The sequence below is a fragment of the Pseudophryne corroboree genome, chromosome 2, assembly GCF_028390025.1.
Source record: "Pseudophryne corroboree isolate aPseCor3 chromosome 2, aPseCor3.hap2, whole genome shotgun sequence".
NCBI classification, from domain to species: domain Eukaryota; kingdom Metazoa; phylum Chordata; class Amphibia; order Anura; family Myobatrachidae; genus Pseudophryne; species Pseudophryne corroboree.
Genome location: NC_086445.1, coordinates 568,519,969 through 568,592,057, shown reverse-complemented (window position 1 = coordinate 568,592,057; position 72,089 = coordinate 568,519,969). Strand labels below are relative to the sequence as shown.

Genomic DNA, 72,089 nt, shown 5'->3' with positions numbered 1-72,089 from the left:
TAGGGGCCCCAACACACTATCACCCAAATCTGATGTCAGCGGCACTATTTAAATAGGAGCACAGCATTTAGCTGTGTTACCATTCTCTCCCTATTTGGCAGCGGCAGTGAGGAAGGATGACAGTGTTCTACGGTAGCCCAGCAATGGTCCCGCTCTGCATTATGGGACGCCACAGAGCGGACACGCTGCAACCTCCCCCTCCCGTACAGCTATCTCTCCGCCATTGCGCAAAAGGGAAGCATGGAGGAATCTGTGACAGCCCGGTGTCCGCTACTCCCCAGCGCAGTCTGAGAACCATCTCTGAGCACTTGCCATCTTCTCCAGCCAGTGCAAGTGTGGTGGTGAGCAGGTGGGTGGAGGTACTAGGCTGAGCTGGGGCAGGGAGTGAAAGGGAATGATGGGGCTTGTAGTGCCACCTTCCCTGGAAGGGGGATACTAGGTTGCAGCTAGCAGATTTATGTGTGTGTATGTATGTATGTATGTATATATATATATATATATATATATATATATAAAATAAATGCAGTAAACTGAATTCTGAAATCTTTGATGTTGTATAATTGTAAATTGAAAAGGGGGCCCCAGAAGTTTGTTGTCTGGGTCCCCAACAGACCTTAATCCGGCCCTGCAGCCCAGAGATGCTGTTAGCACTCCACAAAGGGAATCAGACTGCGATCGCTGCCCTGAATTACCCCCTATGTACATTTGTTTACAATTTCCATTGCACCTATTTTGCCCAGTGCTGGGTCTTTTGAAAATGGAATATATTGTTGGTCAGGGCATATAATTCATATGGTATATATACTTATTTATGGGCAGGGTCGGACTGGCCCACAGGGGTACCGGGGAAACCACCGGTAGGCCCCACTGCCTGGGGGCCCACCTCCTCCTCTAGGGATCAGGTTCCAGACTGTGCACTTGTATTATACATGGTAGATATGTTGCATTACACTGCACTAAACTATTGTGTATTTCAAGCCTCTGTGGGGGTTGGCCACACCCCCTTTGTAGGCTGACCACACCCCTAAGTATGGGCCCCTATTACTGCATTCCCCCGGTGGGCCCTTCATGCCTCAGTCCGACACTGTTTATGGGCATATAATATGTATGGTATATATACTTATTTATGATGAGAATTAATAATGTATGCAAAGGCAAAAAGAAATGGGAAGAAAGCTAGTGAAAAAGCAACTGCTTAATAAATGAAATAAAATGTGTAGGTTCAGATTTTCCCGGTTCTTTCGGCCAAACTAGCGCAAGTTCTGATTTATCTGGATTTATCTTATTGGCTATCCAAAACATGTGAGAGCTGATAGCCAATAAGATACCATCTTTGAGATCCGAGTAAAACTGAGTAAATCCGAGTAAATCAGAATCCTGCACATCTCTATTAATAACATTACATATATCATTTTCAAGAACAGACGCTCTGTCTGTCATCTTCCAGGAGTCAACAGTGAGGCATTTGCCCAAATATGTATATGCGAATCCGGTGACAGCAACTACACTTGCACAATGATTCATAAGTGAGCCTGCAAAAACTGACAACGGTCCCACCACTGGCTTGTTAAGTGCAGTGATGGGTCACTGAAGACACAAGCATCTGCTTATGGCCCATTCGTATATAGCACAGCTGTAGAGCACAACTCAAATGCTACTGGGATGTTAAAGGTGTGTTTGCAGTCTGTGCAGATATTTACCAACTGGAGATGCCACTACTACTCACATCAAAAGACAGAAAGCATTGCAGGTTATTAGGTAATTTAGCCCTACATTGATATTTTTATGTTGTTCAGATGAGCAAATGCAGAAAACATCCATTTTCTATGTTTTTTTTCTTTGTTGCATCTTCATGAGTCCTTCTGTTATGCGGGTACTCCTAATTAGTATTTATTAATAGTATTTTATTATAGCGCACACATATTCTGCAGCGCTTTACAGAGATTATCAAGTAATTCACATCAGTACTTGCCCCAGTGAAGCTTGCAATCTATACAGTGTCGGACTGGGGCATGAAGGGCACACTGGGGGAATGCAGTGGTAGGGGTCCATGTTTAGGAGTGTGGCCAGTCTCTAGTTGGGTTGCATGGTCTGGGCCCCATGATATATATTGTAAATACTGCTAGTGCATGCAGGATAATATAGCACAGTGGTTCCCAAACTGTGTGCCGTGGCTCCCTGGGGTGCCTTGGGACACTTGCAGGGGTGCCTCGGGTTGGTGGTCCAGAACCAATTCAAAATCTGCATGGTCAATGTAAAAAGCAAAATTAGTGTTAATGGCTGCCAATCATAAAATATATTGACAATCAGAAGCAAATCTGGTCCCTCACCACATAAGGATGACATATAGAGACAATTTACTTAATTTAATATTTATTTTCTACATTTTTCAATAAGAAACTATTGGCTTAGGGGTGCCGTGAAAAAAATTCTGATACTCTAGGGTGCCGTGATTCAAAAAAGTTTGGGAACCACTGATATAGCAGATTAATACCAGAAATCCACTGTAGGAAATACACCATAGTCCTGTGTAGTATAAGGTAACATATGTATAATGTATAATTCAAGTGCAATTCAGCTGCACAGTCTGGAACCTGATCCCTAAAGGAGGAGGTGGGGCCCAAGACATTAGGGCCCACCGGTGGTTTCCCCTGTACCCCTGTGGGTCAGTCCAACCCTGAATCTAACTAGGGTTACTTTTTGTCATAATCCAATTAACCTATGAGGGGTGGCTATTAAATAACAAGACTGATGTTACAATTTACATTTAATTATATTAAGTACATTTTCTTATTATTATTATTATTATTATCCTTTATTTATATGGCGCCACAAGGGATTCGCAGCGCCCATTAAACAGTACATAATAAAATGAGCAAACAAGAAAACCGCACTTACAGTACAGGACAAAATAGGACAGGTATAGAAAACCCAGGGTTAGGTGCCGTCAAAGGGAATATGCAGTATAAGATAGTATAAGTAAGAAAAGAAAAGGCACATGAGGAAAGAAGTCCCTACATTTTAGCTCCGTTCTCCTTTTATGTATTCTCCTTCCACATCTACACATCGCTGCATTCTTATTTTCCATTAGTCAAAGCCGTGCTATAGTTCACTATCTGTCAGCTGTCTTAACTGCTCCGTCATTTTCTTCTTTACCTCAGTAACTGATGCAAAATGGGTCCCCTTGAGTACAGATTTGACTTAAGGGAAAATAAAGAAGTCACATGGTGCTAGATTTGGCGAGTATGGAGGGTGTTCTAGCACTGCAATCTGTTTCTCGGCCAAAAACTGCTTCAGAGAGAGCTGTGGAGGCTCGTCATGATGGAGGGTAAAACTATTTTTCCACAACTTTGGCCACTTTCTTCTGATTCTTTCCCACAAAGTTTCTAGAACATGCTGTAGTAATGCTGATTCACTGCTGTGCTTTCTGGTACCCAGTCTTCCAAAATAACACCCTTAATATCAAAGTAAACAATTAACATGGTTTTGGATTAGGATTTGCTTTGATGTGCTTTCTTCATTCTTTGAGATGATAGTGTGATGACTGGCGTTTTGTCTCAGGATCATACTGGAAGATTCATGTTTCATCACAAGTACCGTATATACTCGAGTATAAGCCGACTTTTTCAGCACTTTTTTGTGTGCTGATAAAGCCCCCTCGGCTTATACTCGAGTCAGTGGGAATAAGATTTATACTCCAGTCATCCCCGCTCCGGCGCTCCCCCGCTGTCTTGTGAAGGAGGGACACGGAGGGCACAGCGTACACCTCTCCTGTGTCCCTCCAGCGTCTCCGGCGGCAGGTCTATTAAATAAAGTATCCGTTCGTGAGCTCTGATTGGCTCACGAACTGGAACTTCATTTAACACACACATGCCGCTGCCACCGGAGACGCAGGAGGGACACAGGAGAGGCGCACGCTGTGCCCTCCGTGTCCCTCCTTCACAAGACAGTGGGGGAGCGCCGGAGCGGGGAGCAGGGATGGTAAGTTGTTACTTTCACTGGGGGGAGCATATTTGGCACTTGGGGGGGGACATATGTGGCAGTATGAGGGCATATCTGGCACTGTGGGGGAATATCTGGCACTATGAGGGCATATCTCGCACAGTGGGGGAATATCTTGCACTGTGAGGGCATATCTGGCAGTGTGGGGGAATATCTGGCACTGTGAGGGCATATCTGGCACTGTGGGGGCATATCTGGCACTGTGAGGGCATATCTGGCACTGTGGGGGCATATCTGGCACTGTGGGGGCATATCTGGCACTGTGAGGGCATATCTGGCACTGTGGGGGCATATCTGGCACTGTGAGGGCATATCTGGCACTGTGGGGGCATATCTGGCAGTGTGAGGGCATATATGGCACTGTGGGGGGCATATCTGGCAGTATGATGGCATATCTGACACTGTGGGGGCATATCTGGCACTATGAGGGCATATCTGGCACTGTGGGGGCATATCTGGCACTGTGGGGGCATATCTGGCACTATGAGGGCATATCTGGCACTGTGGGGGCTTATCTGGCACTGTGGGGGCATATCTGCACTGTGGGGGCATATCTGGCACTATGAGGGCATATCTGGCACTATGAGTGCATATCTGGCAGTATGAGGGCTGTGTACGGCTAGAGCTGCATTTCCCACCCTAGGCTTATACTCGAGTCAATAAGTTTTCCCAGGTTTTTGTGGTAAAATTAGGTGCCTCGGCTTATATTCGGGTCGACTTATACTCGAGTATATATGGTACTATATCTAAAAAAATGTTAATCCCCTAGAATTTGGTTCAAAATGTCTGTACAAATTTGCTTTCAATATTCTTTCTGACCGGCAGTGAGAAACCTTTGAACCATTTTAGCACAAACTTTTATCATGTTAAGATTTTGATGCTAAAACTTGCCTAACAGATTCTTTGTCTATGTCTACTATTTCTGCTATAATGCTAAGTCGACAGTCAATTCGAACAATTTTCTAAATTTTTCCCTACATTTAGCGTTTGTTCATCTGACATACAATCTACACCGTAAGTCTCAGTTAGCATATGGAAAGATTTGGCGGGAGTTTTGTTAAATTTAACAAAAATCGTTATGTTTTGCTTAAGTTGCTCTAATTTTGAACTAAGCAATTTTACGATGCACAGGCAAAACACAACACTATGTGACAGCAAACTATCTGTGTGTGAGAGGGGTGAAACTTGCAGAACCGTTTTGGGATAGTCTAAGGTCAATGTTCCCCCACTCTCTTTTAACTCACGCAGAATGGTTTACTTTTTACAAGTACAGTCTTGTTATTTAATAGCTTCACCTCATATGTTTTTAAGTTGTGGCAGGAAACCAGAGCACCTGGAGGAAACAAGAGAACATACAAACCCCACACATATTTGGTGGGAATTGAAACCAAGAGAGTAAAATGTAATGGAGATTTATTATTCATTTTATCTTGCCAAATACAACATTTTCTCTACACAATCAAGATATGTTGTAGTACAGTCTATTGTGGTTTTGGTTAACTCTATGATACTCTGATGCATCAGTTATTTATGGCAAAAGGAGACAACACCTGCTCAATATAATTTCCCCCCAACTCCCCACCCCCCTTCGATAAAGTTTGTGCTTTATTATGCTGCAGTTTTCTAATATTTTGTAGAAAATAATAAGTAGTGTAGTAATTTTCCCACAGTTCTTTAGCAGAACTCTGTAGCCCTTACTCAGAGGTTAACTTAAGCACTGCGAACCACAGCATAATCAGGAGCCCAGGTCAGAGTTTTGTTCCCTGGAGGAGACATCCTGTTTGCTATAGGAAGGAGGGGGGGGGGGGGGGGGAGATGACGTCCAGTTTTCAAAAAGTAAACAAAGAAAATTAATTATTGTATGTGATATTCCTTTAAAGCGAATCGTGACTGCTGCAGAGCCGTCTTTTCGTATGGGCTCAATGGGCTCTTGCCCAAGGGCTCCAGGAGTAAAAGGGCCCTAGGCTGATAGCTGAGGGTCCCCTCTTTCCAGGGGTACCAGATTTTTTAAAATTGGACCTGGGGAACCGGAGATATCCAAATTCAAAGCAGTGGTCCCCATCCAAGCCTGTTAATTGTTTTTACCAGACAGATATCTCGGGCTCTGTCTGACTTAAAGTTTTTCTGAGGGTATACTTCAAAAGTTGGGACTCTCCCCTTTCAGTGGACACTGGCAGCTTGTCTCTACTATGCCCAGAACCAGAGATATCAGCCTTCAAGCAGCTGGTCCCTGCTCCAGCTCCACACGCCTAATATGCAGTTTTATATTTTTGTTGGTGGATTGCTCTGGCTCCTGACATCTGATCCCCAAGTCCCCAGTACCTGCTGAAAGGTGGGACTCTCTAGTTTTTTTATCCCATTAAAGCTAAGAAATCTATTTCCAGGAACTGGAGATATCTGCAGTAAAGCAAGCTGCCCTGACCCCAGAAAATGATGAATATTAAGCCCACTCCACTATTCACCCCTCCCTTGTGTATTAAACACCCCCTACCACCCTGGAAGTCATGTACTAGGGCCCCTTCATTCAGCCCAATGTCCCCTTCTACAGTTTAGTGTTCTCCTTCCCGCCCCATTTGTGCAGTAAAGGAGTAATTAGCAGAAATTATTTCTCCAGGTCCTACATGCTGAGCGAAAGATAGAACCCCCCCTACCACCCGCGTAACATCAAAGCTGCCACTGATAGCACCCCCCACCCCTACCACTGATGGGTGGGTAGGGGCCCCAGTGCATTTCCGTGCCCAGGGGCTTACACTGCTGTTAAGACGGCACTGGACTGCTGTGTTTGTTTTTGTAATCATATAGTTACTAAAAAAAAAATAGCTTGTCTGGAAAAAGAAATAAAATAGAAAAAACAGTCCAGACTAGAGATGCACATTGAAATATATCCAAAACGAAACCAGCAGGGAGTGTGAGACTTGGCTTTGGCACTGAATGGAAAATCTCTGTTCACACAGTAGAACATCTCAAAATAAAATGAAATGAGCATCGTAGTAACATTTGCTTTCCCCACAAGCCTTGTTTTGTTTTGTTTTTATATATACTGAAAGCAAGAAAATAAAACTGTATCTTATGTAGCATGTAATTTTGGTTGAGTGGAAACCTAGAAACACATGGACAAATGAGAGACAACAAAAACATTCAAAGTCAAGGGTGTGGGTATGGCTTGTGCAAGACTTGAAGATTATCTTATGCCATTTTCTCCACTTGTACAGCAGGCAAGAAAACCATATGTTGTGCAACTAGCATAACGTTTCACAGAATATCTGCATTCTGGGGAAAGGATATCTTGCTAATGGAGAAAAGAATCACATTCCATGGTAGTATTTCTGTAGTTGGAGAGGTTGTTGAACTGTAAACAAATATAGCAAACATTGGGTAAGAGAGACATATCAAATATATGTTAAGACTAATTATATCAGACAGGACACGATGATACCATTCCTGGCTGCAAGTGGAGACCACTTAACAACAGCTTCATAGGCATAGACCGGTTGAGTATGGAATCCTGGTGGCCGGGATACCGGCGTTCAGAATACCGACACCGGGATCCCAGAATGCTGGCAGCGGGGCAAGCGCTGGAAAGACCCTTGCAGGCTTGATGGCATGCTGTGTTCACCACCCTGCGGGCTCGGTGGCTTGCTGTGCTCGCCACAGGTTCTATTCCTCCTCTATGGGTGTCTTGGACACCCACAAGTGGGAAAAGCCCTGGCGCAGCTCTCGGCATTCTCAGTGGTCGGGATCCCGGCATAGACATGTCAAGTGATTTATAATGTTTGCAGGGCCAGGCCAAGTATATCTAATCCCCTCACCCACAAATCCCATCCTGCACCATAAACTCTGTAAATCTCACCACCCCTTCACCTGCTATTAATTCTAATCCCCTCCCTCCCCATTCCCGCCCCAACCATACACCCTAATCCTTCAACCACAACCCTCCGCCATACACTTTCATTTCCAACTACTAAATTCCCCCACCATCCCCTCTAATCACCTTGCAATGAACTCTCCCCACCAGCTACCACCATCCACTCTAATCCTCTTCCTCCCACTGACTTCCACTCTTTCAGACCATCCAATACACCATAAGCACCAGTAGTACCCCTTACATTTATATTACTGCAGGGCACAGAAACTACATTCCATCTGTAAGATCATTTTAAATTTATTACACTTCACCAATTCTCCCTCATGGAGCCAGGCCCGGATAGAGAGAACGTATAATTATAGGGAGGAAAACGTAGGGATGACAAAACTACAGTGTTTGGTGTGGCTGTCACTAGAGGGCCTCTGTCACTCTTTGAACCCTCTTACCATTATAAGAATTACCTTCCATAGAAATAGGATGTCTCCTGTGATGACATAATCAGCAAAGGACAATGGGAACAAATGTGAATGCATCCGTTCTTGTCTGTCCTCACTAATAATAAATGGGATAAGCTAATTATTTCAGTTGTTATCATTTATTTGGTTAGTGTCGCTTTATAATGTTTCCCCTCACACACTCACATTGTTTTGACAGCTTTGCTTAGGAAGCCAGAGTGAAGAGAATAATATCCAATTTTCAGTCTTTGCGTTCACAACATTCTTTGCAAATTCCTTCTTTTATTTTTAAGAAGAATGAAAGAATTCTGGAGAGAATCTCTTTAATAATTGAGTGTATTTCTCAACACTCTGACCTCCCCCCCTAACAATCCACCAACCACACGTGTCCTGTATATACACATTTTCTAAGATGCACGGACGCTCAGAGAACTGGTTGAACTTTTTTTTTGCTTTTGGCTAAAGAATGAGAAGTCTGTTTGGAATTAGGAACGCAGGAAATAGGTCTGGAACTGTGACGCATTAACAGCCAAAGCTCTTTCTTGCTAGCTGATTTAACACTTGGTTGCCAGTCATACATGCAAACTACTGCAAAGACTAGTGTTCAGATAGTTTTATTGTAAGGAGGTTAGTTTAATATTATTTTGTTTTATCCTTTGAAAATATTATTTCATCTGCTGTGCCAAACTGTGAACACGTTTAGAAACTGCAGCATACTACTAACAGAGAAAGTAGGCCTTTTATGTTTCAATGAAAGATCTACAAAATGTCATACTAATTTCCTTAAAGTGTTTAATCGAATTATTAATATAATATAATTTCACAGCAATTATGTCATTAACTGCTTCATTATATTCAACTCTCTTGTGGCAATAGTTTTGTAAAATATCAATAAATGTAGTAGTTACAGTACAAATACATTTTTTGCCCATTATACACCGGCCAACGGTGCTTATTGGAAAACCCGAATGCATTACAGTAGGTCACTCTTCCAATCTGTCTAGAGACTTCAGTGATTCCATGCCATCCTATGCTTTGTCCCGTTCATGTCTCATTTCATGCCACTTTTCTTTTGGAGTCAGAAAATTGTAACTATGCAAAGGAAACCTATACGGATCCATTTAACAACAATACTATTTGCCAGCGGTATAATTCATTTAGAATCAATAATACTTACTAATATGCAGTAGCGCTGAGAGGGAGGGGACGGGTACAAATCACTCAGGCCCGGGCTTCTGGAGGGGCCTGGAGGGGGCCTGGGTCTGTTACCCCCCAGTATACCTGCACCGGGGGTCTTTTCGGAAAGATGGCGTTGCACATAGAAAGCAAAGGCTCTGGTACTGGGCCAGAGTCTTTGTTCTTTAGTGGCCAGCGTCAGCTTCCCAAATATCAATGGGACGATGGCACTGGGTGGAGAGAAGAGACCCGCTTCCTGACAAAGTAAGGTAGGAAGTGTTGAAATTGCTCCACCTCCTGAGGAGCGCACGGTACTGCTTCGCAGAACAGCAACTATATAATTATATAAATATTTTAATAGTAAAGGGCATTGTCATGCCCCCTTTTTACTCCATGCGCCCCCCCCCCCCCCCCCCTTACGTGGCTCTCAACGGGTTTGCTAATATGCCACTGGTACTTAACATGATTTACCTGTCCAGTGATGTCCAGCTGTGTCTCTAGGGTCGGTGCAAGTTTTCTCAGCACCCTAGGTAAAACTTCAGCCTACTGCCGCCAACCACCATCAATACCCACTTCCCACCTACTGTATTCAGATGAAAGTGCGACTTGTAAATTCCACAGCCACAACTTGCATTAAGTACAAAAGGATGTTTCTTCTAGAGACAGCCTTAATTTTGTGATAGGCAGACACACTGGTGCCCCCCAGATACAGGCGCCCTAGGCAGCTGCCTAAAGGTAGAGCCGACCCTGGGTGTCTCCCTCCTCTGTTGTGTTGCTGGCAGTCTAACACTGCTGGTAATGGGTTACTGATGAATGCACATACGAGACAGTAGTCTGGACATCTGCATAGCAAGAGCTGGATTATCAACAAGTTAGCTGGAGCAGTCGTCCAGGGGCCCCATTCACTGGGGAAGCCCCTACTCATAGCTACATCATCAGTGTGGGGGACACTGGGGTCTCTGTGTAGAAATGTGAACTGGAGGCTTTACTGTGGGTCTGATTCAAAGATGGATGTAATGACGATTTTGTATACTGTACATTGGAGGGATTTTTTGCCTCTGCATTGTGTGTAAGTTGCACTATGCATGTGCTGCAATAGTATTCGAGTGGTGGTTTGCAAGGGATGTACTTAGAAGGTCAATATGCATCTATTGTGCGTCCGATGGTTGCGTCTTTGTACATAAGCGGTGCATCTCAGATGCCTTCAGTGCAGGTCTCTATACAGATCCTGGCAGCTGCAACATTTTTATATTTTTGCACAGCTGCTACGTACAGAATCAGAGCTCTGAATCAGACCCAGTGTGTGTAACACCATTGTGGCACTACTGTAGGAGTATACCTTTTAATAACATCGGGAGTATATACAGCTGGGAGTATACTTTTTAATAACTGTACCACTTACGCTCTTTATCAATGGCATAAGTGTTTCTTCATAAATCGGCAAACTACTATGGATCCAGCAAAAGATGCCCAGACCATCAAATTTTCTCCTCCATGTTTTGACAGTTGGTGTCACAGAGGTTTATTTACTAAGCGGCAGCTTCTAAAAGCCATCACTTCACTACACATTTAGGAATGAAATCTGAAAAGACAATGCTTTTAACTGAAAATCATCAATCGATTACTTCTTAACTTTATTCCAGTGATGTCACGACTCACTAGGGGGATGCAGGGGTGTAGACCATATATTGTGACACCATCCGAGGGGGTGACACCAAAATGACAAAAGCCAGGGGAGGAGCCGGCACTGCAGAGTACAGCCTGGATCATGGTCCCAGTCCCCCGAAGATATTGTGTCCTTGAATGGCATGCTCTGTACTAACACTGTTACCAGAGCATCTTAGCCTCTGGGTATTACCCAGAGGCTGATTAAAAGATAGTCTTGATTTTATTGGTGGGGGCCCCTACAAATTAGTTTTCTGAGGTACTGTACATTGCGCACATTGGGCAGCACAGTTCAAATTACGGTCAGTACCTTCTGCATCATCATTTTGATGTTGTTCATAAACATTATTACTTTGAATTCTATTGTTTCTATACCTAATTTTTACTTTAATCACATGACACTATGTAAAGATAAATTCATTTAGGCTGTGCATATAATATTGGTATAGTTTAAATTTTCCTAGTTGTCACTACTACTGCCATTCAGTGATATACAGGAATTACGATTTACGGGTAACATTAGTATAAAAAAAAACCCATTTCTATGATTTACATATGTTCTGATACAGGAGGAGGACCACCACACTGGGTGACACCAACCTTAGCGACGCCACTGCTTATTATATTCATGAGTATTTCTCAGCCAGGGGTGTATCTAGGGGTCCGAGCGCCCCTGGCAAAGTCAGGGGCTGCCCCCCCCACACACACACACACACACATATTTGAAATAAGGGGGGCATGTCAAAAAAGGAATGTGGCCTTGTGGGGAAGGGGCATGGCCACACAATAGTACTTCCAATTCAAATTATGCCACACAGTATCACATTACACCGCACAGTAGTGTCCATTACTCACATTGGCCCTCATTCCGAGTTGTTCGCTCGCTAGCTGCTTTTAGCAGTATTGCACATGCTAAGCCGCAGCCCTCTGGGAGTGTATCTTAGCTTAGCAGAATTGCGAACGAAAGATTAGCAGAATTGCGAATAGAAATTTCTTAGCAGTTTCTGAGTAGCTCCAGACTTACTCAGCCATTGCGACCAGCTCAGTCCTTTTCGTTCCTGGTTTGACGTCACAAACACACCCAGCGTTTGCCCAACCACTCCCCCGTTTCTCCAGCCACTCCTGCGTTTTGCAAACCGAACGCCTGCGTTTTTCCGCACACTCCCATAAAATGGCCAGTTTCCGCCCAGAAACACCCACTTCCTGTCAATCACACTACGATCAGCAGAGCGATGAAAAAGCTTTGTTATGCCGTGAGTAAAATACCTAACTTTTGTGTAAAATAACTAAGCGCATGCGCTCTGCGAACCTTGCGCATGTGCAGTAAGCGACTAATCGAAGTTTAGCGAAAATTGGCAACGAGCAAACAACTCGGAATGACCACCATTACACTGCACAGTAGTGTCTCTTATTCACATTACACCACACAGTTATACCCCTATAGAAAACACAGTCTATAAAGAGCATATGGGGATGGGGAATGCAAATAGAAAATGGAAATGTGGACCAGTGTTAATAAATATATTCCTAATTTTATATGGGGAATGCGGTCAAACCACATTTGCCATTAGTATATCTGATCCTGCCCATAGGCACACACGTATACACTTACATACATACATAGGGCGGGATGTACTAATGTATATCGCCGCCCCTCGCCGCCCTGCGCCACGATGCTGATCACATATGTACTAACATATGCGATCAGCATTGTGGAGGACAGCTCTACCGATAAGAGCTGTCCTCCGCGATGCACAGCGGCAGCCTGACTTCCGGGATTCGGCCCCAGGAGTCATTCTGCGCATGCGCAGGGTGACGGGGGTGGCCGCAAGGCATGCTGGGAGGGATCCGATCGGATCCCTCACACAGCGCCGCGGAGAGAAGCCCATAGGCTTCTATGGACTATCGCCAGCTAAATCTGGTGAACCCCGCCGCGGCGCTGACCTGCCGGCCAGAGGATAGTACATCAGGAAAATGCGGTAAACAGGGGGGTTTATCGCATTTTCCGCTTAGTACATCCCGCCCATAGTAACACACAAAACACATACATATGATATACAGTACAGTCACACATGCAGTATATACAAATACAGTCACATACATACTGTACCTAGTTACACACTTATTCACATACATAGACACACACTAATACACACATAAATACAGTAGATACTTATACACACACAAACATACATACATACATACATACATACATACATAGTCACACACATACATACACTCAGTCACAGACACACATACAGACAGACTATATAGTATCCCCCCCCCACATTACAGACAGGGTACGCTGACTGCATGTACTTTAGTAGCTCATTGTGCTCTCCCCCTCTCCTCCATGCTGCTGGGCTGCCCGGCAGTGAGTGTCGTGTAGTCCCACCCCCGTGCTTCCACTCCATCCGCGGCCTTGGCCTAATACAGGGCAGTGCAGTCTTCTGCCTTGACCCCCCCCCCCCCGTCCCCTTCCCCATAATCCGGCTCTGACTCTACATGGTGACTGTCTGTCACTGCCCGCGCCAGTGTCCAGCGGCACAGCTCAGCACTAATGATCAATCAGACTCAAAGTAAACTACAGCTCCTAGCAGCCCTTGGTGCCGGGAGCTCCCAACAACAAGGGCTGCTGGGAGCTGTAGTTTATGTTGAGTCTGATTACAAGCGAGGTGCAGTGCACTGCTGCCGGACACTGGTGCCGGCACTAACAGACAGTCACCAAGTATAACAGTGCCACTTAGTTCTACCCCCTGGCCATGGATGGCACAGCCGGAAGGCGCCCCCTCCTTGCCTGGCGCCCCTGGCGAGTGCCATCCTGGCCAATACGTAGATACACCCCTGTTCTCAGCATAAGCAAACATGCATGTTTTTTTGTTTGCTTATGCTGAGATAAATACCCTTTTTGGTCCCTAGGAAAGGGGTCTCTAGTTCCCATGAAATATTAACCTTTTGGGTGGGGTAATGTATATGTGCATGTATTAATGCTATTAATAAGCAGTGTGAATCTTTGCAAATATAAAGCTACTTTTTTATATTTTTAAAATCCTCGTGCTGTTGCTTATGTTCAAATAAACTAAGGGCCGTATGTAATGATGCCCAAGTTCCGCGGGATGCCGGCCGAACTCAAACATTTTTTTAAAGGAGCAATCACTTACATGGTAAAACCATGCGACCACCTTTTGCTTTCAAAACAGCATCAATTCTTCTAGGTACACTAGCACAAAGTCAGGGATTTTGTAGGATTATAGGGGGTCATTCCGACCCATTCACACGCATCGGTTCTTCGCTGCAGTGTGAACGGGTCAGAACTGTGCGTGCGTGGCGGCCACAATGCACATGCGCGTCGTTGCTGTCGCCGGGCAGCGGCCATAATAAAGAAGAAAGTGATTGCTAGCAAGATCGCAAGAAGATTGACAGCGGGGAGGCATTCTGGGGCGGATACTCACCGTTTTCTGGGTGTGGAGATCCGAACGCAGGCCTGTCCAGGCATTTCGAGGGCAGATGTCTGACGCCAATCCCGGGACCTTTGTTGCTGTATCCGTCGCACAGGGTAAGTAAGTCTGTCCCTGGTCTTGTTTTGCATGTGCAGAACTGCCATTTTTTAGCCTGATTGCTTTGCTGCGAACAAATTCAGCTAGTGATAAACTCTGAATGACCCCCATAGTCAGGTGTATGATTATCCAAACATGCCAAACAGGTGATAATGATCATCATCTTCATATGTAGGTTGAAACACAGTCATTAACTAAAACAGAAACAGTTGTGTAGGAGGCTTAAAAGTAGATGAGGAACAGCCAACCTTTGCTACAAAGGTGAGATTGTGGAACACAGTTTCATATCACAGGTCATACACAATGGCAAGACTGAGCACAGCAACATGACACAAAGTAGTTATACTGCATCAGCAAGGTCTCTCCTAGGCAAAGATTTCAAAGCATACTGGGTTTCAAGATATGCTGTTCAAGCTCTTTTGAAGAAACATAAAGAAACGGGCAATGTTGAGGACCACAGATGCAGTGGTCAGCCAAGGAAATTTAGTGCATCAGATGAAAGACACATCATGCTTACTTCCCTTCAAAATCAGAAGATGTCCAGCAGTGCCATCAGCTCAGACCTGTCAGAAACCAGTGGGACCCAGGTACACTCATCTACTGTTCAGAGAAGTCTGTTCAGAAGTGGTTTTCATGGAAGAATTGTGGCCAAATAGCCATACCATCGATGTGGAACCAAGGCCAAGCGGCTCAACTATGCACATACATATGAACTGGGGTGCAGAAAGATGGCAGCAGGTGCTCTGGCCTGATGATTCAAACTTTTAAATATTTGGCTGTAACAGAAGGCAGTTTGTTTGCCGAAGGGCTGGAGAGCGGTACAATAATGAGTGTCTGCAGGCAACTGCGAAGCGTGGTGGAGGTTCCTTGCAAGTTTGGGGCTGCATTTCAGCAAAAGGAGTTGGGGATTTGATTAAGATTAATGGTATCCTCAAAGCTAAGGAATACAGGCAGATACTTATCCATCATGCAATACCATCAGGGAGGCATCTGATTGGCTCCAAAATTATTCTGCAGCAGGACGACTCCAAACATGCAGCCAATGTCATTAAGAACTATCTTCAGCATAAAGTAGAGCAACGAGCCCTAGAACTGATGATATGGCCCCCACTGAGCCCTAATCTCAACATCATCGAGTCTGCCTGGGATTACATGAAGAGACTGAGCAAGCCTTTTCAGGGGGTGAGCTCATCATGACAGTGGTATCCCTAGTAGTGATCAATTATGCACCCTTACTCTATGTGTTTCACCTTGGACAAGACTTCATCAGATGTGTGGATCAAAAGTAAGGTGTATTTTAATGGTATCAACTATCTTTCAAAGCTCATGAACTAAGTTCTAAGAGAAAAATAAAATCAAACTTATGGCGCTGCACTCCAAAGCTTCATGGGTCACAAATGAGTCACCAACTTACATACATACAATTAGATACAGTGACATTTACTTTGCGCTAAGGATTGTTCCAGCTGGTAATATTCTTGTCAGAGGTGTTACAACTTCTTGCAAGTGTTAAAACCACGTCTGGATTTGGTGTGTGGATGGCTCCGAACCTGTGTCAGGGCCACCAGTGGTTAAGTAGTGTCGTGAGTTGCTCTGATCCTGTTGGAGGTCAGCAAGTGTTCTGAAACTAGTGCCAGGTAGTTGACTAGCTGGGGCACAGAGCCCTATCATGCCGGTGGTCTTCTCCAGGGAACCTCGCAACGGGATTTGGGTTTCGCTGCACCCGACGGGCCGGTCACAACCCCCTGAATGGGTTACCTGAACTGGGAATACAGACTTGGGAAGAATCATGAAGAGTCTGAAAGATGAAGTCTGTGATATCAGTCTGATCGATGGCAACTATGATATCGGACTAGGAACGATAATAACTGTGGTTCCTGACTGGAACTGGTGATAACTGTAATATCAGACTAGTACTTGTGGTAGCTGTGATGTTGGACTAGGATTGATGGTAGCTGTTTTCTCGCTCTGGAAATGATGGTAACTGGAATATTGGACTGGAAATGATGGTGACTGTAATATCGTACTGGAACTGATGGTGACTGTAATATCATATTGGAACCGATGACTGTAATATTGGACTAGAACCGATGGTGACTGTAATATTGTGCCGTAACTGATGATAACTGGAATTTCAGACTGGAACCGATGGTAACAACTAGGTGGTGTAGTAGTGTGAACACAGGTAATGTGCAGTAACTAGATACCCGGAGAAGTGCAGCTTCAAAGCTCATACACAGAGCTGTGTGACTTATGTCACTTGCAAAATGAGCCTTGGTTAGAAAAGCCCTCTGACACTGCCAGAAATTAGTCAGAGACTGGTCAGCTGGCACTGAGCTAGATTGTGCTGTCCATGCTGCTGGACTGGCAGGGAGCACCACCACGTGGTACGCTGCTGCAGCACACCAGGCCCACCATACCTTATGCCTGTGTACCGTGCAAAGAAGACCCAGCCACATATGAGGACACCACCACAGACAGCACACTGCCAGACTGACAGAGCATGCCAGACTCTCAGCAGCGGCCGGATGGGTAAGAAACGTGGCCTAAACCTAGCAGCATTCCCTGAGGCCTTGACACCCCATAAGTGTCCAAACAGAAAGTCAGGGAATGTTGTCCAAGTGCTTTTCCAGATAGTCCAATTTCTATTATATCACCTGAATGTGATGGACATGGAACACAGGGCAAACTCTTACATGTATGCTTACACCAGACACAATAGAGGGACGAAATGCATTGGAATGATCCTGTGACACCTGAATTGCAGGGACAGATAAGCATACTCCTTGTTTAATATTGTAAAAGTCCACTTTAGGCATTTTAGTAAATGGTGTGCATTTCATACTACACAATTGGATGCTGTTACTGTCTTCTCCTTTCATGTATAAACTACTGTAAGTATCTCTGGGATAGTGGAGATATTCCCATACTCAGATATCTCTTCCAAGCAAAGCATTGGTACATAATAAACAGTACTGTACCATGGGAATACTCGCCATTTTAGCACAGTTTTTTTTGGAGTGCTTCTCTCATCTAATGAGTGTATCTACTATATTTTGTCTACTGTATCACTTTGCTCACTCTGTAGACCGAGTATATGCAAAAGAGCACTTTTACTGATGTATCAGTATTACACTGTACACATCTTTTTCGCCCTTCTTTATGGTTCATATTAACATCTACAAATAATGGGCCAGAGATTTAAAAAGACAAATAAGACTATTGTTAAAGAATGGAACGTAAAAGGATTCACAGTGATTGGTAAAAGATTCTCTATCACACTGTAGACCCAAATTCCTACCCTATTTATGTATGTTATTGGTGATTTTCTGGAACATAATCACGTTTGAGGAACTCGGCAGCCACCTGAACATTGAACCATGTAGAGTGACTTGGTCAGCAATTTTCTATATAAGAGACATATATTTTGTGTACTGTGGACTTTTTGTACATTAAACGAGAGGATATAGCCATATATAGAGTGTGCTTTTTACACTTCTTATTGTCTATCTATCTATCTATCTATCTATCTATCTATCTATCTATCTATCTATCTAGTGACATTTAGAGATTTTGTTTATAAAAGAGTTTAAAGGAAGCCACAAGTTCCTGGTGTCATACAGTCACCTGCTGAGCCCATGAGTACATCTTTGTTTCTAGTGAAGATGAGTTCCTGAGCCATATGATTTTTGTCACTAGTCCCTTTGTGTTGTAACGAATGGCATCTGTCTCAGTCACACATACAGAGTCATCTGCTTTTTTCTACTTAGCTCTTCATGTGTGTGGCACAACGCTGGTCAATCTCCAAGAAGACTGCAGACTACTGTAACTGGTGAGTGACAACATGAGGGGCTAGAGAGTCTGGTCTGAAAGTTGAACAAACCAGGGGCTAATGCTGAGCGTGAAGGAAATTGTGCTCCAAATCACAAGTGTGAAATGTGTAGCAATAATTGTGAGAATATGCAAAGTGGCAACAACTGCAAGTTAAACCCATTGTTTACAATAGCACACCTCCCAACATGACCCTCTCCAGGAGGGACAGAATTCTCTGTTCCTGGACTCCCCTCTTAATGTATGATTGCCATCACCTGTGTTGAACTAGTTGTTTGATAAGAAATGTGTTTCACCACAGGTGATGGCAATAATTAATTAAGAGGGAAGTCCAGGAGCAGAGCATTCTGTCCCTCCTGGAGAGGGTCATGTTGGGAGGCATGCAATAGAAGCATACCTGCCAGGTTTACACAGGACTTGTAGGCTGTGTGTGTGTGGTAGGGCAGAAGGGGAGGTGTTTCACATATGTGTATATATATATATATATATAAAATATATACATAACCACACTTACAACGGCACTCACGGCATAGATGCAAGTACTTGCCCCGTTGCCCTCTGTGCAGCTGGGTTAACACAAACCCCTCGAATTCACAAACACTCGAATTCAGCGGCACTCAGGAAATAAAGACACATGATACAGCCAACTGCTTGCCAACGTTTCAATGCTAATGCATTTTTGTCAGGGCATATACAAACTGAGACAAAAACTACTCACCATATATGTGCTCCCCACTCACCATCGTTTTGGCACCAACAGCGTCTCTTCCGGTTCACCTGCCGCGCGCTGATGATGTCACCATATGCGCCCGTCACCATAGTTACATCTTAGCAATGAATCATACAGTATAATGGAATACAGGCAACAAAAACACAGCGGACATGATACAAGATGTAAAAAGTAAATGATAAAAAATTGTATCTCATACATTAAATCCTAAGCATAAACATTGTTGCACAGACTAAGCTTAATATTATTTTTAAAATTATTTTTACTATGATGGAAATACTTTTTGTAGACATCAGGGTGTGTGATGAGGACCTCTGTAGCCCCATCGTACGCAAACGCCTTTATGATTTCTGTTGAAGAGGACATATTTTTTTCTGATACAGCCATAGCTGAGATTACCTATTATGCACGCTATATATATAGATGACATGCTGTTGTTATGGAGTAGAAATGCTGATGATTTACATTCCATTATTGATAAGCATAATTTGAGTAATTCTCCCATCAAACTAACATGCAAAATGGATATGACCAATATTGAGTTCTTGGACGTTAGGATTGAAAAATCCAACAATGGTCTTAAGACGTCCTTGTTTGTTAAGACTACAGACCGCACCACATTATTGTTGTCTAGTAGCTTTCATCCTAAACCTGTACAGAGGGGACTGCTGTTCTCACAATTTTTACGGGTGAGCCGGATATGCAGTGATAATGGTGATTTGAATATTCTTTTGGATAGAATGATTGACAAATTTTTGGTGAGGGGTTATGATACATATTCTTTGCAAGCTACTAAACTTAAGGTTATGTCCATCCCTAGAAGCAAAACTTTAAAGCCTAAACCTATTAAGTCCACCACTAATAGGCTTATCTGGCCTAATAGATTTAATATGGCAAGCGATAAAGTAAGAAACGCAGTAAAAACCCATTGGCCCATTATTGCCACCGATAATTACCTTGTTGGCCTTAGGGATAAATAGATAATGTGCTGCTATTCTAGAGGAAAACTATTTGTGATTATGTAGTATATACGGATGTCACAAACTGGGCACAAGCCCTACTGTTTCTTTTCTAGATAAAACCAAAATATATATTTTTTTTAAATGCACCGGGTGCGTTACGTGTAGCTACTAGTGATGAGCGGGTTCGGTTCCTCGGAATAACCCCCCCGAACTTCAGCCTTTTTACACGGATCCGAGGCAGACTCGGATCTTCCCGCCTTGCTCGGCTAACCCGAGCGCGCCCGAACGTCATCATCCCGCTGTCGGATTCTCGCGAGGCTCGTATTCTATCGCGAGACTCGGAATCTATATAAGGAGCCGCGCGTCGCCGCCATTTTCACACGTGCATTGAGATTCATAGGGAGAGAACGTGGCTGGCGTCCTCTCCATTTAGATTAGAAGAGAGAGAGAGTGAGAGTGAGACACTTGATTTACTGGAGCTTAGGAGTACTCAGAGAGTGCAGAGTTTACTAGTGACTGACCAGTGACCACCAGTGCAGTTTTTTTTATTATATTATTATTTAATATAATCCGTTCTCTGCCTGAAAAAAAACGATACACAGTGACACAGTAACAGTATACCATATCTGTGCTCAGCCTCAGTGTGCTGCATCATCTATATATATCTGACTGTGCTGAGTGCTCAGTGCTCACACAGCTTAATTGTGGGGGAGACTGGGGAGCAGTAGCAGGAGTACATATTATTTAACAGTGCACACTTTTGCTGCCAGAGTGCCACTGCCAGTGTGACTGACCAGTGACCACTGTCTGACCACCAGTATATTGTGATTGTCTGCCTGAAAAAGTTAAACACTCGTCGTGTGGTGTTTTTATTCTATAAACGCATTCTGCTGACAGTGTCCAGCAGGTCCGTCATTAATTATATAATATATACCTGTCCGGCTGCAGTAGTGATATATATATATTTTTTATATCATTATCATCCAGTCTATATTAGCAGCAGACGCAGTACGGTAGTCCACGGCTGTAGCTACCTCTGTGTCGGCAGTCGCTCGTCCATCCATAATTGTATACCACCTACCTGTGGTGTTTTTTTTTCTATCTTCTTGATACTACTAGTAGCTTACTTTAGGAGTCTGCAGTGCAGCTGACAGTGTCCAGCAGGTCCGTCATTATATAATATATACCTGTCCGGCTGCAGTAGTGATATATATATATTTTTTATATCATTATCATCCAGTCTATATTAGCAGCAGACGCAGTACGGTAGTCCACGGCTGTAGCTACCTCTGTGTCGGCAGTCGCTCGTCCATCCATAATTGTATACCACCTACCTGTGGTGTTTTTTTTTTCTATCTTCTTGATACTACTAGTAGCTTACTTTAGGAGTCTGCAGTGCTGCTGACAGTGTCCAGCAGGTCCGTCATTATATAATATATACCTGTCCGGCTGCAGTAGTGATATATATATATATTTTTATATCATTATCATCCAGTCTATATTAGCAGCAGACGCAGTACGGTAGTCCACGGCTGTAGCTACCTCTGTGTCGGCAGTCGCTCGTCCATCCATAATTGTATACCACCTACCTGTGGTGTTTTTTTTTCTTTCTATCTTCTTGATACTACTAGTAGTTTACTTTAGGAGTCTGCAGTGCTGCTGACAGTGTCCAGCAGGTCCGTCATTATATAATATATACCTGTCCGGCTGCAGTAGTGATATATATATATATTTTTTATATCATTATCATCCAGTCTATATTAGCAGCAGACGCAGTACGGTAGTCCACGGCTGTAGCTACCTCTGTGTCGGCAGTCGCTCGTCCATCCATAATTGTATACCACCTACCTGTGGTGTGTTTTTTTTCTATCTTCTTGATACTACTAGTAGCTTACTTTAGGAGTCTGCAGTGCTGCTGACAGTGTCCAGCAGGTCCGTAATTATATAATATATACCTGTCCGGCTGCAGTAGTGATATATATATATATATATATTTTATATCATTATCATCCAGTCTATATTAGCAGCAGACGCAGTAGGGTAGTCCACGGCTGTAGCTACCTCTGTGTCGGCAGTCGCTCGTCCATCCATAAGTATACTAGTATCCATCCATCTCCATTGTTTACCTGAGGTGCCTTTTAGTTGTGCCTATTAAAATATGGAGAACAAAAATGTTGAGGTTCCAAAAATAGGGAAAGATCAAGATCGACTTCCACCTCGTGCTGAAGCTGCTGCCACTAGTCATGGCCGAGACGATGAAATGCCAGCAACGTCGTCTGCCAAGGCCGATGCCCAATGTCATAGTACAGAGCATGTAAAATCCAAAACACCAAATATCAGTAAAAAAAGGACTCAAAAATCTAAAATAAAATTGTCAGAGGAGAAGCGTAAACTTGCCAATATGCCATTTACCACACGGAGTGGCAAGGAACGGCTGAGGCCCTGGCCTATGTTCATGGCTAGTGGTTCAGCTTCTCATGAGGATGGAAGCACTCAGCCTCTCGCTAGAAAAATGAAAAGACTCAAGCTGGCAAAAGCACAGCAAAGAACTGTGCGTTCTTCGAAATCACAAATCCACAAGGAGAGTCCAATTGTGTCGTTTGCGATGCCTGACCTTCCCAACACTGGACGTGAAGAGCATGCGCCTTCCACCATTTGCACGCCCCCTGCAAGTGCTGGAAGGAGCACCCGCAGTCCAGTTCCTGATAGTCAGATTGAAGATGTCAGTGTTGAAGTACACCAGGATGAGGAGGATATGGGTGTTGCTGGCGCTGGGGAGGAAATTGACCAGGAGGATTCTGATGGTGAGGTGGTTTGTTTAAGTCAGGCACCCGGGGAGACACCTGTTGTCCGTGGGAGGAATAGGGCAATTGACATGCCTGGTGAAAATACCAAAAAAATCAGCTCTTCGGTGTGGAAGTATTTCAACAGAAATGCGGACAACATTTGTCAAGCCGTGTGTTGCCTTTGTCAAGCTGTAATAAGTAGGGGCAAGGACGTTAACCACCTCGGAACATCCTCCCTTATACGTCACCTGCAGCGCATTCATCATAAGTCAGTGACAAGTTCAAAAACTTTGGGCGACAGCGGAAGCAGTCCACTGACCAGTAAATCCCTTCCTCTTGTAACCAAGCTCACGCAAACCACCCCACCAACTCCCTCAGTGTCAATTTCCTCCTTCCCCAGGAATGCCAATAGTCCTGCAGGCCATGTCACTGCCACTGGCAATTCTGACGAGTCCTCTCCTGCCTGGGATTCCTCCGATGCATCCTTGCGTGTAACGCCTACTGCTGCTGGCGCTGCTGTTGTTGCTGCTGGGAGTCGATGGTCATCCCAGAGGGGAAGTCGTACTCATAAGACCACTTTTACTACTTCCACCAAGCAATTGACTGTCCAACAGTCCTTTGCGAGGAAGATGAAATATCACAGCAGTCATCCTGCTGCAAAGCGGATAACTGAGGCCTTGGCATCCTGGGTGGTGAGAAACGTGGTTCTGGTATCCATCATTACTGCAGAGGCAACTAGAGACTTGTTGGAGGTACTGTGTCCCCGGTACCAAATACCATCTAGGTTCCATCTCTCTAGGCAGGCGATACCGAAAATGTACACAGACCTCAGAAAAAGACTCACCAGTGTCCTAAAAAATGCAGTTGTACCCAATGTCCACTTAACCACGGACATGTGGACAAGTGGAGCAGGGCAGGCTCAGGACTATATGACTGTGACAGCCCACTGGGTAGATGTATGGACTCCCGCCGCAAGAACAGCAGCGGCGGCACCAGTAGCAGCATCTCGCAAACGCCAACTCTTTCCTAGGCAGGCTACGCTTTGTATCACCGCTTTCCAGAATACGCACACAGCTAAAAACCTCTTACGGCAACTGAGGAAGATCATCGCAGAATGGCTTACCCCAATTGGACTCTCCTGTGGATTTGTGGCATCGGACAACGCCAGCAATATTGTGTGTGCATTAAATATGGGCAAATTCCAGCACGTCCCATGTTTTGCACATACCTTGAATTTGGTGGTGCAGAATTATTTAAAAAACGACAGGGGCGTGCAAGAGATGCTGTCGGTGGCCAGAAGAATTGCGGGACACTTTCGGCGTACAGGCACCACGTACAGAAGACTGGAGCACCACCAAAAACGCCTGAACCTGCCCTGCCATCATCTGAAGCAAGAAGTGGTAACGAGGTGGAATTCAACCCTCTATATGCTTCAGAGGTTGGAGGAGCAGCAAAAGGCCATTCAAGCCTATACAACTGAGCACGATATAGGAGGTGGAATGCACCTGTCTCAAGCGCAGTGGAGAATGATTTCAACGTTGTGCAAGGCTCTGCAACCTTTTGAACTTGCCACACGTGAAGTCAGTTCAGACACTGCCAGCCTGAGTCAGGTCATTCCCCTCATCAGGCTTTTGCAGAAGAAGCTGGAGACATTGAAGGAGGAGCTAACACAGAGCGATTCCGCTAGGCATGTGGGACTTGTGGATGGAGCCCTTAATTCGCTTAACAAGGATTCACGGGTGGTCAATCTGTTGAAATCAGAGCACTACATTTTGGCCACCGTGCTCGATCCTAGATTTAAAACCTACCTTGGATCTCTCTTTCCGGCAGACACAAGTCTGCTGGGGTTCAAAGAACTGCTGGTGACAAAATTGTCAAGTCAAGCGGAACGCGACCTGTCAACATCTCCTCCTTCACATTCTCCCGCAACTGTGGGTGCGAGGAAAAGGCTCAGAATTCCGAGCCCACCCGCTGGCGGTGATGCAGGGCAGTCTGGAGCGACTGCTGATGCTGACATCTGGTCCGGACTGAAGGACCTGACAACGATTACGGACATGTCGTCTACTGTCACTGCATATGATTCTCTCAACATTGAAAGAATGGTGGAGGATTATATGAGTGACCGCATCCAAGTAGGCACGTCAGACAGTCCGTACTTATACTGGCAGGAAAAAGAGGCAATTTGGAGGCCCTTGCACAAACTGGCTTTATTCTACCTAAGTTGCCCTCCCACAAGTGTGTACTCCGAAAGAGTGTTTAGTGCCGCCGCTCACCTTGTCAGCAATCGGCGTACGAGGTTACATCCAGAAAATGTGGAGAAGATGATGTTCATTAAAATGAATTATAATCAATTCCTCCGTGGAGACATTGACCAGCAGCAATTGCCTCCACAAAGTACACAGGGAGCTGAGATGGTGGATTCCAGTGGGGACGAATTGATAATCTGTGAGGAGGGGGATGTACACGGTGATATATCGGAGGATGATGATGAGGTGGACATCTTGCCTCTGTAGAGCCAGTTTGTGCAAGGAGAGATTAATTGCTTCTTTTTTGGTGGGGGTCCAAACCAACCCGTCATTTCAGTCACAGTCGTGTGGCAGACCCTGTCACTGAAATGATGGGTTGGTTAAAGTGTGCATGTCCTGTTTATACAACATAAGGGTGGGTGGGAGGGCCCAAGGACAATTCCATCTTGCACCTCTTTTTTCTTTCATTTTTCTTTGCGTCATGTGCTGTTTGGGGGGTGTTTTTTGGAAGGGCCATCCTGCGTGACACTGCAGTGCCACTCCTAGATGGGCCAGGTGTTTGTGTCGGCCACTAGGGTCGCTTAGCTTACTCACACAGCTACCTCATTGCGCCTCTTTTTTTCTTTGCGTCATGTGCTGTTTGGGGAGTGTTTTTTGGAAGGGCCATCCTGCGTGACACTGCAGTGCCACTCCTAGATGGGCCAGGTGTTTGTGTCGGCCACTTGGGTCGCTTAGCTTAGCCATTCAGCGACCTCTGTGAAAATTTTAGGACTAAAAATAATATTGTGAGGTGTGAGGTGTTCAGAATAGACTGAAAATGAGTCAAAATTATGGTTATTGAGGTTAATAATACTTTGGGATCAAAATGAACCCCAAATTCTATGATTTAAGCTGTTTTTTAGGGTTTTTTGAAAAAAAACACCCGAATCCAAAACACACCCGAATCCGACAAAAAAAATTCGGTGAGGTTTTGCCAAAACGCGTTCGAACCCAAAACACGGCCGCGGAACCGAACCCAAAACCAAAACACAAAACCCGAAAAATTTCCGGTGCTCATGTTGACCGGTGATTCAATTAAACACACCCGTGGTTGAGCAAGAGTTTTAAAATCAGACATCGGTTGTCCTGTACCTCCAAGTTTGAAATCTATGCCCTGGTGTGCCCATGTGTGAAGTATTATATCGGTAAAACCGAGTGCCAATTCAAGGTCAGAATGGGGCAGCATAGATATGCAATCAGAGAGGCAGTGCGCTCTGGTAAAAGTGAACAAGCGGTGGCACGGCACTTTGCAGCAGCAGGTCATTCCCATACATCTATTAGACATAAGATTATCGATCATGTGCCCGTACTGTCACGAGGGGGCAATCGGGGTAAAATACTGCTGCAAAGGGAAGCCAGATGGATTTTTCTTCTTGATACGCTGAGCCCGCAAGGGTTAAATGAACACAATGGATTAAATAGTTTCATTTAATCCTTTTCTTATACTGCCTATTAACATGCTGTATATGTTTGCTATTTTGCTCTGCAGAGATTATACTAAATATATTGGTTGGTGTTTTAATAATTAGTGCCTGATTTATCAGCATATTTGTGCCATCTTTCTATCTTGAGCTTCTTGTCCTGCTATTTGAGTGACAGAGGGGTATATTCAATAAGAGTCAGATCCATTCCGACATGCATTTGTAAGAATGGATCCGACAACCCCTATTCCAAGAGTGGCGAAATCCGATTGTCAGAATTGAGCCTAATCCGACTGTCGGATTTGGCCGGTGTCCGTGCGGTTGTCAGCTTGCTATGTGAAAGCTTGCTACAGTACTGTATATACTCAGCATACTGGATGTGTTGTTGAGCAATTGCTCAATTACAGATTATGAGTATCTGGCAGTACTTTTTAATTGCCTGCCCTAAAGTTGCTTTCTGCATTAACACAATTGACAAAAGAAGGAATTTTATTGGCAAAAAAATGGCTCATTTAATAATTATTTGGATTTTGGCCTGATAATTAAAATTTCTTATCACCACTATTAGCAGCAATAAGAAATTCTGTACCGCACAGATATATTACTAATCAGGGTACCTGCCTTTTGAGATAGACGCCCTGCTGGCGTTGAAACGTGTTAAGGATACAGGTGATACACCTTGAGGATCAGTACCGCTGTGTACTTCAATCTCCCATCAGAGCCGTGCATAGGAGCCCAGTGTGACTACTGCGGCCCGGAGATCCCAGCCCGCAGCTTTCCACCTACACAGTCCCAGCCGCCCAACTCCTGCCTGGCGGCAAGAACGGTAATTGCCGTCCCACAACAGGTTTGGTGCGGGCCTGCGAACGGGACTCATATCGGGTGCCTCTCCAACTACAGACAGGCTGGCTGTCGGTCAGTGCACTCGGCCTGACCATCGCTACAGCTCCTGCTCCAACAGTCATCTGTCCCCGTTTGGGAGACACGGAGGCCCCGGATGCAGCATTGATCAGGTGAGGACGGACAACTAAGGCTCCCTGCACGTCACGGCACCATTTTCATTCACCGCTGAGGCTCTGGTGTTCAACATTTCCCTGGCCAACGGGATAGCATCAGGGAGCAGGCATCGAAAGCTCCTGCCCAGCGCTACAGGTGCATATATATCTATTTATTATTTCATCTATTGGTACCGGCTGAATAACGCCTTCCATTTGTGCTATATGTAATACTTTCCAAGTACACAGCCGTGAGTTATTCATTTGACAATTACCTTTTAGCCGTATATTTCAGTGCATACATTGGACTCTGCACGATTCATGACCCCTCTGGTGGTATCAGTAATTGAACTCTCATGATCTGTTTTTATTTTTAATTGGTGCTCCAATTACATTTCGGATACTCAGCCATATTACATTGTATATTAACATTATTGTGATGTTTTAATATTGTAACATACCCCCGGGAGGTTGTTGTATTTTATTTATATTTAATAAATATCTCCTATTATCTGATTGTCAAGCGCCACTTGGTTTTTGTTTGCTACGTTTGTGTTGTAAAGGACTGGCAATTCCCTTTTACAAGAGGCTGCTGACAATCATATCGCAGTACTACTCACCAGAGCGCTTAGTGCCTTTTCCACACCTGCAGGGACATGGCAGCTCATCCATGTGATGTGTAAAGTAAAGTGATTGCTCATGTGATCACGGTACTTTCTACTGTGGGACCCCTGGCAGCATACATGCATGAGTGGCAATTACCGGGAAGTGATCTGTAAGTAGCCCATAGGCTACAATGGCTAACGTCATCTAAAGAAGGTGTTAGCTACTAGGGCCAAGCTCTGGATTGTTTCACATTTTGGAGCATGGTAAATCTTAGAAATAGCAGCTCCCATAGAAAACTATGGAAGGTGCTATTGCAATCTAATATCTGATTCAGTTCACCCCTAAATACTGTACATCTAGGGAATACTATCAATTTATGGATATCCCCTAAAAGAAAAAATATTCATCATGAAATAATTGTGAAATGAGAATTTTTATGAAATAATGTTTATTGAGTTATCATTAACAATGTCAAATGGGAGTGAGGCAGGGAAGACAGAAGGAAAAGAGAGAGGAGGGGAGAGATACAGCAATTCAAAATGAGAATTTTTCATTTTAAATTTTCACCATTTCATTTCACAATCCTTTCACTATTCATCATGCCTCTCTAATAAAAATATCACTAGTGTAACAACCCGGGGGTTGGAGTGTATGTCTAAGTGGTTGAGAGAGGTTTCACAGGTGTTGGGTGGCTATTTGATGATCCTTTCCCCTGAAATGTTTCTCCCCGTACCTTGTCCTGTACTGTAGTATCTTGCTCAGAGAGGTAGGACAGATTGATACAAAACAGGAGTGAGTCAGCAATTCCAACAGGATGTCTTTTTATTGAGCCACAATGAACTCTGGATTGAGGATGATGATTGGTTAATTGGCATAAAATATTGAATAATCACAAGAAAAATTGGGCATCAAAGGAAGATAAAGAGAAGACAATTGGCTACAGTTCACATCACAATGGATCATTCAAAAATGCAAAAGACAATCAATTGAATCACATATATTGGCATATTATAATTACAATCACAGTCTATAATGTGGCAATGAAAAGAGTAATGAAAGACACACTTTTCAATAACAATTACTAAATTTCTAGCTTTCCTTAGCCAAGATGTAATGATCTTCACCGGCAAATAACACTGGAACTCTTGTAGAATTCTGTGGTGCTACATGGTTGCAATGGGGGACTCGGTACACAGATATATATAATGAATCTTGGGTTGTAAATAATGTCAAAAGTTTCTCAGTTTTGCTCAAAAGAAGATGTAGCTAGCGAAGGGATGGCAGTGTCTCCTGACAAATATAACTCAATTCACAATGAGGGTCTCTTGGTTAAATAAACTTAGGGGTCTATTTACTAAGCCTTGGATGGAGATAAAGTCACCGGAGATAAAGTACCAGCCAATCGGCTCCTAACTGTCATTTTTCAAACACAGCCGATGGCATAGCAGTTAGGAGCCGATTGGCTGGTACTTTATCTCCAGTGACTTTATCTCCATCCTAGGCTTAGTAAATAGACTCCTTTGTCTCTTTCACTTAAAGGAACCTACTTTCACTTGCACAAATAAATCTTTTCCATATTAAGTAACTCACTTGCACTTGCACAAATAACTCAGTCTCTGGTGTCTCAACAGTGTTACTGCAGGGAGTGGTTACCTTTACTGATCCCTCAACAGCAACTAACTTATGGATATAGCGCTATGCTGTCCGTGCCCTTTGTGCTGCACAGCATGTGACAACTTGGATACTTGGGCTGGGGTCTGGTCTGCCCTTGGTTTGAGTCACAAACAGTCTCGATGTACTCACTCAGAACTCTATGACAGAGGAATTCACTTTGCTGGACCAGTTTCAACGGCTCCAGCATCCACGTCTGATCTCCAGTTGCGATGTCTTACACTACCTTACCTGACTCTCAGTTTCCCGGTAACACCCCACTGCTTCTACTCTGCAGCCTTGCTCTCACCGCCCATCATGACCCTGTGGTTGGCACTTGTTCTCAGCTTCCGCTCTGCTCCTTGCTCAGCATGCGTCCAGCACCTCCAGTCACTCCTTCTTCTTCCCACAAGGCTCCTCTGCTCCCAGGCTGCCTTGTCCAATCAGCCATCAGTATCCAGACCATGTGATCAGACACTTAACTCCTGCTGTGCCAGCGTGTCCTCTTTCTGCTGCGGACCTGTAAATGAACTTTAAAAGGGCATACACACCATTTTCCGGGGTGCCACACTAACCTGAAAAACTGCTATTTTTGCGAAGCAGTTTTCCGGAAAAGTGATATTTTTCCCACTTAGCTAAGGTGATCATAAGGACTTACATTGTACATGCAGTGCACGGTCCGTGCACCCCCCCAATGCCAGCACCTTATTGCCAGACCTGACTGGCTGCAGAAGTCGAGTTGCAGATGCAGCCTCCGATGGCACTTTTTTGCAAGGTCTGTCCGGCTGCAGGGGTCACCCCCCCATCCCTACCCTCCCCCCCCCCCCCCACACACACACACACACACACACACACACACACACACACACACACACACACACACACACCGTCTGCTGCACAAGCTATGAAGAGATTTGGGGCCTATTTTCCATCTCAGGATGGTGGATAGTTTTACCATTCACATTCTGAAAGTTAAGCATTCTCTGAGTTTGATAAATGTCCCAATTTCTACATTCCCATACTATAGTATGGGCAGCGTAGAAATTATGACTAATTAAGGATGATGAATATGCCCCTAAATAAGACATGTTTGCAATCAATTTCACAAAGTTACTAAAACATTTATTATGAATTCATTTTATTGGAGCTTTAAAAGAAAGATGAATGTAAATTTCTCATATTAATAATTCTACAATAGATTTATGACATTGTTATGCTAGTGATTAAACAACTCCCACATTTATGTAAACTTTAAAGTCCTTACGATCAAGACAGTAATATGTTCAGAAGATCTATGTGAAATTCAGTATAAACAGCATTAGTTTGTCTACTGTTTTATTTCACAACTATTGTCAATGAATGGCTGTTTTTTTTAGACCTCAGTCTCCTAGTGGTAAGTAAAAGGTTATTTATCTGGCAGGATGTGGGTAATCTACGGAGGAAGGATCAGTGTGGGAGGAGAAGGCGTTAGCCCTGTTAGTTATTTTTGTGCTGACTGATGTTATAGGAATAGTCATTATCCCGCTAGTTAATAAGACGCAGAATAATTCTGCAGAAATAAGTTACAGGACACAGGTTATGGTGACATCGTATGAAAGAACTCTACAATGAAAATGTTCTCAAGTGAGTGAGACATCAAGTCATTAAGGAACTGCATTTGTAAAGAAGACAGGTTTACTGTGAAATAGACTTACTCCAGCACTGTATATAATACAATTTTTACAATGGGTTTAATGAGTGACAAAATTGACCAGTGATATTATTCATTAATGCCTGACAGTTGTGTGCTCTAGTGGTCACAATCTGATAACATAACATGGAAAGTAGTAGCCACTTATCACTCATTTCCAGGTTGAGTGCAAAGAGTTTTTCCTTGAATGGTTACTCTTTGGAAGTATGGAAATGTCTATATTTTACATCAATAACTAAATATACAGTAAACTTCTTACTCTGGGGTACATGTATTAATCCTCATTATGGGGGAGAAGTGGTATTGGCGAACATTATGTGCACTGATACCGCTTCTCCACCGCTTCTCCCCCATGTATTACAGTGGTGCCCCTGTCCATATGGGTGCTGCTATATAAAAGATAGCAGGCCGATATGTGCTGGCAATGTATAATTGGTCAGCATCGCTGACCGTACCGACACCTGCAGGTGTCAATTTCGACAGCTGTAGGTGGCAATCCCCATTCCCCACAGCAGGGGCAGAGCTGTCCCTGGCTGTGGCGGGTGCTGGCTCCTGACCAGGGACGTGCAGTCAGGGGAGGCAGTGCCTCCCCTGTCATAATGATTAAAATAATAAAAAGAAGATATTTATAACACAGTCTGTTATAAATATCTTTTTTCATTATTTTAATAATTCCCCCCCCCCCCCCTCCTGTGGCTGCTTGTGAGGGTGGGAGGCAGCGGGAGAGGTGCCTCCCGCTGCAAACACTAAAAGTCCGGGCAGCGGGGGGCGGGCAGGGGGGGGGGGGGGGGCGCAGCAATGGGCTGTGAAAGCCCATTGAAGATGAATGGGGAAGCGGCACCTATACTGTATACAGTATAGGTGCCGCAATGACAGGGGCGTGCATTCAGCCCCGATGAATGCACGCCCCTGTCAGTGCCCCAGATGTGATTGGCCCAGCGGATCCAGTGCTGGATCCGCTATCCAATCACTAGCGAGCCCCCTTCCCGGCTGCAGCGGGCGCCGTGGGCTGTGTGGGCGCCCGCTGCAGCCAGCGCCGCTGAGCGGCGCTACTATGGGAGAGACGTCATGAGTCATGACGTTTCTCCCATAGTACAGCAGAGACAAGCCGGCGGACGGAGACGGAGGACAGCGCTAATGGAGCTGCGCTGCTGGAGCGGTAAGTATGTGTGTGTGTTTTTTTTATTTTTTTTATGTGTGTGTTGGGGGCAGAGCAACTGGGGTTCAGCAACTGGAGGGCACAACAACAAGGGGCACAGCAACAGGGGCACAACTATAAGGGGCAGAGCAACAGGGGCACAGCAAAAGGGGCACAACTATAAGGGGCACAGCAAAAGAGGCACAACTATAAGGGGCACTGCAAAAGGGGCACAACTATAAGGGGCACAGCATAAGGGGCACAACTATAAGGGGCACAGCAAAAGGGGCACAACTATAAGGGGCACAACTATAAGGGGCACAGCAAAAGGGGCACAACTATAAGGGGCACAGCAAAAGGGGCACAACTATAAGTGGCACAACTATAAGGGGCACAGCAACAGGGGCACAACTATAAGGGGCACAGCAAAAGGGGCACAACTACAAGTGGCACAACTATAAGGGGCACAGCAAAAGGGGCACAACTACAAGGGGCACAGCAACAGGGGCACAACTATAAGGGGCACAGCAAAAGGGGCACAACTACAAGGGGCACAGCAACAGGGGCACAACTATAAGGGGCACAGCAACAGGGGCACAGCAAAAGGGGCACAACTACAAGGGGCACAGCAACTGGGGGGCACAACTACAAGGGACACAGCAACTGTGGGTCACAACTACAAGGGGCACAACTACAAGGGGCACAGCAACTGGGGGGCACAACTACAAGGGGCACAGCAACTGGGGACACAATTACAGGGGTCACAGCTACTGAGGGCACAGCTACTGGGGGCAAAGCTACAGGGTGCACAGCGACTGAGGTCACAGCTACTGGGGGCAAAGCTACAGGGGGCACAGCGACTGGGGGCACAGCGACTGGGGGCACAACTACTCGGGGCACAGCTAGGGGGCACATCTATTGGGTGCAAAGCTACAAGGGGCACAGCGACTGGGGTCACAACTACTGGGGGCAAAGCTACAGGGGTCACAGCGACTGGGGGCACAACTACTCAGGGCACTGCTACAAGGGGCACAGCTACAACGGGCACAGCTACAGGGGTCACAACTACTGGGGGCACAACCACAAGGGGCAAAGCTACAGGGGACACAGCTACAAAGGGCACAGCGACTGGGGGCACAACTACAGGGGTCACAACTACTCGTGGCACTGCTACTGGGGGCACTGCTACAGTGGGCAAAGCTACTAGGGGTACAGCTACTAGGCTCACAACTATTGGGGGAGCCTGCTCCATCATCCCAGCTAGCAGCAGCACTCTCCCCTGTCTATGCTAACGTCCTCCTGTGCGAGGTTTATAATATTCATTAATTTCTCTCTCTCCTCCTGTGGATTACTTTGTAAGTATAATTTTCATTTTTACAGGTACCGGCCCTATTGGATTCTACTGGACAAGTGGACGTGATCGGCGTGGGATGTAGGTAAGTAATCTCTCTCTCATTTTTACAGGAACCACCTATTGGATTCTACATGGACAAGTGGACGTGATCGGCGTGGGATGTAGGTAAGTATGTGTGAGTGTGTAAGTGTGTTTTAATAAATTTTTACTTTCACGGTGTGTGTGTTGTGTTTTTATTTGGGTATTTTTGTTGTTGTAGAACTACAGGTACCAGCGGGCCCGTTATTTCCCCGCATGCTGGTACTTGAGGTTCTCCAAGCACCAGCAAGCGGGGGAGGCTTGCTGGGCCTTGTAGTTCCACAACAAAAAACAATATTCTTTTTTATACACACTTATGGCTATCAGCCCGGCACCCACCGCCCAGGGGTGCTGGGGACAGCCTCGGGCTTCACCCCTGGCCCTTGGGTGCCTGGAGGGGGGGGGACCTCTTGATTTAAGGGGTCCCCACTCCTCCAGGGAACCCCGGCCAGTGGTGACTAGTTGGGGGGGGTAATGCCACTGCCGCAGGGACCTACATAAATGTGTCCCCCAGCTGTGGCATTATGTCCCTGGCTAGTGGAGCCCGGTGCTGGTTTTAAAAATACGGGGGACCCCTACATCTTTTGTCCCCCATATTTTTGGAACTAGGACCGGTCTAAGAGCCCGGTGCTGGTTGTCTAAATACAGGGAACCCCTGTCCAATTTTTTCCCAGTATTTAAACAACCAGGACCGGCTCAAAGAGCCCGAGGCTGGTTATACTTAGGAAGGGGGGCCTCACGCTTTTTTTTTTTTACATTTTTTAACCCATTCAGACCCTTCTCCATTAAGTTAATGGAAGCCCTGGACAACAAAATTGCATTCATGTCCTCCTCCCACTCCCTTCCCAAACACTAATTTTAATTTTTTTCTATAAAAATGTACAATATATCACAAGTATGATGAGCAGGCAGGCAGCGGGCATTGGCGGCATCGGATTGAGATGCAAATTAGTGGCGGAGGGCTGGGTCAGTTGATGGTGGGCGAGTTTGTAAGCCATCGGCGGTGGCAGCAGGCATCGGCTCAGAGGCAGTAGCAGGCATTGGCTCGGTGGCGGTAGGGGTCATCGGCAGGATTTGGCGGATATTATGGCTGTAGTGCCTCACCAGCCTCTGACCTCACCGCACGCCACTGCTCCTGACTGCTTGAGCAGTGAGATCCCGCACATACGCATATATATATATGCACAAGCAGTGGCACTCAGAGATTTGGTGTAAAAGATTGTTAATAAATAAACTAAAGTGACTGAAGTTTCGGGGCACACTCGCCCCTTTGAGCAAGTCCCATTGCCATACTGTTTCCTTGGGTCAAGACATAACACAGCTGCTGTCAAAACTGTTCTTTTTCATATATGCTAGAGGATGCTGGGGACGACATCAAGACCATGGGGTATAGACGGGATCCGCAGGAGACATGGGCACTCTACAGACTTTTCATTGGGTGTGAACTGGCTCCTCCCTCTATGCCCCTCCTCCAGACCTCAGTTTTAGAAATGTGCCCAGGGTCGACTGGATGCACTCTGAGGAGCTCTACTGAGTTTCTCTGAAAAGACTTTTGTTAGGTTTTTTTATTTTCAGGGAGATCTGCTGGCATCAGACTCCCTGCTTCGTGGGACTGAGGGGGCAGAAGCAGAACCAACTTCCTCAGAGTTTCATGGCTCTGTTTCTGGCTGACAGGACACCATTAGCTCCTGAAGGGAACTGAACGCTAGCCGTGTTTAGATGCTCACTCCCACAGCACGCCGTCACCCCCTCACAGAGCCAGAAGACAGGTGAGTATGAGAAGAATGATCTTCAATCAAGTAAGTGACGGCTGAGGTGAGGCACGGCTGGCGGGAGCGCAGCGCGCCATTGCTGCCCACACACACAGGCACTGCAGGGTGCAGGGCGTGCGGGGGGGGGGGGGGCTGGGCAGCAAGGAAAATACCTCAAACTGACTAAAAGGGGGCATAAGATGCCGCTGGCACAGCCCTACCCCCACCAGTATAAATATTGTCATGGATACTGAGGGGAGGAGCTTCTTCCTCAGGCAGCCGGCACACTACTCCGCACCATTTTCTCTCTCTCCTCAGGCTGCAGAGAACACACTGGTCCTCTCCTCCACTTCTGACAAGTACAGGGTGCTATAAAGGGGGGGGGTACAAAGTGATTGTGGTGCATTTAATAGTGTATATTACTATTTAAAAGCGATTTTGGGCTGTGGACATACTGTGTTCACAGGCAATACTGGCACTGGGTTTGTGAACTGGCTGCTCCTATCCTGTGTCCCTCTGACAGATTTTACTGTGGGTCTGTCCCCAAAGTAAGTACCAGTGTGTCTGTGAGTGTGGTGTACACGTGTGAGGCATGTCTGAGGCAGGGAGTTCCTCCTCGGAGGAAGCCATTTTAGGGACACAGAGTTGTAATGTGGTGTCACTACCGGCACACCAAGAGCCTGCATGGGTGAAAGAGCTACGTGATAGTATGAATCTGATTAACCGTAGATTAGATAAGTCTGAATCTAAGGCTGCATGCTGGAAAAAATCTGTGGAAGATGTGATTTTTCAGGATGCTGTTATTCCTTATGCAGGCGGCCCCTCTGGGTCACATAAGAGACCATTTGCAAATGTTGTAAACACTGATACCGGCACGGATTCTGATTCTTGTGTCGACAATAGTGAATCCAGAGAGATAGATCATAAATTGGCAAAAAGTATACAGTATATGATTGTGGCTATAAGGGACGTGTTGGAGGTTACAGAAAGCACTCCTGTACCTCAGGAGAAAGCTTATTTATGTAAGGAAAAGAAATCCAAAGTCACGTTCCTTCGTCTCCTTCACACAAACTAAATGCTCTGTTTGAAGGGATGTGGGTGAATCCTGATAAAAAATGTTGTATTCCCAAAAGGATTCTCATAGCTTATCCTTTCCCGGTTGAAGACAGGAAAAAATGTGGGTCATCCCCTGTGTTAGACAGTGCACTTTCCAGGTTGACAAAGAAGGTAATTCTCCCTGCTCCTGGCACGGCTTCTCTTAAAGAGCCGGCAGACCGCAAAATGGAAACGACATTGAAATCCATTTATGTTACCAATGGTACACTGCTCAGGCCCACTATTGCCTGCGCATGGGTGAGTCGCACTATTGAAAAATAGTCAGAAAGCGTGTCATCAGAAATTGACACGATTGATAAAGATGAGATACTCCTTAAGTTAGGGAATATCAAGGACGCTGCCGCCTACATGCTGGAAGCAATGAAGGATATTGGACTCTTGAGTTCACAAGTTGCTACCATGACAGTATCGGCTAGGTGGGCGTTATGGATTCGCCAGTGGAACGCGGATGCAGATTCCAAAAGAAACATGGAGGCTCTCCCATATAAAGGTGAGGCCTTATTTGGCGATGGCCTGGATGCGTTAGTCACGGTGGCTACCGCAGGTAAGTCAACATTTTTGCCCTCTGCGCCTGCATCGGCAAAAAGACCTATCACCCGCAAATGCAGTCCTTACGGCCCAATAAATTCAAAAAGGCGAGAGGTTCCCCCTTCTTTGCAGGTAGGGGAAGGGGAAGGGGAAAGAAGCCCACACCGGCTCCAGGTTCCCAAAAACAGAAATCTACCCCTAATTCTGCCAAATCCCCAGCATGACGCTGGAACTCCCTTGCGGGAGGCCGCTCGGGTGGGGGCACGTCTCAAACTCTTCAGCCAGGATTGGATTCTGTCTGGCCTGGATCCCTGGGTGTTGCAAATAGTATCCCAGGGATACAAACTAGAGTTTCAAGACGTTCCCCCATGCCGATTTTTCAAATCGACCTTGCCAGCTTCTCCGCCAGAGAGAGAAACAGTAACAGCGGCAATCCAAAAATGATGTCAAGACCATGTTATAGTCCTGGTACCGTTGTCACAACAAGGGCAGGGTTTTTATTCAAGCATCTTTGTTGTTCCGAAGCCGGACGGCTCGGTCAGACCGATTCTAAATCTAAAAGATCTGAATTTCTTCCTGAAAAGGTTCAAGTTCAAAATGGAATCACTTCGGGTGGTGATTGCCAGTCTGGAGGAGGGGGACTATTTAGTGTCGGTGGACATAAAGGATGCTTACCTGAATTTTCCCATTAATCCTCCTGACCAGGCTTATCTGAGATTCGTGATTCAGGATTGCCATTACCAATTCCAGACGTTACCTTTCGGTCTCTCCACGGCGCCGAGGGTATTCACCAGGGTGATGGCGGAGATGATGGTCCTCCTTCGTCAGAAAGGAGTCAGTATAATCCCTTATTTGGATGACCTCCTGATAAAGGCGAGATCCAGGGAGCAGTTATTACAAAACATATCCCTCTCCCAGTCAATACTCCAACAAAATGAGTGGATCATAAATTACCCAAAGTCACAGTTGGAACCGACGACAAGGTTGTCTTTCCTCGGGATGATTCTGGACACAGAAGTTCAGAGAGTATTTCTTCCGCGGGAAAAGGCTCTGGAAATCCAGAAAATGGTAAAACAGATATTGAAACCATCAAGTGTGTCGATCCATCAGTGCATTCGGTTGTTGGGGAAGATGGTGGCAGCCTACGAGGCCATACAGTTTGTCAGGTTCCATGCCAGAGTATTCCAGTGGGACCTGTTGGACAAATGGTCGGGGTCACACCTACACATGCACAGAAAGATAATCCTGTCATCAAAAACCAGGATTTCGCTCCTGTGGTGGTTGCACAGCTCTCACCTGCTAGAGGGACGCAGGTTCGGGATTCAGGACTGGGTCCTAGTAACCACGGATGCAAGTCTCCAAGGCTGGCGAGCAGTCTCTCAGGGAGAAAACTTCCAGGGACGTTGGTCACAACAGGAAGCCTGCCTTCACATAAACGTTCTGGAGCTAAGAGCCATTTACAACGGCCTTCAACAAGTGGTACAACTTCTTCAAGACCGTCCCGTGCAGATCCAGGCGGACAATGTAACAGCAGTCGCATACATAAACAGGCAGGGCGGAACTAAAAGCAGAATGGCAATGGCAGAGGCGACAAAAATCCTCCGCTGGGCAGAAAAACATCTACAAGGTCTTTCGGCAATATTCATTCCGGGAGTAGACAACTGGGAAGCAGACTTCCTCAGCAGACACGATCTCCATCCAGGAGAGTGGGGCCTCCACCAAGAAGTCTTCGCAGAGGTGACAAGTCTTTGCGGAGTTCCTCAAATAGACATGATGGCGTCTCGTATCAACAAGAAGCTTCAGAGATACTGTTCCAAGTCGAGAGACCCTCAAGCAGTAGCAGTGGATGCACTGGTGACCCAGTGGGTGTTTCCGTCAGTGTATATCTTCCCTCCACTTCCACTGATCCCAAAAGTATTGAGGATCATAAGAAAGACAAGGGTTCAAACAATCTTCATTGCCCCAGACTGGCCAAGAAGGGCTTGGTACCCAGATCTTCAGCAGTTACTCATAGGAGATCCTCGGCCTCTTCCTCCTCGGGTGGACCTGCTGCAGCAAGGGCCCTGTGTGTACCAAGACTTACCGCGGCTACGTTTGACGGCATGGCTGTTGAGCGCCGTATCCTAGCCAGGAAGGGTATTCCTAAGGAGGTCATCCCCACCCTTATTCAGGCCAGAAAGGGAGTAACGTCAAAACATTACCACCGTATTTGGAGAAAATATGTGTCTTGGTGTGAATCCAAGAAAGCCCCTATGGAAGAGATTCACTTAAGACGTTTTCTCCATTTTTTGCAGGATGGTGTGGAGACGGGCCTACGATTGGGATCGATCAAGGTCCAGATTTCGGCCTTGTCAGAGTTCTTCCAAAAACAATTGGCCTCTCTTCCAGAGGTTCAGACCTTCGTGAAAGGGGTTCTGCACATCCAGCCTCCATTCGTGCCTCCAGTGGCACCATGGGACCTTAACGTGGTATTGCAGTTCCTTCAATCGGATTGGTTTGAGCCTCTACAAAAAATAGAGTTGAAGTTTCTCACTTGGAAAGTGGTGATGCTTTTGGCATTGGCATCCGCAAGGCGGGTGTCTGAATTGGGGGCCTTGTCTCACAAGAGCCCTTACCTGATTTTCCATGAAGATAGGGCAGAGTTGCGAACTTGCCAACATTTTCTTCCAAAGGGGGTTTCTGCTTTTCACATAAACCAACCTATTGTGGTGCCAGTAGTTACTGACACATTCACTGATTCAAAGTCTCTAGATGTGGTTAGAGCTTTGGAAATCTATGTTGCTAGAACAGCTTGTATACTGAAAACAGAGGCTCTGTTTGTCCTGTATGATAACAACAAGATTGGCTGTCCTGCTTACAAACAGACTTTCACTAACGTCATAGAGGATGCTGGGGACTCCGTAAGGACCATGGGGAATAGACGGGCTCTGCAGGAGATAGGGCACTTTAAGAAAGCTTTGGATTCTGGGTGTGCACTGGCTCCTCCCTCTATGTCCCTCTTCCAGACCTCAGTTTTACACTGTGCCCAGAGGAAGATGGGCGCACTGCAGGGAGCTCTCCTGAGTTCTTTGCATTAGAAAGCATTTTTGTTTGGATTTTTCTATTTTTACAGGGAGCACTGCTGGCAACAGGCTCCCTGCATCGAGGGACTGGGGAGAGAGGAGCAGACCTACTTAAATGATAGGATCTGCTTCCTCGGCAACTGGAAACCATTAGCTCCAGAGAGGGTGAACACAGGTTCGTCCTGGGCGTCCACCCCCGGAGCCACGCCGTCGTTCTCCTCACAGAGCCAGTAGAACAGAAGCAAGAAGACGTCTCAGGCGGCAGAAGCCCTAAGCGGCTTCACTGAGGTAACGCACAGCACCGCAGCTGTGCATCATTGCTCCACACACCTCACACACTCCGGTCACTGTATGGGTGCAGGGCGCAGGGGGGGCGCCCTGGGCAGCAATAATAACACCTCAAAACATGGCAAAAAGGTATATACATGTACAGCTGGGCACTGTACATGTATATAAAAGAGCCCCCGCCATTTTTACACAAATTTGAGCGGGACCTAAGCCCGCCGCCGAGGGGGCGGGGCTTCTCCCTCAGCACTCACCAGCGCCATTTTTCTCTCCACAGAACGCTGAGAGGAAGCTCCCCGGACTCTCCCCTGCTTTACACATGGTGAAGGGGTGTTTAAAAGAGAGGGGGGGGGGGCACATAATTGGCGGATAAGATATTATACAGCGCTGCTGGGGAATAACATTTTGTGTTGGTCTCCAGGGTCATTGCGCTGGGGTGTGTGCTGGCATACTCTCTCTCTGTCTCTCCAAAGGGCCTTAAAGGGGATACTGTCTTCAGAAAAGAGTTTCCCTGTGTGTATGAAGTGTGTCGGTACGTGTGTGTCGACATTTTTGACGAGGAAGGGTCGCTTAATGTGGAGGGGGAGTGTTTGAATGTCAGGTCGCCGTCGGCAGCACCGACACCGGACTGGGTGGATATGCTGAATGTCTTAAATGCAAATGTGAATCTCCTGCATAAAAGGTTAGACAAGGCTGAGGCTAGGGATCAGTCAGGTAGCCAGACCGTGCCTGTCCCTGTGGCGCCAGGACCTTCAGGGTCTCAAAAGCGCCCCATATCCCAGGTCGCTGACACAGATACCGACACAGATACTGACTCTAGTGTCGACTATGAGGATGCAAAATTACAGCCGAAGGTGGAAAAGGGTATTAGATACATGATTATTGCCATAAAAGAGGTTTTGCATATCACTGAGGAACCCCCTGTCCCTGACACGAGGGTTCACATGTATAAAGGGAAAAAGCCTGAGGTCACGTTTCCGTCCTCATTTGAGCTAAGCGAATTGTGCGAAAAGGCTTGGGAGTCTCCGGATAGGAGACTACATGTTCCCAAAAGGATTCTTATGGCGTATCCTTTTCCACAGAAGGATAGGATACGATGGGAATCTTCACCTAAAGTAGACAAGGCACTGACACGCTTATCCAAGAAGGTGGCACTGCCTTCTCCGGATACTGCTTCCCTCAAGGATCCTGCTGATCGCAAGCAGGAAATTACCATGAAGCACATTTACACACATTCAGGAACTATCGTTAGACCGGCCATGGCGTCGGCCTGGGTTTGTAGTGCTGTCATGGCATGGGCAGACTCCTTATCTACGGAGATTGACACCTTAGATAGGGATACCATTCTAATGACCATTGAGCATATCAGAGATGCTGCCTTGTATATGAGGGATGCTCAGAGAGACATTTGTTTACTAAGCTCCAGAATAAACGCTATGTCTATTTCTGCTAGGCGACTCTTGTGGACCCGACGGTGGACGGGAGACGCCGACTCAAAGCGGCATATGGAGTCATTGCCTTACAAGGGGGAGGAGTTGTTTGGAGAAGGCCTCTCGGACCTTGTCTCTACTGCTATGGCCGGTAAATCGAATTTTTTACCTTATGTTCCCCCGCAGCATGCTAAGAAGGTACCGCATTAACAAATGCAGTCCTTTCGTTCCAATAAAAGCAAGAAGGTACGAGGATCGTCCTTTGTTGCCAGAGGTAAAGGCAAGGGAAAAAAGCTGCACTCGGCTAGTTCCCAAGAGCAGAAGTCCTCCCCTACTTCCGCAAAGTCCACCGAATGACGCTGGGGCTTTCCGGTGGGGGGGTCAGATCAAGTGGGGGCACGTCTTCGTCTGTTCAGCCACGTCTGGGTTCTCTCACAGGTGGATCCCTGGGCAATAGAGATTGTTTCCCAGGGATACAGACTGGAATTCGAAGACATGCCTCCTTGCCGGTTTTTCAAATCGGCTCTGCCGGCTTCCCCGTCGGAGAGGGAGCTGGTGTTAGCTGCAATTCACAAATTGTACATTCAACATGTGATAGTCAAAGTTCCTCATCTCCAGCAAGGAGAGGGTTATTATTCATCCCTGTTTGTGGTACCGAAACCGGACTGTTCGGTCAGACCCATTTTAAATCTGAAATCCCTGAACCTGTACTTGAAGAGGTTCAAGTTCAAAATGGAGTCGCTCAGAGCGGTCATCGCCAGCCTGGAGGGAGGGGATTGGATGGTGTCCCTGGACATAAAGGATGCGTACCTTCATGTTCCGATTTTCCCTCCTCACCAGGCGTTCCTGAGATTTGCAGTACAGGACTGTCACTACCAATTTCAGACGTTGCCGTAATTTTCACCAAGGTAATGGCGGAAATGATGGTGCTCCTGCGCAGGCAGGGCGTCACAATTATCCCGTACTTGGACGATCTCCTCATAAAGGCGAGATCTCGGGAGAAGTTGCTGGACAGTGTGTCTCTGTCCGTGAAGACGTTGCAGAGGCACGGCTGGATTCTCAATTTACCGAAATCCCAGCTAGTCCCTGCAACGCGTCTGCCCTTTTTGGCCCTGATTCTAGACACAGACCAAAAAAGAGTTTTTCTTCCAGTGGAGAAGGCTCAGGAGCTCGTAGCTCTGGTCAGGAACCTATTGTAGCCAAAAAAGGTTTCAGTGCATCATTGCACGAGGGGTCTGGGGAAGATGGTGGCTTCTTACGAGGCCATCCCCTTCGGCAGTTTCCATGCAAGGACCTTTCTATGGGACCTATTGGACAAATGGTCCGGGTCCCATCTACACATACAAAAACGGATCACCCTGTCTCCCAGGGCCACGGTGTCTCTCATGTGGTGGCTGCGCAGTGCTCACCTCCTGGAGGGTCGCAGGTTCGGCATTCAGAACTGGGTCCTGGTGACCACAGACGCGAGCCTCCGAGGTTGGGGAGCTGTCGCACTAGGAAGAAATTTCCAGGGTCTCTGGTCAAGCCTAGAGACTGGTCTCCACATCAATGTCCTGGAGTTGAGGGCCATATACAACGCCCTACGCCAAGCGGAGGAATGGCTTCGGAACAAACCGGTTCTGATTCAGTCAGACAATGTCACGGCAGTGGCTCATGTAAACCGTCAAGGTGGCACAAGGAGCAGAGTGGCCATGGCAGAGGCGACCAGGATTCTACGCTGGGCGGAAGGCCATCTAAGCGCACTATCAGCAGTGTTCATCCCGGGGGTGGACAACTGGGAGGCGGACTTTCTCAGCAGGCACGACCTGCATCCGGGAGAGTGGGGACTTCATCAAGAAGTCTTCACAAAGATCACGGATCGGTGGGGACTGCCTCAGATAGACATGATGGCGTCCCGCCTCAACAAAAAGCTAAAGAGGTATTGCGCCAGGTCAAGAGACCCTCAGGCGGTTGCGGTAGACGCTCTGGTGACACCTTGGGTGTTCAGATCGGTCTATGTGTTTCCTCCTCTACCTCTCATACCCAAGGTGTTGAGGATAATAAGAATAAGAAGGGTCAGAACAATCCTCATTGTTCCAGATTGGCCAAGGAGGACTTGGTATCCGGATCTGCAAGAGTTGCTCACAGAAGATCCGTGGCCTCTTCCTCTAAGGCAGGACCTGCTTCAGCAGGGGCCCTGTCTGTTCCAAGACTTACCGCGGCTGCGTTTGACGGCATGGTGGTTGAACGCCGGATCCTAGCGGAAAAAGGGATTCCGGTCATTCCTACCCTGATCAAGGCTAGGAAGGACGTGACGTCGAAACATTATCACCGTATATGGCGAAAATATGTTTCTTGGTGTAAGGCCAGAACTGCTCCTACGGAGGAGTTCCAGTTGGGCCGTCTGCTTCACTTCCTTCAAACGGGAGTGAATTTGGGCCTAAAATTAGGGTCCATAAAGGTTCAAATTTCGGCCTTATCCATTTTCTTTCAAAGAGAATTGGCTTCTCTTCCTGAAGTACAGACTTTTGTGAAGGGCGTGCTGCATATTCAGCCTCCCTTTGTACCTCCGGTGGCGCCTTGGGACCTTAACGTGGTATTAAGTTTCCTCAAGTCACCTTGGTTTGAACCACTCAAAACAGTAGAGTTGAAATACCTCACTTGGAAAGTGGTCATGTTGTTGGCCTTAGCTTCTGCAAGGCGGGTTTCGGAATTGGCGGCTTTATCATATAAAAGCCCATACCTGATTTTTCACGTGGATAGGGCAGAGTTGAGGACTCGTCCTCAATTTCTGGCCAAGGTGGTCTCATCTTTTCATATGAACCAACCTATTGTCGTGCCTGTGGCTACACGGGACTTGGAGGATTCCGAGTCCCTGGATGTGGTCAGGGCTTTGAAGATTTATGTGACCAGAACGGCTAGGATCAGGAAGACCGAAGCTCTGTTTGTTCTGTATGCGGCCAACAAGGTTGGCGCTCCTGCTTCAAAGCAGACTATTGCTCGCTGGATCTGTAACACGATTCAGCAGGCGCATTCTTCGGCAGGATTGCCATTGCCTAAATCGGTTAAGGCCCATTCCACTAGGAAGGTGGGCTCTTCTTGGGCGGCTGCCCGAGGGGTCTCGGCACTGCAACTGTGCCGAGCTGCTACTTGGTCGGGCTCAAACACCTTTGCAAAGTTCTATAAGTTTGATACACTGGCTGAGGAGGACCTCCTGTTTGCTCAATCGGTGCTGCAGAGTCATCCGTACTCTCCCGCCCGTTTGGGAGCTTTGGTATAATCCCCATGGTCCTTACGGAGTCCCCAGCATCCTCTAGGACGTTAGAGAAAATAAGTTTTTACTTACCGGTAAATCTATTTCTCGTAGTCCGTAGAGGATGCTGGGCGCCCGTCCCAAGTGCGGACTTCTTCTGCAAGACTTGTATATAGTTATTGCTTACACAAGGATCCAATTCTTGAGAAAGGTTCTGTGGAACCGAAACGCGTTGCTTTGGACTGAGGACAAACACATGTGAACTGGACGTGAATTTATGCTGATAATCCGTCTGCGGTGGTGCTTGGCTACTTCAGCCCAGGACCACATCAGCTTATTTATAAGCTAGCCCACCGCAACACAGAGAGAGGGTGAGAGCTTCTTTGCTGGTTTTAAAAAAAAAGCACAAGTCACCTTTGGAATTCATAAGTTCACATTGCACTTGCAGTCATCATGTATTGTATGTTTTTATTAATAAATATGTATTTGTGATTTTATACCTATTGCTATTCAGCCAGTTTGTACACCACCCCATAGGGCATTGCCCCATTCCAGGGGTGTTAGGATCCCGTGTTGGGGTCCTTTACACATTCATACGGATTCAGCGCCAGTGACACTCGGTTCACCATTTTTTCTCCTTTGTACATAAGGGTTATGTTATAGTTGATCGGGTTTGAACCGAGGCTATGTTATTGTTCATACTGTTAACTGGGTAGTTTATCACAAGTTATACGGTGTGATTGGTGTGGCTGGTATGAATCTTGCCCTTAGATTTACAAAAATCCATTCCTCGTACTGTTCATCTCCTCTGGGCACAGTTTCTCTAACTGAGGTCTGGAGGAGGGACATAGAGGGAGGAGCCAGTGCACACCCAGAATCCAAAGCTTTCTTAAAGTGCCCTATCTCCTGCGGAGCCCGTCTATTCCCCATGGTCCTTACGGAGTCCCCAGCATCCTCTACGGACTACGAGAAATAGATTTACCGGTAAGTAAAATCTTATTATTGCAGGTTGGATTAGAAATACGATTCAGCAAGCTCATACTACGGCTGGATTGCCGTTACCGACGTCGGTAAAGGCCCACTCCACTAGGAAGGTGGGCTCATCCTGGGCGGCTGCCCGGGGGGTCTCGGCATTACAACTTTGCCGAGCAGCTACTTGGTCAGGGTCAAACACATTTGCTAAGTTCAACAAGTTTGACACCTTGGCCGATGAGGACATAAAGTTGGGTCAATCGGTGCTGCAGGGTCATCCGCACTCTCCCGCCCGTACTGGGGCTTTGGTATAGACCCCATGGTCTTGATGTCGTCCCCAGCATCCTCTAGGACGTATGAGAAAATAGGATTTTGATAACCTACCGGTAAATCATTTTCTCCTAGTCCGTAGAGGATGCTGGGTGCCCGTCCCAGTGCGTACTGTACTTGCAGTTTAGTTATTACAGTTACACAAGTTGTGTTATCTTGGTTTCAGCATGTTGCTGCAATTAGTTCATGCCTGTTGGCGTGTGTTATGTTGAATGCCATGTGTGCGGCATGGTTGAGGGTGTGAGTTGGTAGATATCTCACCACTAGTTAAGTAATTCCTTTCTCGAAATGTCAGTTTCCCTGGGCACAGTTCCTACAACTGAGGTCTGGAGGAGGAGCATAGAGGGAGGAGCCAGTTCACACCCAATGAAAAGTCTTTAGAGTGCCCATGTCTCCTGCGGATCCCGTCTATACCCCATGGTCTTGCTGTTGTCCCCAGCATCCTCTACGGACTAGGAGAAAAGGATTTACCGGTAGGTTATCAAAATCCTATTTTTGCTCACCTCCAGTTGTAAGCCTCCTGCACAGCTGTTTCTGTTTAAGTAAAAGACTGTGTTTTAACCTGCATATAAAAATCATGATCATTTTCACCTGTTTAGTATGACTGGTTAATCATACACCTGACTATAATGCTACAAAATCCCTAACTTTGTGCAAGTGTACCTAGAAGAATTAGCATTAAATGTGATCATCACAACATAAAAATGCAATTGCATCAGGCGAAAATATATTAAAATGATACCTCTCTCCCTGAATTGGAGAATATGGGGGGTTATTCCGAGTTGGTCGCTCGTTATTTTTTTCTCGCAACGGAGCGATTAGTCGCTAATGCGCATGCGCAATGTCCGCAGTGCGACTGCGCCAAGCAAATTTGCTATGCAGTTAGGAATTTTACTCACGGCATTACAAGGTTTTTTCTTCGTTCTGGTGATCGTAATGTGATTGACAGGAAGTGGGTGTTTCTGGGCGGAAACTGGCCGTTTTATGGGTGTGTGTGAAAAAACGCTACCGTTTCTGGGAAAAACGCGGGAGTGGCTGGAGAAACGGAGGAGTGTCTGGGCGAACGCTGGGTGTGTTTGTGACGTCAAACCAGGAATGACACTGACTGAACTGATCGCAGATGCCGAGTAAGTCTGGAGCTACTCAGAAACTGCTAAGAAGTGTCTATTCGCAATTCTGCTAATCTTTCGTTCGCAATTTTGATAAGCTAAGATTCACTCCCAGTAGGCGGCGGCTTAGCGTGTGCAAAGCTGCTAAAAGCAGCTTGCGAGCAAACAACTCAGAATGACCCCCATTGTTGGTTAGATTACCTTAGGCAGGTGTGATCTAACAAGAGAGTGACTGTATCCCTTATACCCCTTTTCCACTAGCTTTTTTAAACACGGGTAAATAAATGCGCGGGGGCGCGCATTTACCAGTGTTTTTCCCTAGTGGAAAAGGGTTCCCCGGCAAATTCCCGGATCAAGTGATATGGGAATCCTACCCGGGTAGCTAGCCGGGTTGAACACGTGTTCAACCCGGCTAGCTGTCTAGTGTGAACGGGAGCCGTGTCGAGACGACACGGCTCCCGTTCACTGTGTATGGGAGGGCGGTGCTGTGAGATCATGTGATCTAGTACCAAAAAATAACCAAAGAAGGTTCAAAGGAAAGGACTCTTTTGTGGGAGCACTCTTGATTCAGAGGAAAATGTTAATAAATTTTCAAAATGACAAATTAATTAGCATGAGTCAAATCCTAGGAGTAACTGTGTGTGAAATACATAGCTATGCGAATTATTGATAATGAATATTCGTGATATTAAATTCACGATTACTAAATTGCCGGAGAGTAGAATTCTGTGATGCCTATGCCGAAAAGGAATCTGCATTTATTGAGATAAATGACCATCATTCATACTGCTAATATCCATTAAGGATTATATAGGTGCAGAAAATAAAATCATTGGTCATGCAAATCCCAATATGACATAAAGTTGAGTGCCACTGTGTCCAATAGTCAACGTTTTTTTGCAGTACCAGAGTGTTCAAAGGAGGTCTCCCTTCCTTGTACTAACCCGGCCTTTCACTGCTTAGCTTCCAAGTTCGGAAGAGATTGGGCATCTCCAGTGAAGTATGACCGCAAATGTTGGACTTCCTAGGTCACTCCAAATATATGTCAATTAGTAGCTGTATGTCAGGAATGGAAATAGCAAGTGATTTGTAACAATTATGTTACAAAGGAAAATTACATGCAATCAGCTAAATCACCAGCACATGACACGGTGGTCACAAGGATTAATTACATCTGAATGACACGGCGGTCATGAGAATACATATATATGATTATAAATAATCAGCAGATGCAAATAAGAAAAGTCACAGACAGGGGAGGAAACAATTAACGTATGCAATTATCCTAATAATCACCAGCTGGTTAATCAGCATAAGACACAATGGTCATAGACAGAGATAATTGTACATACACCTCCTAGTTAAGTGACTGAGTTACGCTGATTGGCCTGTAATTAGCTGAAAAGACAAATATATGGCACGGCGGCCATATAGAAAAATTATATGCATGTAATGATACAATCGTCATCTAATTAATTGGTATATGACACAATGGTCACCAAAAAGATGAGTATGAGTATTATTCCTTCATTATACAGCATGTGATATTGAAATCACAGAAGACATTGTACTAAGGATAATGAGTGTGGGAAATTCACAGATGCTACATTTGATTACTAAATAATTATCCTTATATAATTTCTTGGCTCAGAGCAAATAATATCTGACAGACGGGCGGTGTAAAAACGAGCAAAATAAATGAAACAGCGGGTTATAATTTCACCCGCAATGTCTGTAAATTAATTTTGCAGAAAAAAGGGGGAAAAAAATAATAACAAATAAAGAAAAAATAACTGAAAATATCAGATATAAAGTGTTGCAGTTAGGTACTGAAGCGGTAATGAGATATTTCTCCGTGTCGTATATACGATACCAGTACTGTGTGAGGCTGTGTGGAAGCTCCAGGGATTGCAGCGGCGTGTATCCGTGTCGGAGTTCCGGGTGAGCGGTGGTTAGGTGCCGTTGCTATGGGGATGCTTCTAAAGTCTCTGCCGCGTCTGTCCGTGGTCTCTCCAAGGAGAGCGATAGCTGAGGCCGTTGCCTAGCAAGGTCTGAGCACTCCGGCTGGCGCGGTCACGTGTGCGCGTCACGTGATCGCTATTCCTCCTGACGTACGTTTCGCAAGAAAAGCTTGGTCACAGGACGTCCTGTGACCAAGCTTTTCTTGCGAAACGTACGTCAGGAGGAATAGCGATCACGTGACGCGCACACGTGACCGCGCCAGCCGGAGTGCTCAGACCTTGCTAGGCAACGGCCTCAGCTATCGCTCTCCTTGGAGAGACCACGGACAGACGCGGCAGAGACTTTAGAAGCATCCCCATAGCAACGGCACCTAACCACCGCTCACCCGGAACTCCGACACGGATACACGCCGCTGCAATCCCTGGAGCTTCCACACAGCCTCACACAGTACTGGTATCGTATATACGACACGGAGAAATATCTCATTACCGCTTCAGTACCTAACTGCAACACTTTATATCTGATATTTTCAGTTATTTTTTCTTTATTTGTTATTATTTTTTTCCCCCTTTTTTCTGCAAAATTAATTTACAGACATTGCGGGTGAAATTATAACCCGCTGTTTCATTTATTTTGCTCGTTTTTACACCGCCCGTCTGTCAGATATTATTTGCTCTGAGCCAAGAAATTATATAAGGATAATTATTTAGTAATCAAATGTAGCATCTGTGAATTTCCCACACTCATTATCCTTAGTACAATGTCTTCTGTGATTTCAATATCACATGCTGTATAATGAAGGAATAATACTCATACTCATCTTTTTGGTGACCATTGTGTCATATACCAATTAATTAGATGACGATTGTATCATTACATGCATATAATTTTTCTATATGGCCGCCGTGCCATATATTTGTCTTTTCAGCTAATTACAGGCCAATCAGCGTAACTCAGTCACTTAACTAGGAGGTGTATGTACAATTATCTCTGTCTATGACCATTGTGTCTTATGCTGATTAACCAGCTGGTGATTATTAGGATAATTGCATACGTTAATTGTTTCCTCCCCTGTCTGTGACTTTTCTTATTTGCATCTGCTGATTATTTATAATCATATATATGTATTCTCATGACCGCCGTGTCATTCAGATGTAATTAATCCTTGTGACCACCGTGTCATGTGCTGGTGATTTAGCTGATTGCATGTAATTTTCCTTTGTAACATAATTGTTACAAATCACTTGCTATTTCCATTCCTGACATACAGCTACTAATTGACATATATTTGGAGTGACCTAGGAAGTCCAACATTTGCGGTCATACTTCACTGGAGATGCCCAATCTCTTCCGAACTTGGAAGCTAAGCAGTGAAAGGCCGGGTTAGTACAAGGAAGGGAGACCTCCTTTGAACACTCTGGTACTGCAAAAAAACGTTGACTATTGGACACAGTGGCACTCAACTTTATGTCATATTGGGATTTGCATGACCAATGATTTTATTTTCTGCACCTATATAATCCTTAATGGATATTAGCAGTATGAATGATGGTCATTTATCTCAATAAATGCAGATTCCTTTTCGGCATAGGCATCACAGAATTCTACTCTCCGGCAATTTAGTAATCGTGAATTTAATATCACGAATATTCATTATCAATAATTCGCATAGCTATGTATTTCACACACAGTTACTCCTAGGATTTGACTCATGCTAATTAATTTGTCATTTTGAAAATTTATTAACATTTTCCTCTGAATCAAGAGTGCTCCCACAAAAGAGTCCTTTCCTTTGAACCTTCTTTGGTTATTTTTTGGTACTTGATACTTTCTGACTCTAGGGAGCACCACTGAAAGCAACTTTGGTGTTGAGAACAATTCCTACTACACCTTTACTTGCCATATACAGAAAAAATTCTATTTAAATTCAGTTTTTCAGAGGTTACTAATTGTTTATACATTATTGTTTGAACTGGTGCGGTTCCCTTCTAAACCCATTTTTTCCAGATCATGTGATCTCCCAGCGCCGCCCCTGCCGCATCAGAAGCAGCGTCACCAACCCGGCAATATGCCGGGTTGTGAGCGCTGTGGGAAGGGGGCTGTAGCACGGGTCGCAGCCGTGTCAGGCGACACGGCTGCTGCCCGTGCTACAGAAGTGAAAAAGGGGTATCAGTCCGTACTCATCATTAATTCCGATGAGCAATTAATCTGATAGCATTGAGGCATATGCTGATTAGAATTCAGGATTAAATATTTTATATAGCTGCTAGCTGAATAGTACCATTCAGTATTAAAAAGTTTCAAGATGTTCAGGTACACAAGACTTTAAATAATGAAAAATGTTCCTTATTTTGTGGGAACAATTAATTCTCTATTAATATTTGCACAAATGCATATGAGGACATTCTATATTCACAGTAATTATAATTCGAGTTTAAGATGGAGGCAGTATCAAAAATTGTCAAATATAAAACCCTTTGTTATACCATTGGGTTTAAGTGTAACCAGTATTCAACATGCCACATCTACAATATTAGTTGCAATGCTGGTTTATAATAAATTCTTCATAGAACATTACAACTTCTGCTGTCAGAGGCTTTGCTAAGCATCAGAGCCACTGATGAGGGTGTGGTTAGTGCATTAGCCTGGATGAAGGAAGATTAGATGGATACCTTTGCTTTTTGCACCATACAGTTGGTAATCCCTGTTACTAAACAAGCACTGCAGAGATGATCTCAACGTATTGGCAAATGAGAGTGCAGTCAGAATGTTACTCAAGAGACAGGCCTATATATTGGTTTATCTGATTATTCTTCCAAAACAATAAATAAAGCCTGTGTGGATCTATTTTCTTTTGTGTATAGCATTTTTCCACACCTGCCTAAAACTTTTGCACAGTAATGTACATACACACATGCACACACACTTACTATGCAGAAGCTAGATGTTGTAGATGGGCAGAGACAGATTAACAGTGGGGCGGAAGGGACGGTCTTCCCGGGGCCCCCACACAAGTGGGGCCCCCACACACTGTCCTCACAACTGCAAAAAAAACTCGGAGTAGGAGTACAGCATTTACCTGTCTTCTCTACGTCCTCCTCAGCAGCTGAGACGTTCCATTACAGCTGCGGCCGCAGAGAAGTCTCGCGATATTTGACATTATCTCGCGAGACTTCACACTTCTGTGAGTGAAGCTCCTCGGTGGCCGCAGCAGTAAAGGAACAGCTCAGCTACCGAGGAAGGCGGAGAGGAGACAGGAAAATGCTGTACACCTACTCCAATGTTTTTTTGCAGTTGTGAGGACAGTGTGTGGGGGCCCTACAAATTTGTTGCCCAGGGGCCACCACAGACCTTAATCCGGCCCTGTAGATGGGTGTAACTCACAGGAACAGTGGTTATCACTACTGCTGTCAACAGTGACGTGCGGTGGGATCACAGGTTGGGGAGGCACTGGCAGCTAACAAGCCCCCCCCCCCCCGAAAAAAAAAAAGTGTGGTCCCCCAACACATCAGGAAAACCAGCACTAGGCAGAACCAGCCAGGGGGAGTAATGCCATAGCAGGGGAGACACTCAGTGTGGGGTCCCCCTGCCATAACATTAATCTGCCCCCCAGCCAGTCAGCCCAGGGTTGGAATTCCTCGGAAAGTGGGAACCCCAAAAAATAAAAATGGGGTCCCCCCTCCCGAGCAATAACCAGCACTGGGCTGATAGCCCAGTGCTATGCCCCGCACCCCTGGTGGCGGTGGGTGCGGGGTTCATTGTGTGTTAATATTGTTCTTTACAGGTGGCCTACAGGTCCCAGCAAGCCTGCCCCAGCATGCTGGCACTTGGAGAACCACAAGTGCCAGCATGCCCGGACATAAAGGGCCTGCTGGCACCTGTAGTCCACCTGCAAAGAATAGTAATATTGTTCTTTACAGGTGGCCTACAGGTCCCAGCAAGCCTGCCCCAGCATGCTGGCACTTGGAGAACCACAAGTGCCAGCATGCCCGGACATAAAGGGCCCGCTGGCACCTATAGTCCACCTGTAAAGAAAATATTAAAATAAAACGCCACACGTCTTGAAAAGAAGCTTTATTTAACTGGGTCTTCACCTGGGGGCGGCGGCCGTTAAGCTCTTTTGCGTGGCCGCCGCCTTCCCAGGGCTTCCGGCGTCTTCACCTAAGGGGCGCCACCCCCCCAGGGCTTCCAGCGTCTTCACCTGGTGGGCGGCGGCTGCTAAGCTCTTTTGCATAGCCGCCGCCCAGCCAGGACTTCCAGCCGTCTTCTTTCTTCAGGAGCTCTTCACAGCTCCTCCTCCGCCGTCGGACTGACTCTCCTCCGCCTCGCGCTGACTTATATAAGTCAGCCGGAGGGGGCGGAGCGATGACGCGGCGAGCCGTGATTGGCTCGCGGCGGCCATCTTGAATTTCAAAAATGACGCTGAGGCGCCATTTTTGAAACTGGAACCGCTCCGCTGCCAAACTCTGCAGATAAAGGTAATTTTCCGCCGCCGCACAGCCGCCGCAACCCGCCGCTTGCTCCACCGCCGCCCGCACCACCGCCGCCGCATCCCGCCGCCCGCACAATCGCCGCATTCAGCCGCCCGCACAGTGATTGACAGCGGATCCAGTGACGGATCCGCTGGCCAATCACTGTAGCCTCACTGACAGGGACGTGCTTTCATAGGTTGAAAGCACGTCCCTGTAGGAAAGCGGCACCACTAATGGTGCCGCTTTCCCATACATTTTCAATGGGCTTTTACAGCCCATGGCTAGTCCCCGCCCGTGTCCGCCCCCCGCTCCCCATATTATCCCCAGAGATAACGGGAGGCACCACGATCGGTGCCTCCCAAACACATAAGGAGGGGAGCAATGATCAGAATAATATTAAGAAGATACATATGACACAGAATATGTGTCATATGCATCTTCTTTGTATTATCTTAATCATTAATGACAGGGGAGGCACTGCCTCCCCTGCCTCCCCTGACTGCACGTCCCTGGCTGTCAATGAGAGTTACATTTAATAAATAGTGAGGATCAGTGGCGTAAGTTCGTCCCAGTTGCCCGGAGGCAAGATAAGTATTGGTGCCCCCTATTTCCTATATTAAGATGTGTGTGGGTGGGTGTGTGCGTGCGTGCGTGCGTGTGTGTGTGGTATTCTGAAAAAAATGTATATACCGTATTTATATATTTAATTGTTTTATATTTTAAATCACATATTTCTCAGCAGTCATACCCAGGATTAGAACCCATGACCTGTTACACTAACAGCAGACACCTTTCTGATGGAGCTATTTGCTCCTGTAGAGGAAGCATGAGAATTCTAACTATATGAAGTTACGTGTAATTGTCAGAGAAGTATCTTCATATAGTTAAAATGCTCATATTTCCTATACAGGAGCAAATAGCTTCATCAGTAAGGTGTCTGCTTCCAGTGTAATAGGTTGTGGTTTCTAATCCTGGGAGTGACACTTGTAAAATGTGTATATTCAGTATAATAAAGAGGGTGTGATTTGTAAGGTGCAGGGACCAGTGAGGAAGTCGGCCACTGAAAAGACAGCAACAGGTATCAATTAACTTAATTCAATGGTGCCACAGAATGGGAGGAGAGGTGCCCCCCTTCAGAGCAGGAGCCCGGCGGCAGATGACTCCGTTGCCTCCCAGAGTTCTGCCTCTGGTGAGGATAATCATGTTAGGAGGTATGGGGCCAAATGTAATAGAGTGAGAGTTTCAGAAAGTGAGAGATTTGGTAAGGTTTTGCAGGTTTTTTTTAAAAGTGGCAATCATTTACACAGCAAGATCAACCTGGTTTTGCAGTGTAAATGATTGCCACTTTAAAAAAACCCTGAAAAACCTTACCAAATCTTTCACTTTCTGTACTCTATTACATTTGGCCCTTGGTGTTACATTACAAATGCTTTAGTCCAAGAATCAAGCATTTTTTATTTTACCAGTACAGAGAGTACCACCTTGATAGTTATAAATGAGGTATTCCGCAAGGGGTTACTTTGAGGGTTGGCTGCCACTCATGAGCAAGTGCTTTGTGCATGCCCCCAGGCTAAACTTTGCCCGTCAGCCCCTGTTAGGTGCTGTAGAGAGCAATTATTTGCTCTCTACAATGCGAAGTTGCAGGAGTTTGCCATCAACGGAAAAGATAATTGCGTTTTGTCTCTGTTTAACTTTCACCTACATAGCTGTGATACTTAAATCATGTAGAAAGTTGAAACTTTAGTTTTCGCATGATTTATGTGACTTCATGCTTGCTAAGTAGACCTGTATGAGTACACAGACAGGTAGACTAGCCTAATGCTTACCCTTAATGCAGTAACCTCTATATGCAGAACAATAAAAATAGCAGCACTGTTATAGAATTCCATTGTACCTGCAGGAAAAAATTATCTACAGTAAACACATTTTTGTCTTTAAACAGGTGATCATCAGCAGTTTTCAAATATGTCTAGCCCAAACTGCTGCATCACAGAATTTGACGGCAGATAAGAACCACTTGGCCCATTTTTACCATATTTACAATATGTTTACCTCAACCCTTATTTGATCCTTATTTGTAAGGATATCTTTATGTCTAGCCCATGCATGTTTAAATTGTTGTACTGTCTTAGCCTATACCACCTCTGATAGGGGGCTATTCCACTTGTCCAACACCCTTTCTGTGAAGTGATTTTTCCTCAAATTTCCCCTGAACCTCCCTCCCTCCAGTTTCAGAGTATGTCCTCGTGTTCTAATACATGTCTTCATTTGAAAAATGTTTTCCTCCTGGACTTTGTTAAAATCCTTGATATATTTGAGACTTTATATCGTGTCCCCCCTTTCCCTTCTCTGCTCCAAACTATACACATTGAGATTGTTTAGAATTTCTGGGTATGTTTTGTGATGTAGGCCATGCACCATTTTAGTTGTCCTTCTTTGTATAGTCTGTAATGTATTAATATCCTTCTGAAGATATGGCCTCCAGAAATGAACATATTTTTCTAGATGAGGCCGTACCACTGACCTACACAGTGGCATTATTACTTCTTTCTGCTGCTGATTCCACTCCCTATGCAACCAAGCATCTGACTAGCCCTTCTCATTGCTTTGGTTCACTGCTTACCTGCATTTAAGTCACCTTTAAGTCAATTTTGACTCCTAGATTCCGTTCTTCCTCCAGTTTTCAGTATAGTGCCATTAATACTATATTTAGCCTTTGGATTTTTGAGACCCAAGTGCATGATTTAACATTTTTTGGCATTAAACTGCAATTGCCACACATGACCATTCCTCTAGATCATCATCCATTTTTGTGCCCCTCCTGGTGTGTCTACCCTGTTGCATACCTTTGTGTCATCTGCAAAAAGGCATGCTTTCCCTTTTATGCCATTTGCAATGTCACCAATAAAGATATTAAAAAACACTGGTCCAAGTACATATCCCTGGGGTACTTCACTGGTAACATTTCACTCCATTTGCTACAACTCTCTGGTTTCTATCCTGCAACCAAGATCTTATCCATTCAACCATCTAAGGGGTATATGCAATTGCGGTCGAATTCCTGAAAATGTCGAAAAACGGGACATTTTCGCCCCCCCAAAAAATCGACAATGCAATTCAGTACTTTTCGTCAAAAAAACGGACTTTCCAAATTCGAATTTTTGAAATTCGACATTTGACAAATTCGACATTTCTGCAATGGTACAAATGCAGCATTTCGACAAAAGTATATTCAATTGAAGATTGTAAATTCGACAACAGTGCTTTTAGACAGTAAATTCGTCATTTTCAATCCGCATCACTTTGCTGGCGGAATCTAATAAAAAAATTTAAAAACATGTTTTTTGTGTTTTTCTTTATTGGTAATAGCATATCTATTTATATTAGAAGGGATTAGGTACTTGGTTTGTCTATTTAGGAGGCACAAGTATTTTTTTTATATATATTTTTTTATGGAATTGGTTAAAAATCAGGAAAAAAAAATGCGTGGGGCCCCCCTTCCTAAGCATAACCAGCCTCGGGCTATTTGAGCCGGTCCTGGTTGTAAAAATACGGGGGAAAAAATGACAGGGGATCCCCCGTTTTTTTAGAACCAGCACCGGGCTCTGCGTCCGATCCTGGTGCCAAAAATACGGGGGACAAAAAGCGTAGGGGTCCCCCGTATTTTTAGAACCAGCACCGGGCTCCACTAGCTGGGGAGATAATGCCACAGCCGGGGGACACTTTGATATCGGTCCCTGCGGCCGTGCCATTAAAACCCCAACTAGTCACCCCTGGCCGGGGTACCCTGGAGGAGTGGGGACCCCTTCAATCAAGGGGTCCCCCCCCTCCAGCCACCCAAGGGCCAGGGGTAAAGCCAGAGGCTGTCCCCCCCATCCAAGGGCTGCGGATGGGAGGCTGATAGCCAAGTGTAAAAATTAAAGAATATTGTTTTTTGCAGAAGAACTACAAGTCCCAGCAAGCCTCCCCCGCAAGCTGGTACTTGGAGAACCACAAGTACCAGCATGCGGGGGGGAAACGGGCCCGCTGGTACCTGTACTTCTACTGCAAAAAAAATACCCAAATAAAAACAGGACACGCACACCTTGAAAGTACAACTTTATTACATACATGTCAACACACACACATACTTACCTATGTTGACAAGACGTTCGGTCCACTTGTCCAAGTAGAATCCACGGGGTGTACCTGAAAATAAAATTATACTCACCTAAATCCAGTGTCCAGTAATATTTGCAATCCTCGTACTTGGCAAAATAAAAAAACGCATTTACCCGATCCACACGGACTGAAAGGGGTCCCATGTTTACACATGGGACCCCTTTCCCCGAATGCTGAGACCCCCTGTGACTCCTGTCACAGAAGGTCTCTTCAGGCAATCAGGTAGCGCCACGTCCTGGCACTCTCCTGATTCCCTATGCGCGTCTGAGCTGGCAGACAGTGCATCGCACAGCACCTCCATTAGTTTCAATGGTGGGAACTTTGCGGTCAGCGGTGGGGTTACCTCACCGCTGACCGCAAAGTTCCCACCATTGAAGATAATGGAGGGGGCTGTGCGATGCGCGTCTGACAGCTCCGACGCGCATACAGCCAATCAGGAGAGTGCCACGACGTGGCGCTCCCTGATTGGCTGAAGGGACCTTCTGTGACAGCAGTCACGGGGGGTCTCTGCATTCGGGGAAAGGGGTCAAATGTGTAAACATGGGACCCCTTTCAGTCCGTCTGGATCGGCTATGCGTTGTTGTTTTTTTGCCAAGTACGAGGATTACAATAAAAGAACCGGACACTGGATCAGGTGAGTATATAATTTTATTTTCAGGTACCACGGACGTCGACAGACGGAGACGTCGCCAGAGTCGGCATGTCAACATAGGTAAGTATGTATGTGTCGGCATGTATGTAATAAAGTTTTACTTTCAAGGTGTGTGTCCTGTTTTTATTTGGGTATTTTTTTTTGCAGAAGAACTACAGGTACCAGCGGGCCCGTTTCCCCCCGCATGCTGCTACTTGTGGTTCTCCAAGTACCAGGCTTGCGGGGGAGGCTTGCTGGGACTTGTAGTTCTTCTGCAAAAAACAATATTCTTTCATTTTTACACTTGACTATCAGCCTCCCATCCGCAGCCCTTGGATGGGGGGGACAGCCTCGGGCTTCACCCCTGGCCCTTGGGTGGCTGGGGGGGACCCCTTGATTGAAGGGGTCCCCACTCCTTCAGGGTACCCCGGCCAGGGGTGACTAGTTGGGGTTTTAATGGCACGGCCGCAGGGACCGATATCAAAGTGTCCCCCGGCTGTGGCATTATTTCCCCAGCTAGTGGAGCCCGGTGCTGGTGCCAGGGGTGACTAGTTGGGTATTTAATGCCACGGCCGCAGGGAGTGGTATAAAAGTGTCCCCCGGCTGCGGCATTATCTGTCCAGCTAGTGGAGCCCGGTGCTGGTACAAAAAATACGGGGGACCCCTACTCTTTTTGTCCCCCGTATTTTTTGCACCAGGACCAGGCGCAGAGCCCGGTGCTGGTTGTTAAAATACGGGGGATCCCCTATCATTTTTCCCCCCGTATTTTGGCAACCAGGACCGGCTCAAAGAGCCCGAGGCTGGTTATGCTTAGGAGGGGGGACCCCACGCAAATTTTTTTAGGGTTTTTTACCGTTTTTTTAACATTTTTAAAAATCGAATAAAAATCCGTCAATTCAGCCGTTTTTCGACAGCGGGACTGTCGAATCCGTTTTTTATTGAATATGTCGAATTCCGACACCCACCTGCCGGAATTCGTCAGTCGAATTGTGTCGAATTTAAAAACGGGCGAAAAAGTGCCGCAATTCGCCCGGAATTGCATATACCTATAAGTCTCCAATCCCATGCTTTCAAGTTTATTTAGCAGTCTGCAATGTGGGACAGTGTCAAAAGCCTTACTAAAGCTAAATAAGCTATATCTATGGCCCCATCTTTATCTATTATTTTAGTCACACAGTCAAAAAAGTCAATAAGGTTTGTTTGACATGATCTCCCCCCAGTGAATCCATGCTGTTTGGGATCTTGTAAATTGCTGGATTTGAGATAAACTACAACTCTTTATTTTAAGAGTGTTTCCATCAAAGTTCCTACTACTGATGTAAGGCTCACTGGTTGGTAGTTGCTTGCCTCTTCTTTGCTTCCACTTTTGTGCAGTGGGACTATGTTCACTCTTTTCCAGTCCTCTGGAATTACTCCTGTAGCTAATGACTGGCTGAATAATTCTGTTAATGGTGCTACCATCACCCCTTTAAGTTTTTTTTAGTATCTCTGGATTTATCCCTTCTAGCCCCATTGATTTATCCACAACTTAACTGTGTAGTAGTGAATACTGAACAAAAATTATTATTAAGATGATCTGCTATTACATTGTCTCCCGCAACAAGACTCCCAGGGCCAAATGTAATAGAGAGAGAGAGTTTCAGAAAGTGAGAGATTTTGTAATGTTTTTCAGGTTTTTTTTAAAGTGGCAATCATTTACACTGCAAAACCAGGTTGATCTTGCTGTGTAAATTATTGCCGCTTTAAAAAAAACTGTAAAACCTTACCAAATCTCTCACGTTTTGAAACTCTCACTCTATTACATTTGGCCCATAGGTGGTGATTCTGAGTTGATCGTAACCCTGCAAAATTTTGCAGGGCTACGATCATGTCCATAGACATGTGGAGGGACGCCCAGCACAGGGCTATTCCGCCCCGCATGACAGTGTCGGTTCCCCCGCAGAAGTACAAAAGCATCGCACAGCGGCGATGCTTTTGCACTTTAGGAGTAGCTCCCAGTCAGCGCAGCTTTAGCGTGCTGGCCGGGAGCAACTCGTCGCTCCTCGGCCTGCAGCGGCTGCGTGTGATGTCACGCAGCCACTGCGGCCCGCCCCCCACATGGTCCGGCCACGCATGCATTGGCTGGACCGCGCCCACAAAACAGCGGCCAAATGCCGCCGTTCATCCCCCCGCCCAGCGACCACCTCTGCCTGTCAAACAGACAGAGGTGATCGTAGCACAGCGATGGTCTTCGGCTGTCAGGCATGCGCCGGCGCACTGCGGCGCAGTTCTGACCCGATCACGCTGCCGTGATAAACGGCAGCGTGCGATCGGGTCAGAATGACCCCCATAGTCTCTGTCTTTTGTCTTATTATTACGTCTTTTGTTTTTCTCCTTTCACTTATATACCTACAAAACGTTTTTGCCTCCATTACCCACTGACTTGGACATTTTCTCCTCAGCTTGTGCTTTTGCATATCTGATTACCTTCTTAGTCTCCTTCTGTCTAACAAGATATATCTTTGTCTTCATTATTTTGTGTCTGCTTATCTTTCCTAAAAGCCATAATTTTTGCTTTCACAATACTTGCTACTTCTTTCACAAACCACACTGGCTTCCTTTTCCTTGTGTTTTTCCTAACACTTTGCTACAAATGTCTGTTGCCTTTAATATTGCCTTTTTTTAATGTCTCTCACCTCTCCTGCACTCCTTCCAAGTTTATCCACTCTGCCAAAAAAATGCTTACACATTTTCCTATACCTACAAAATCAGCCTCCTAAAATCAAACACCTTTGTTTTTGTATGGGATGAGTCAGTCTCTGTCTTTATGCTGAACCATACTGCTTGATGATCACTGGATCCCAGGTTTTCACTCACTTTTACGTAAAATATCTGTCTCCATTTGTAAGTATTAAGTCTAATATTGCATCTTTCCGAGTGAGCTTCCCTCACCAGTTGGTGGAGGGATGCTCCTTGCAAGGAATTCATAATGTCCCTACTTCTAGTGGAACTAGCAACAGACTCCTCCCAGTTTACATCAGGAAGATTAAAGTGTTTAAACATGTTTCAGACCAGTCCTTAACTTCCTAAATTCATCTTTTATAGCCATGATTTCAGCATTAGCCAGGTCATTTGTCCCTAGGTGGACAATAGCATCCACCTCCCCATCTTTTCTTTCTACCTTCACAATTCTTACAGCGGCATGCACTCTTTATCCCTTGGAGCTATGACTCTAGGTAAGCACCTTTACTTGTTTCTCTACTTAATTTACATTTACCAGATCTATTCCTCTAATAATGGAATCTCCCAAGAGAAGTACACTCCTTTTTGAGATGCAACGTTCCTGTTTCTATTCCTTTTCCTATTCCTATAGTTAGTAAATGTCCCCATATCCTCTTGTTCTGTAGTGCCTCTGTTAGTTGTATTTTCCAGCCTTGCAAGAGAAGCATATGAGTTTTGCAGTGTCACAGCTTGTGGGAAGTGTCTCGGAAATCTCTGCCTTTGAGAGCCAACACTAGTCCAGGCAGATTGTCTTCTGGTGGCTATCTGAGGCAGTGATGGCCTCAAGGACACAGACATACTACATATCTCAGCATACAGTTTAGCTATCTCCTCCTTCAGCAGAGAAAATTGCTTACAGAGTGGACAGCAGCTGAGACTACACAATGCATCTCACAAAGCAAATGCATTATATTCACTGCACTGCAGTAGCCCAAACATTGTATCAGATGTTAATGGTATTGCCAATATTTGCCTGCTGTGAGAATAATGGGCTATACATGCCAAGGATTTCCAACCTGCTGACATTAGGCAAATGGCACATGCACAAGCATAGGGTACATGCAATCTTAGACCTGGTATTAACAAACAATGGGGAATTGGTATCAGATATTGAAGTGGGGGAGCCCATAGGAAACAGCGACCACAATAAGGTCACATTCAGTGTAAGTTTTCATAAAGAGTCCTATACTGGCTCAACGAGGACTCTAAACTTTAGTAAAGCCAACTTTGAAATGATGAGGGAAACGCTAAGGGATATTGATTGGGAAGGTTTGTTTCTAGGAAAAAATACTACAGAGAAATGGGATGTATTAAAATCACTACTAGCTAAAAATACTCTCAAATTTATTCCTACGAGCAGCAAAAAAAGGATTCAAAATAATAAACCAATGTGGCTTAATAAAAAAATAAAGGAACTTATGGGCAAGAAAAGGCGAGCATTTAAAAAATACAAATGTGATGGGAATGCGGAATCATTTCAGCACTATAAGGACTGTAACAAAATATGCAAAAAAGAAATAAGAGCGGCTAAAGTAGAAACAGAAAAACTAGTAGCAAAGGAAAGCAAAGCGAATCCCAAAAAATTCTTTAAATACATTAATAGCAAGAGATTAAAGAAGGAGACTAAAGGCCCTGTAAAAGACAAGTCGGGAGTCTTAATCAAAAATGATAATGACATAGCGGACATACTTAATGAATTTTTTTCAACAGTATTTACTAGAGAGGACCCAATTATGGGACTAACACACAACCTCAATAATGAGAATATTACACTGATAGGTACTTATTTAAGTGAGGAGGTAGTCTGTAACTGATTAAAACATTTAAAGATTAATAAGTCACCGGGGCCTGATGGAATTCACCCAAGGGTTCTAATGGAGCTTTACTCTGAACTTGCAAGACCACTATTTTTGATCTTTAAGGATTCAGTTATATCAGGTATGGTTCCCAAAGACTGGCGTATAGCGGAAGTAGTGCCTATATTCAAAAAGGGAAGTAAAGCTGAACCGGGAAACTATAGACCAGTTAGTCTTACATCTATAGTGGGGAAAGTACTGGAAGGTATTCTAAGGGATAGTATTCAGAAGTTCCTTGAAGCCAATAAAATCATTAAAAAGAATCAACATGGATTCGTGAAGGACAGATCCTGTCAAACCAACTTACTTGGTTTTTATGAAACAGTAAGTGCAAACCTCGATCAGGGTAAAGAGGTGGATGTAATCTTTTTTGATTTTACCAAAGCTTTCGACACAGTACCACACATGTGGCTTATCTACAAGCTACAAGAAATAGGGCTAGGAAGCTCTATATGCACTTGGATCAAGAATTGGTTAGTTAATAGAGAGCAGCACGTTGTGGTTAATGGATCTCTTTCAAATTGGACTGAAGTGTTAAGTGGTGTGCCACAAGGCTCTGTATTAGGACCGCTATTGTTCAACATTTTCATTAACGACCTAACAGAAGGTCTAGAGAGCATGGTGTCAATTTTTGCAGATGATACCAAATTGTGTGAGGCTATAAATACAGAGGAGGATGCTAAGTCTCTTCAGAATGACTTAGTTAAATTAGAAGCATGGGCAGCCAAATTGAGAAAGCGCTTCAACACAGACAAGTGTAAGGTAATGCACAGTGCATTACCTTACACTTGTCTGTGTTGAAGCGCATTCTCAATTTGGCTGCCCATGCTTCTAATTTAGCAAGAACAAAAATAACACCTACATACTGAATGGGGTAAAATTAGGGGATACTGTACTGGAAAAAGACTTAGGTGTTCTCATAGATAGCAAACTAAGCAGCAGTTCCCAAAGTAGGATGGCAGCAAAGAAGGCTAATAAGATATTAGCATGCATAAAACGGGGAATTGATGCAAGGGACAAGAGTATTATACTCCCATTATATAAATCACTAGTGAGGCCACATCTTGAATACTGTGTACAATTCTGGGCACCGTACTACAAAAAGGATATCCTGGAGCTAGAAAAGGTTCAGAGGAGGGCAACCAAACTAATTAAGGGCATGGAGAGGATGGAATACAATGAAAGGCTTGAAAGACTAGGAATGTTTACATTGGAAAAGAGCAGACTAAGAGGGGACATGATCAACATCTACAAATATATAAGGGGACAATACACAGAGCTATCGCGGGACCTGTTTTTGGCCAGATCAGCACAAAGGACTTGTGGACACCCGCTCAGATTAGAAGAGAGGAGATTCCGCACAATACGTCGTAAAGGCTTTTTCACGGTAAGGACAATACATGTTTGGAATTCCCTGCCTGAGGGAGTTGTAATTGCGGACTCTGTCAACACCTTTAAGATTGGGTTAGATAAATTCCTCATGGATAAGGATGTCCAGGGTTATGGTGCATAGTCACGCACTATAGTTACTATAAAAAGGGATAAAATGCAACAGCTGAAATCAGCATCAGTCACAATTTTAGACAAATCACCGTGCATAGGAGACCACAAATAGGTTGAACTTGATGGACAATTGTCTTTTTTCAACCTCAGATACTATGTTACTATGTTACATGACTGTATGCAATATGTCTGTCCAATGAAAGGAGATACAGGTATCTTTACATGCACACTGATAGAGAGTGTATATTGGTGTAGACACATAACAAACTAGGCATAGATATATTAAAACCTTTATGCCTATTAGCTATATTTTTTGAGTCCACAAACTAAGATTTAGACACAGGTCTTCTGATTTAAGGTAGACACGTACTGTATATATGACCACAACATTGTTTGAGATTATTTGATCCAATTTAGACTCGAACAGAAAATGTCAAAGAAAATCAGCAAGACGTTTTGTTAGTAATGCGAATCTGCCTGCCAATGTATCTACTGTCATGCTGTGTACACACTGATGGATATATCTGCAGATCAATGGATGTGCAGATATATCTATAGGCGGATCGGGCAGTGTGTTTTGCATGCACACTGCCCAATTAATTGTGACTGACATCACAAACTGGACAGGCACTTACATGCGCCTGCCCAGTTGAGCCGTCAATCACAGACGGCTTTTGCAGCATGTGTATGGGCGGTCGGCTGACCACCCGTACACACACAATGATGCACCAATATATCTGTAGATATATCGGTTATCGTGTGTGTCCCACAGGGCTGACACAATATGTTTGTGAACGACGACGTTCACAGACATATCGTTGGTACACACTAGCCGATGGGCCAGCAATATATTGGACGCTCAACAGAACGGCCGATATATCGGCCAGTGTGTACCCAGCTTTAGATCAACCATTAGAGCTTACCCAACAAAAACAATAGATTCATTCACTTTCTGTGACTGGGTGGGATGTACTAACGTGTGGCAGAGTATTCCACCACACTTCACCTACATACAGATTGCATATGTACTAACATATGAGATCAGTATAGCAAAGAACAGCTCTCCCCGATATGAGCTGTCCTATGCGATGCCGGATGTTGCTGTACTGGCGGGTGAGGAAGGACGCCGGCTGTTTACCTGCACTCCGTGGGAAGGAGGGACAGAGACACCGCTCCTCCTCCACTGCTGTCAGCACAGGCTGCACAAATCAGCACAGGCTGCACAAATCAGCACAGCCTGCACAAATCAGCACAGCCTGGGGCCGGGAGAGGAATAATTGCTGTGTTATTGCAGTGCTATTATTTGTATGGCACTGCTGCGGCATTGACTGGATGCCGCTGTCGCCCTCCTCCTCCGGCCCCGTCGTGCAGGCAGCGGCTGGGACAGGACATCTCGCCGGCGGCCAGAGGTACACAAGGTGGCGAGGAGGGGATCCGATTGGATCCCTCAGGATGGGTGCAGAAGGAAGCCTATAGGCTTCTATGCGCCTCCGCATCGAAAACCCGGCAGCTGGGGGATAGTACATAGGAAAATAAGGTAAACCCCCCGAAAACGGTGCCTCCACACTGAACGATATGAATGATATATTGTTGTCCAGTGTGTAGTGCCCTTTAATCATCAATTCCCCTAACTGTACATGTTTATATAAATACTCTATAAATACTTGACCCAAATAGCAAAATATTGATGCAGCCCTTTACTCGCCATCATAGAGACCCACCACAATGTCTGGTCCATCCGCAACTTCGGGGTCGATTCAATTATGGGCCCTACTGACCATGCCAGCAATCTTGGGCCCAAGATTGTGTATTTTAATGTGTTCCAAAACAGGGATGCAAACATAATGTGTTTTCAGGTTGAAATGGAGGCATATAGGGGGTGATATGGTATACCATTGTTGGCATTCCAATGCCCCTGCAAGAGCACTTTGCCATCATTATCCACAGTTGAATATACAAAAAGAGCACTGATTATATATATATTCTCCTCTTTGACATGACCCAGTGCACTACTGGCCAGCAAATCAGTTGCATGGACTGCTATGGTTATAGTTATGCCCTGGTTCTGAACTATTTCATGTGGATAACCTCTACTTCCCTGCGGGGCAAACTTCAACCTGGGGGGGGCAAAGCAAACATAAACTACTTGCCTAAAAGAAATGACTCAACCTTAAAAAATGTTTTTAGTTTCAGAAAAGAGTTGGCTGATATAGCAAAAGCCCCCAAAACTGTAAATGTAATTTGAAGAATACTATCAAACAAATTCCTCCAGTAAAATAAAGTAACCTGTAAAAAATAAATAAATACAGATTTGTAAATGTTTTGATTAACTGAACTTTTAGAATTATTGTGCACACATTATTTCTAATAGAAACTACATTTTAAGAGCTGGGTTTGATTGTCTTGAGTATTACTATGAATAAGGGTTATTTTCATTCAAAATCTATTTACCTTTTATAATTTAATTGCTGTGTTATTGCAGTGCTATTATTTGTAGGTTTTATTTGTGTTCTATAACTGTTTTATCAACACTTGCTTCCTACACTGAATGCTTTTGCTTGTCTGTTTGCTTAATAAAGTTAAATCAATGAAACTGACTTTAAAACATGTTACAATATGTTATTTTAAATAGTGACAAAATTAAGGGGGGTATCCATTTAGCCGCGGAAATTTACCATGGCTAATTGGTTCGTCGGGGGCTATCCAATTATCCCCGATGCCGGCACTTATTGGGGATTATGCTTTGCGTGTCTTAGGCACCCAAAGCATAATCCGCGATAAGTGCCCCCTAGACCCGCAATAACTGCCGTTACTGTGGCTTTTTGTGGTACTTATCTATTTTCACATGAAAACAGGTGTTTTTGGCGGGACCTAATTGTATAGGGGTGATAGAAAAAGGCGAAAAACACCTGTTTTTTGTAGGCGCGGCACTATCGCCGGTAATTGGATACCCCCATAAATGTTGGAATATTTTTTATTTATTCATGTGAAAAAAAGTAAACCACAGACTTCAAAAAAACAGACTATAAAGAACAAGTGTTAGAAAGAAGCTTAATTCTTTATTCAACCTAATGGTTAATTAAAAATAAATTATTCATGTAAGGTAAAGTGTAGCAGTATTAAATCATGCAAGATATCATATTGGCAAAACAGTGCAGACATGTTTCAGGTGTGTCCCAGCCTTACTAATGAGGGCGGAGAGGGCGCATTATAGGTGGTGTGAAGGGAAGTGGGTAGTAATTTATCAACTGACTTGGGAATTTGTTTTTGGATATCCTCTGAGAGAGTTAAACCAAGCCCTACCCACACTTTTACTGGGCTGAATATTACTTCTTCCCTGTGTATTGCCTATGGTATAATGGGGCATTAATAGGCATACTGTGTCCAATGTAGGAAAAACACATGATGCATGCTACAAATACATTATCAGTTATAAGATCTAAATGAGACTTAGGACGGGATGAAATAGTCTTCGTTCTGTGGAAGTGACATGATTCTGGTGATTTTCCAGTGAATTGCAAGTTTCCACATGTAACAGAATGCACATGGCCTCAAAGTCGCCAGCAACCAGACATAGTGAAACATTGAAACATACCAGGCAAAGTTCCATTTCCATTTGTTTTTTATGTTAAACAAAGCAGGCAGCAATTTTGCAAGTTGCCAGAAATGAGCCAGAAAAAAAGCACCAAACAAAAGTACCTGCGGCTGGCAAGTTACATCTATCTTGCCTGGCAGTGTGTGTAAAAAATAATTAAATAAATAATAATAATTATTATTATAATAAAAAAAAAATGGGGTCCTCCCTCATTTAACGCTAGTACAAAAGCTTCAGCTTGGGTTGCTACGGACTGGCACTAGGGCTCATCCAAACACCCAAGGCTGTGGATGTTGGGGCAATATTCATGGTCAAAAAGTAAAACAAAATCTTATTTAAATGACACACTACAGGTCCCAGCAATCTATGACATACCCATCCTAATGGTTGTCATGGCAAGCTGGCACAAGTGACAGCATGTCCTGGCTTTCAGAATCCTCTAGGATCTGTAGTGCACCTGTAAAAATTGCCACAAATTAGCAAATTGTAATACCCTGTAGGGATAATTCACAGTGTATGCAAATTTCACTAACCTCAGTAAATTCTTCAGCCGAGTTGCTTCTGCTACAGGTTCACGGGCGATTTCGGAGAGATGACAATACTGGACCAGTCTCTGGGATGTCGTGCAAAACCTCAGTGAGGTTGTTTTATTAAACTAACGAGGTTAAGGCTAAGCAACGGAAACACTGCCCGCAGGATGGGACCAACACAATATTAGGCAATGCAAACACCTACTATGCAAATTAGTCAAGATCAACAGTAATCACTTCAACAATATTCTGACTATATAAATTGTCTTTAAATATACATCACAGATCACGTCCTACTAATATCTGTAATTGCATCAGATACCTTTAAATATTCTCAACTATTCACGATATAAAGCACTTTCAATTACTCTATGTAATAAAGAGATCATTTTCTAACGTACTGGCAAAAATCAATATGTTTGCAATAAGTAATGTATAATATAATTCTAACACAGTTCACGGTAGCAATGTTCCTGGAAGATAGTTTCAGGGTACCTGAGCTCAGGGTTTAGGATCCCAATGTAAGCAGGGATGTACAGTATATGCATATACATAAAACCCTCGGACCTGTACTTGGTCCCTTAAATGAACAAGTGCATGTACTTCTGAACAGCAGAAGGTGTTGCTCCCTTTAACACTATCAGTGTTGGCCAATTAGCATTGGACACAGTTTGGGTAGTAAAGGTCCCTGTTAACTAGTGGTGCAAGTAGAAATATTTTCCTAGTGGTACTGAGTGCCAAAAATGGGCGTGGTCATGTGTTGTGAGGGGGCGTGGTCACATGCTGCTAGTGGGAGTGACTACATGACACTAGCATCGTGGCCACACGACACAGTCCCTTTTTGGGGGGAATCTGGAAGCGAGGCTAAAAATATATAGTAATGCCTCCAGTATAATAGAAATATATAGTGATACCTCCACTATAATAGAAATATATAGTAATGCCCCCAATGTAATAACACTATATAGTAATGCCTCCATTATAACAAGAAAATACAGCCACTGTCGCACTCTCAGTAACCCTAGCAAAGTGGGAGGAGCCATCATGCTGCCAAGCACCATGATCTTGTTGCTTTGAGGTACATTATAATTGAGGTAATGGCAAAATGTGTGTGGCAGGTGGTACTGCGTACCCGCTGCCAAATACTTAAGGGTACTCCGTACCCGAGCGTACCCGCATACTTGCACCGCTGCTCTTAACTGGAAATGTGTAGACTAGGTCCTGGTGAAGTTAGTACTTCCTAGAGATGAGCGCCTGAAATTTTTCGGGTTTTGTGTTTTGGTTTTGGGTTCGGTTCCGCGGCCGTGTTTTGGGTTCGAACGCGTTTTGGCAAAACCTCACCGAATTTTTTTTGTCGGATTCGGGTGTGTTTTGGATTCGGGTGTTTTTTTCAAAAAACACTAAAAAACAGCTTAAATCATAGAATTTGGGGGTCATTTTGATCCCAAAGTATTATTAACCTCAAAAACCATAATTTACACTCATTTTCAGTCTATTCTGAATACCTCACACCTCACAATATTATTTTTAGTCCTAAAATTTGCACCGAGGTCGCTGTGTGAGTAAGATAAGCGACCCTAGTGGCCGACACAAACACCGGGCCCATCTAGGAGTGGCACTGCAGTGTCACGCAGGATGTCCCTTCCAAAAAACCCTCCCCAAACAGCACATGACGCAAAGAAAAAAAGAGGCGCAATGAGGTAGCTGTGTGAGTAAGATTAGCGACCCTAGTGGCCGACACAAACACCGGGCCCATCTAGGAGTGGCACTGCAGTGTCACGCAGGATGTCCCTTCCAAAAAACCCTCCCCAAACAGCACATGACGCAAAGAAAAAAAGAGGCGCAATGAGGTAGCTGTGTGAGTAAGATTAGCGACCCTAGTGGCCGACACAAACACCGGGCCCATCTAGGAGTGGCACTGCAGTGTCACGCAGGATGTCCCTTCCAAAAAACCCTCCCCAAACAGCACATGACGCAAAGAAAAAAAGAGGCGCAATGAGGTAGCTGTGTGAGTAAGATTAGCGACCCTAGTGGCCGACACAAACACCGGGCCCATCTAGGAGTGGCACTGCAGTGTCACGCAGGATGTCCCTTCCAAAAAACCCTCCCCAAACAGCACATGACGCAAAGAAAAAAAGAGGCGCAATGAGGTAGCTGACTGTGTGAGTAAGATTAGCGACCCTAGTGGCCGACACAAACACCGGGCCCATCTAGGAGTGGCACTGCAGTGTCACGCAGGATGTCCCTTCCAAAAAAAACCTCCCCAATCAGCACATGATGCAAAGAAAAAGAAAAGAAAAAAGAGGTGCAAGATGGAATTGTCCTTGGGCCCTCCCACCCACCCTTATGTTGTATAAACAAAACAGGACATGCACACTTTAACCAACCCATCATTTCAGTGACAGGGTCTGCCACACGACTGTGACTGATATGACGGGTTGGTTTGGACCCCCCCCAAAAAAGAAGCAATTAATCTCTCCTTGCACAAACTGGCTCTACAGAGGCAAGATGTCCACCTCATCTTCACCCTCCGATATATCACCGTGTACATCCCCCTC

The 72,089-nt window shown here is 45.2% G+C and overlaps 2 pseudogenes; one reads left to right on the top strand and one right to left on the bottom strand.

Moving 5' to 3' along the window:
- Window positions 1–48,955: 48,955 nt before the first annotated feature.
- LOC135052690 (5S ribosomal RNA) lies at window positions 48,956–49,075 on the bottom strand (annotated as a pseudogene).
- Window positions 49,076–51,335: 2,260 nt separating this feature from the next.
- LOC135052687 (5S ribosomal RNA) lies at window positions 51,336–51,455 on the top strand (annotated as a pseudogene).
- Window positions 51,456–72,089: the final 20,634 nt, after the last annotated feature.